General features: G+C 52.0%; 1 protein-coding gene across 1 annotated transcript; it reads right to left on the bottom strand.

Moving 5' to 3' along the window:
* Positions 1 to 4,447: 4,447 nt before the first annotated feature.
* On the bottom strand, positions 4,448 to 52,668 carry USH1C (USH1 protein network component harmonin). Its single transcript, XM_070383197.1, has 27 exons — positions 52,531 to 52,668; positions 40,969 to 41,036; positions 40,039 to 40,182; positions 39,758 to 39,896; positions 35,390 to 35,498; positions 35,238 to 35,262; positions 34,987 to 35,044; positions 34,597 to 34,691; positions 33,078 to 33,162; positions 32,077 to 32,136; positions 31,859 to 31,915; positions 31,419 to 31,561; positions 30,308 to 30,373; positions 29,585 to 29,709; positions 25,334 to 25,383; positions 21,385 to 21,537; positions 20,239 to 20,355; positions 19,198 to 19,680; positions 15,886 to 16,005; positions 14,693 to 14,743; positions 11,928 to 11,969; positions 11,411 to 11,464; positions 10,985 to 11,084; positions 7,943 to 8,049; positions 6,984 to 6,986; positions 6,522 to 6,577; positions 4,448 to 5,642 (listed from the first exon to the last, which is right to left on the bottom strand). The coding sequence occupies exons 1-27, from the start codon at positions 52,564 to 52,566 to the stop codon at positions 5,597 to 5,599; spliced, it is 2,592 nt and encodes an 863-aa protein (XP_070239298.1). The 5' UTR covers positions 52,567 to 52,668; the 3' UTR covers positions 4,448 to 5,596.
* Between the last annotated feature and the right edge of the window lie 2,533 nt (positions 52,669 to 55,201).

Consider the following 55,201-nt stretch of genomic DNA (forward strand, 5'->3'; position numbering starts at 1 on the left):
TCTCAGGAGGGAGCAGGAGCTCACACTGACTGAGCTCTATGCCAGGCCCACCGCTCCCCTTTCATAGTCCCCTGGGCCTTGAAGGATGCAGAGACATTCGCATGGGCATGAAGTGGACAGGGTAGAGTGAACATGTGCAAAGAAACAGGGAAGCAATGGAGCATGGCAAGCCCAGGAAACCCACTTGTGGCAGATGTGGAAAAAGTGACGGGCAAGAGACTGGGTTGGAGACGTTGTCAGGGGCTACGTGACGCAGGATTTGAATGCCAGGCTGACGAGTTTGGACTTTGTCCCGAGGACAGCAAGGGAGCCACTGAAGAGCGTTAAGCAGAGCAGTTAAATGAACTGACTCAGGCTTTGGTTGGTTCACTGGGCAGTGTGAAGCACACAGGATGCAGAGAGAACAGAAGCAGAGAGAAATCATTTTATGGCTGGTGCTTTTCCTGGTGCTCTTGAAATAATATCCTAGACATCATTTCCCTCTCATCTACTGGAAGCAGCAAAGCACAGTGGTTAATGATGTGGCCTGCTGGAGCCACCCTGCCTGGTTCCCCATCCTGGCTCTGCCACTTACTGTCTATTTAACCCCAGGAGGGTCACTTAAGTCTTAGTGCCTGTTTCTTTAGCGAACGTAACATCTTTGTCCACCTCTTACTAAAGTCTTGTAATGATTACGTGTTATCATATACTTAGGGCTCAGCACAGTATTTGACATGTGGTAAGGTGGCACAGTGGGAAGAGCCTGCCTGCCAAGGCAGGAGATGCAAGAGACATGGGTTTGATCTCTGGGTCAGGAAGATATCTTAGAATAGGAAATGGCAACCTGCTCCAGTACTCTTGCCTGGAGAATCCCATGAACAGAGGAGCCTGGCAGGCTACAGTCCATGGGATTGCAAAGAGAGGACACCACTGAGTGACTGAACACACACACACACACACACACACCTAGTAGTTAGTAGCAATCTTATTCCTACCAAAGCCAGTGGGCAGCTTCCTAGGCTGCAAATCCCAGGCCCTGGGGCACCAGCAGCAGCAGGCCCCTGCCCTCTGTCCTCTCCCTGTGCCAGCCCCACCTGCCTTCCCTGGAGACCTAGTCTGCCTTTCCAGTTCTCACAGAGGCACGGCCAGCCCAGGCCTCGGGGAGTTGGGAAGGGTCACTGCAGGGACAGGAGGAGAAAAGGGCTTTTAGTTCTAGAAACAGATTCTCCTCTAAGTCTTAATCTTGGGAATTAGGCTGGAATCGGGTAAAACCCAGTTTCCCAGCCCTGCACAAGCCCAAAGAGGGTGTCCTGGGATCAGAGTCTGTCAACTCAGCCCTTTCACTCCATCTTCCAGATGCAGAGGTGAGAGACTCAAAGCCGGCTCCACCCCAGGGACTGGCTGTGGGAAGAAACTTCAATGACATGGACACAAGGCTAAAAGTTCAGAGTCAAAGGGCGGCCTTGAATTCCCGGCTGTTTCATTCCGTCCCCTCACTGTGCAGTGCAGTGGAAATGGCAGGTCTACCTCCACCTTAGGGGGGCCTCTGGGCAGGACACCCCCTTTATGGCCCTAATTTTCTTGAATACCCACTAATGGGGGTTAGATTCAAAGGTGGTAAATAGTGTTCTACTTAGGGGCCAGATGTTTGATCAGTTTTAACGGTTGCCTGGTTGGCTGATTAGAAAGAATGCTAGGATTGAAGGAGTGATGTCCGCCCTGCATGTGGGAGGCAATGGGTGGTGCGTCGGCGGTCTTTGGCCTGGATGGGTTTTTCGTCCTGAGTACTCAGTCTTGGCTGTGAAGTGGATTCCCATGTCTGGCCCAGTCTCCCAGGTGGACTCTGAGTCTCAGTTGTGCCCTCATGCATCGCCCTCCCCAACCCAGAAGGCCAAATACTACTTTAAAGCCTCCCTTCTATACATATTCTCTGAAGTTTTCCAATTTTTAAGTGGTTGATGCCAATGTCTGCTGGGTACTTTGCGCTCAACCTGGAATAGCTTTGCAGTACACGAGAACTGATTTCCTTGAATCATGAGAGTCAGGCATCATAGAAAAGGAAGCTGAAGCCCAGGACTTACGTTCCCCTCGTCCGCAACCTCCCTTTACTTTATCCTCTCTTCTGGTCCTGTCCAATAGCACACTCTCCCGGCTCTTCTTTCACTAACCAGGGGCTCAAAGCCCTCTTTGCCTCACTCATCCGGTCTCGATAAGCACTGATAAACTCATTGACCCTGAGGTGCTAATAACTAAGAATAGCTGGAGATGAATTTCAAAGGGTGAGATTCCAGGCATGAAGGAGCTGAAGGCCTCAGCAGCAGTAATTGTAGGTCATACGAGGAAGTAACCATCCTTGAAGGACTAAACATTCATTGCTCTTCAACTGTGGGAAGAATTGTCCTGCTAACAGCCTAAAAACTGAGACATACCAATGAGGGCTGCCCTGCCCCTACAGCTCAGAGTGGAGAAAGGTATGGGCTCCTGAGACAGAGCACCTGGGCTTTGAATGCCAGCTTCACAACTTCTTGACTGTGGGACTTGGTGAAAGTCACTTCACTTCTTTCTACCTCAATCTTCTCTTAATAAGATGGGGTTGATGATGGCAGTCCCTACCTGGTGGAGTTGTTGAGGGGAGTAGAGGAGCTTACCATAGAAAGACCAGTCCCTGGCAGACAGCTGATGCTAAGTGCTGCCTGTTAACACTGGGCTCCTTGGTCGGGTGGGGCGGGGGGGTGGGGCTGCAGCAATCTTGCTCATTGCAGTTTGAGGTGGCAGGCACCAGGGTCCAGCTCAGGGATGGCACATAGGAGGTGTCAGCACATAGGGGGTTTCCCTCGAAGGAGGGAGCCCTTCCTTCGACCTTCTCTTTGGAATTGTCGCCAGAGCCAGGTTAAGAGCCAGATAAGAAAACATAGAATTCCTCAGCACGGTTGCTATCTCTGGGAGCCAGCTGTTAGGAGGTCATCGTGGCTTTGTCTCTAGTGTGATCGGAAAGTCCAACAGTTGCTCCCTCTCTCCTTTCTCTCTCGCTCCTCCCGTTGATCGTGACTTGCTTCCCATAAGTCTGCCCCTGCCTCACCCACCTCGTTGGGTGGTATGTGACTCTGCCCCGGCCGCAGCTGACTGGACATGAGATTGGCCCCTTCCCCCAGGACTGCCCATTCAGGTGAGTTGGCCCAGTCAGATTCTGCCTCTGAAATTGAGAATTGGGAAATCGTGGTGGAGCTACAGCTGAAAGATCATCTAGAATTAGGTAGAAGATGGTGATGGCTATATTCAAGGTGAGCTCCGAGGATGCACAAGAAGCAGGTGGCAGAGACAGGAAGCCTAGCCAGAGAGAGCTGTTCCTCTGAGGCACCTTAAATCAGAATCACCTTCCACTTCTCAGAAGGCCTGGGAACCCTCGGCTCCTCATCTTGGATCCCCATGATATGCCGACCACTCTTTTCCTTGGAGCCAGCCTGGGAGCTCATCCCTGGACCCTGAACCAGGAGGGCTTCCACTCACCCCCTGCCAGCGCCTTCAAGCTATGCCCTTCTACCTCACATTCTTGCCTCCTCCCGTGAGGTTTTGCCGGATCTAATGTCATAGATGGAGTGGACTGCCTGAAGCTGCCTTGCTCACATCCTGTCTTGGTGACTTCAAGAGAAATAGTTGTGACCATGCTGTCTGTGAGAAAAACTTGGATACCTCACACATAGAGGTGACCCTCTGGAGCTGCAGGCTTCAGCTACACTTTCTGGAATTGAGCAAAGTCCCTGCCACAAGAGCTTCATTTTCTGCCATCCATCTGCTAAGAAGACACTGAAGAGCCCAGCCTGTCTCCAGCTTCCCCAGCCCCCTGCTCCAAGCCAGCTTCTAGCCACTGGATCACATCCTTCCAGTCAGTCCCAGACCCTGGCACCAGGATCTGTTTCTCATTCTTGAATAGGAGGCAAAACTACATGAATTTTAATTTGACAGCCTTGAACCTGCTGTCCAAAGCCACACTCACTCCTATAAGCTAGAAAAGAAGGCTGCTTATTTTATTAATGAGTTCAGAGTAAGGTTGTGGCATCAATCTTAGCAGCAAGGAGACCAGGAGAGGGAGGAAAGGGATGGGGGAGAGAGAGAGAGACCCAAGAGTCAGGTCCTAGCAGAGTTCAGGGAGGAGTCTCCCAGATTCACTGGGCAGAGGAATGACCGAAGAGTCTGGACCACAGGGCCCCTTCAGATGGCTGGCTGCTCCCTCCCTCCATGTTGGCCTTCAGAAGGGTGGCCCGAGGTGCTCCTCATGCAGCCCTGCTTCAGGGTCAGAGGAAGTTTGCCATCCCTGGGAGGCAGCTGCGGGTTTCCAGGGAGCCTGCTGGCGGCTGTGTCTCAGACGGTTCCAGGCATGATGATCAGGAGGGTGGAGCCACAGCTCACTGGCTTCTAGGGGTGAATTTGTTTTCTCCTCTAAACTTCAGAAGAAGGTCCTGTGGGGAAGAGGAACAAACCAGGCAGGTGCAGGCCTGCAGGCGGGCACTCAGCCGAGGGCAAGGCCAACGGCAGGGAGCACACACTGCACCCCCAGAGGCACAAAGCCCTGCCGGCTTCCGGACACCGAGCAGCCACACCCCGGCCATAGCCATGGCACACAGGAGCCAGGGAGGGAGCAGAAGGGACACCAGGGATGAGGTAAGAGGGGACCAGAAGGCAAAGGGGCCGAGGTCCCTCGAAAAGAGCAGATGGCAAATGACCGAAAACATAGGCCCACTGAGGCCACCCCACAAGCCACAGCCACAGTTGAGGTCAACTGACTTAGGAGCATGAGGCCCTAATGTTTTGAGAAACTTGTAACAGAAAAGTCATCACGGTCTGCCCCAGAAGCTGCCAGCTGTGGGCTTTAGGCCACACCAAACCCCAGGTTCATGGCCACCTACCAGCTCTGTCCACGGGCACCGTCCTGTCACAGGGCAGGAAAAACATCCCAAAGCTGGGCTCCACAGTGTCCCACAGATAGAGTCCAGAGTCAAGGGGGAGGGAAGGTGCCGAGGACACTGAGCCGGGCTCAGGCCACGAGTCACAACAGGACATGGACCAGTCAGATAGGCCAGCCCTGGTTCTTTGGACCAGCTTCAGTTGCTTCAAAACTGCCCCAGCTCCACCCCAGCACAGTGTCCTGGTGGAGCTCCCAGGGTGGACTCACAGGGAAGGGGAAATCCAGGCTGCGCTTCCTTTGGGCTCTCTCAGCCCATCACGCCTGGTTTGAGGCACTACCTGTGTCCAGCAGAGAATGGTGCTCACTGCTCCATCCTGCTCACGAGGGTGTGGTGGGGACCAAGGGCAGATCCCCAGGGCTGTGGTGAGTCAGGACACCCAGGTCTCAAGCATGCTACAAACTGGGCTCTGCTCGGCTTCCCTGAGCAGGAGGGCCTCTGAGTCCCACAGAATTGCAGCATCATCACCAGCAGGCCCAGGTGGCACTTCAGGGATGGCACATCCCCCAGACACCAGTCCAAAGAACCTGCTGACAGCGTGGGCAGCGGACGGCCACGACATGCAGCCCGCCTGCCTATTCACCGTGGGGGCTGCTGGGCTCCGGTTGCAGGAGGAACCCATGTCTAAGCACAGGAGCACGGTCTTCAAGGAGCTTTCAGACTGGCTGGGGGCTTTTGGCTACAGAAGAGGGAAGAGAGGGGCTACATACGCAGAGCAGAGCAGGAAACACAAAACAGGGCTTTGTTATTCCAGGCAGAGCGCCTCCGGACTTCTCCCTTCACTGGGCTCCTGCTTTGGGTCCTGCCTGGACCCTGGGTTCCAGAATTAGTTGCTACAGGACCTTGATTTCTCTAAGACATACAGGACTCAGCCTCTGCTGGGAGGGGGAGCAAGCAGGCACAGCTGTGACAGGCAAGCATGGAGGTGGGGAGGTGCTGTGATGAAGTGAGGATGAAGGCCAAGAGAAGTGGGAGAGTGATGAAGGGAAGAAGGATGCAGGGGAGAGGAGTGAATGGGAGAGAGATGGACAGGAAGGATGGGGAAGTGGCAGGGAAGGGGAAGAGAGACAGAATGAGACAGAGAGATGTACAGAGAGACACGAATGAAACACACACAAAGACAGACCCTGGACCAAGGAAAACCTGCAGGGTGCGGCCAAAGCCTATGGCCCTGGCTACATGAGGTAAAGGAACTAAGGATCAGGAAGACCCTCCAGAGAACAAAAGACACAGAAGTCTTTAAACTAGCTGGTGATGGGGCTGGAGACGAAGTGCTGCGTGGAGAATCAGAAATCTGAGGCTTGTCCCTACTTCATTGTTTACTTGGCCTGTTTTCCACATGGAAAGAAGAATTTGGACAAGACAGACTTAGAGACAGCTCTGGCAATACTTGAGGACTGTGACTTTGTTCTAGGCTTATTCTAGACGGGGAGCTTTCTAGGATCAATTATTACTAGATGTTGTGTGCTTGGGCCGTTCCTTCAAGCTGGAAGAGGGCTGGGGCTGGGGTAAGAGAAAGTGGCCAAGATTCCGGAGGAGGAGGAAGACAACAGAGTGGGCCAGGCGCCTGCACACACTTACAGCTCATCGTCATACTCCTTGGGGGGACAGACGGCGACAACAAGGTCGATCCAGTCCTGTGGGGAGAAGCTGTGTGACTCTGGGGCATGCTCAGTGGTCACGGCATGTCTGCCCCTGACACTCCGTTCCCATGCCTGGGCACCATGGCCCAGGAACAACCAGCTGGGGTCTTCTCCCCATGGGAAGGTGGGCCCAGGTGGGGCTGGAGGTCCTCCTGGTGGGGAGGACTCTCACGGTGCAATCCTTCGGTCTGGGGAAGCTTCCAGTCTCTGAGGTTTCAGAACCACTGAGACCAGAGTTGCCAGGTCCTTGAATGACACCAGATTCCCAAATGGTGATCTGTGGACCACAGTCAGGCAAAAACCTCAGAATCACTCAGGAAATTACTTCAAATTCTAGAGTCATGGACTTGGTCCCCAGAAATCTGAGGTTAGGTCCTGGGAAACAGCATTTTCAACAAACTCCCTCGGTCATTCTGATGCACAGCCAATTAGGGAACTTCAGGCTCTTTCTGCTCCTAACATTTAAATCCCCTCAATGGCATCACCTCCATCCTTATCTTGTTCCTCATTGTCCATCCTTGGCTTGGGTATATCCAACACAAATTTTGTGGAATATCATTAGGCCCCTCCACCATGTAATCGTTCCTGATACTGAACTGAAATCTCTCCCCAGGACCTCCCTCCATTCAATCCAATTTTGCCCTCAAAATCACAGAAAACACTCTGTTCCCTCTACCCTAATGCAGCACTTCAGATAATCAGAGACAGTCATCGTGTTACCCGTAAGTCTTCTCTTCTCCACATCCCTTCATGTGGGTCCCAGGCCCATCTGGTCAGCATCCTTGGCACCGAACTTAATAGCTCAGGCTCGGCTGCCTGCATACAGTTGCACAGGTTGTGCACTGCACAACACAAGCAGGCACCATTCACACTGTAGTCTGTAGGAGGGCATCCCCTCTGATTGTGCAGAGCACAGGCTGGGAGACCTTACCTGGCAGTCCTGACCCAGGTGGGTGCCTAATGAACCAGGGCAGATTAGCGCCAGCCCCTCCTCCATTCTGGGCCCTCTACTTCTGTTAATGCTTTCTAGTAGCCCCGAGCACTCTTTTGATTCCTGTTTGGTGTGTACTTAGTGAAGACTTTAAGTCTTTTTCTTGGGTGGGCTACCACATCTGGTCTTGTGAAGTCTATTTATGCTACTTGGCTTTTGGACTCAAGGTCAGAAACTGACTTTGTGAATTCTGTTTTGTCAGATTAAGACCACTGGCCAGATAGGATATGTAGGTGTCACCCAAGAGTTACTTGGACCTTGGATATCTGCTCTGGGATGGGGTACCCTGACTGTAAGGTCTGGCTGAAGAGGCCAGGGTTTGAGGCAGGCAGACCAGGGAGGGAAGAAAGGAGGGGGTTTGTTCTTACCCCTTGATTCCAGGCCTTCTGCAAGGCGGCCTCAGCCTCAGCTAAGGTGTAGTCTGTCACGATCTTGCCATTGATGGCCATGATCTCATCCCCTTTCACGATGCCACCTGCAGGAAAGGAAGGCTGACATGCAACTGGGCTCTACGTGGAAAACAGGGCTGCAGAAGGGGCCTGACTCTTGGATTCAGAAAGCTCATATAGGTTCAGAAAGCATAATGGGTGACAATTGACCAGGTTACTCAAGGGCAGCACTTCCTTCCCACCCCATCCACACGCCCTCCCCCCAGCTCAGCAGAATCGGGACACCAGTGATGAATTACTGCCAACCCAAATTTTGTCCCTCTGACTGCAGAGGGAGGCTGACCTGCATTTCCGATGAGGTTAACCAGAAACACAAGCTACTTCTGTGAGCCTCCCTGTCTGTGCTTCAGCCCTTCTGGTTGGTTTTAGGTCCCCGAGCCCGAGTTCTTTCCTGCCCCAGAGCCTTCTCATGATGTTTCACCTGGGGCACTTGCCTTCACTCTTTCCTCATGTGCTCCAAGTCTGAGATAAACTCTTGAGAGGTCTTCTCTGACTCACTCCCCACACCCAATCTCAAGTGGATCTTTCCCATTATTCTCTCATAACCTAGTATTCCCCTGGTCCTTTCCTGTACAGCATATTCACAATTTGTAATCATATATCTGTTTGTTGACTGGTGGTCCCTCCTATCAGACTGTCAGCTCCATAAGGGCAGGGATTGTATTTTTGATTCACCACTACATATCCAGTGCTTAATGAAATACCTAATACAAAATAGGAATTCAACAGATAGTTCTTGAATGAATGAGTGTGGTTGAAGGTGTTCCTGGATAAGCGGACCTATGATCTGATAAGTTTGAGAAAAGCTGAAGTTATAAACTAAATAGAAGTATCGCTGCAGGACTTGTCAGAGCCTTGAATATACTAATATAGTATGTTTGAGTGTACTGATATGCATTGTGCCTCTCCAAGAAGTTGATTGTGCATGGTTTCCCCACACAACTTCAACTTCAGAGCCTCTTCTTATTTTTTTGAGGCCTTGCTCCCAGCCCTGGTGTCCACGGAACATTCTGTGTTATGTTGACACCGTTTACCCAGGAGCCTCCTGGGTGTGAAGGCCTACCAGACTGTGGCATGTGCTACTGAAGATGGCAGCTGTGGTGGCTTAAAACACATGTGCTCCTGGGGAACTTTCACCAGCTGCTTGTATGTCCAAGCAGTGTGGGACCAAACTGTAGACAGCAGCTTCTTCTGGACAGTGGGCCCGGGGAGAGGCAGCTTTCACATATTCATTTTGTACAAACCCAAATGGAGCCGCAGGGCCAATAAGACAGTGCTCAGGCTGGGGCTTTGTAAGGAGGGGAGGGCCCAGGAAGTCACCCAGCCATCCTGGTGCTCTTTCCCTGCTAGACATGGCAGACAGGTGGGGCCGAGCATCAACCCTTCCCTCTGCTGGTGCAGGAAAGGAGGGCAGAGGAGGAGGCTATGAGCCGAGTGGGCAGAGGTGGGCTCCAGCAGCTGCCTGGTTGAGCAGGACCCCCTCCTATAGCAGAAATGAAGGCTAAGAGTGTGGCTGTGAGGGGCGAGGTCATGAAGGCCATGGGAGGCTGAGCTGGACTCACCCTAGTAACTCACGGAAGCCTGGCTGCCACCATGGCCAGGTCCCCTTGCCATCACTCCACCTCCTTCCTCAGGCCCACACCGCCCTCTGTTCTCACAGCTTATGGGAAAGACTCCAGCCTAGCACTGTCAAGAAGGGATCTGACCCCAGAATTCCCTGCAAGGGTATGTGGTGTGTTCGTTGCTAAGTCATGTACGACTCTTTGCAACCCCATGGACTGTAGCCCACCAGGCTCCCCTGTTCATGGGATTTTCCTAGGCAAGAATACTGGAGTCAGTTGCCATGCCCTCCTCCAGAGGATCGTCTCTACCCAGGGATCAAACCTTGGTCTCCTGCATTGCAGGCAAATTCTTTACCATCTGAGCTACCAGGGAAGCCCTCTTTGGCCTGCAAAGGGACTCCTCCTTCAAGGGCATCTATTCCTCCACAAGGAGTCAGGAGTACTGAAAAGCTGCCGGACTGGAAGAAGAATTCATTAGTGGTGGCATTTTGGACACTGACACATGAATGGGTTGATCATTTGAGTCTGTGCTGGCTCCACAGAGGCTTCATTCATTAGCAGGGGGTGTTTTTTGTTGGTAAGGGGATCAAGGCAAAGCAAGAAGATCTGCTGCAGAAGGTCTCAAGCAGGGGTGGCACTTGTGCTGGCCAGTAAAGCAAAGGACCAAACAGTTGTGTCCAAGTGCTGCCTCCACTGCTGCTGGCTGCAGGCCCTGAACCCTTCCTGTGCCTCAGTTTCCTGAGATGTGAAATGAGAGTGATAGCCATATCTACTCTCAGGGTTGTATATGGATTAAATAGGTTAATGCACATGAAATACTTAGACACAGGCTATATGCAGGTACTTAGAATAGCATCTGGTGCAAGGTTAGTTCTGGACAGATGTTGGCTCTTACCGTTGTTGAAAGCACAGGTAAAGTTTCAGTGGTTTCTTGCCTTTACTTGTGCTGTCCTCTCTGCCTGGAAAGCTCCTTCTCTCCTTCTCAAGGCAAGCACTGACTTACCTTTAAAGGCTCAGCTCAGGTATCACCATCGCAGGGAGCCCTCCAGGCTGCCCCCTTTCCCTCAGTGGGTTAGGCCCTCAGGGTTCCCACAGCTTCCCTCTACCCTCTTAGTCCTTGGCCAGCCTGCAGCACACCACACTGTTACAGTCAGCATTCGGTGATTCTGAGGATGTTTCCACCCCTAGACAGGGAGCCTCTGGAGGGCAGAGTGGTGTCTGTGTGGCTCTGTGCTCCTGTGCCCATGAGGAACATGTGGGACTGCTGGATGGATCCAGCGGGGAGAGCATTCCTGAGAGCTGTCAGCCCGCTCCCAGCAGGCTGCTGTTTGCTTTCCTGGAGGAGCCGGTATAACCATCACACCATCCCCAAACCTGAGCATGGCTGGTCCCCACTCACCATGCCGCTCAGCAGCTCCACCCTCATAAACAGCGGACACAACCACCTTCCCGATCGGGGAGTCCACGCCGCCTTCCAGGGCCAGGTCTAAAGCTCCCTCCTGATGAGAGGGAAACAGGCCTTTGGAGCCAAGCAGACAACAGACTGTGGGCACCTGGGCACCCAGGACCCTCTTGGGGCCACAGAGAGGGCAGGAGAAGCCACGGGGGGCAGTGCTGTCAGCAAGAAAATGGGACGTGGGCACCAAGTGGAGCCTGGGCATGTGGTCCCACCAGAGGAAGGGGTGTCCCCATGGGGGCGGAGGAGAGTGGGGATCTGAGAAGTCACCCAGGAGTCACTTTGAGAGTAGGAGAAACAAGGGACCAAGACAGGAGGGGGCAGGGACAGAGAAACGTGGTCCTTGCCCAGCCTCCGTGTGCCCCATACCTTCTTAATGCGCAGGAGCCGGACATCCTTCCCCATGATCTGCTCCGGGGTGAACTAGAGGAAGAAGACAGGGGTGAAGGATGCAGGTGGGGACAGGGGTGGGAGGGAAAGCCAGGCACCTGCGGGACTTTGGGCCCCAGAGAAGGGGTGGACAAGGGGACCCTGCCTGCCCCATTCCCATCAGTCATCAACTGGGGGCCCCATGGACACCCACACACAGAGATGGTTTGTCCCTGGGATTGTTGTGAGGAGCATGCCTGGTGTCACCAGCACAGCGCCTGGTACACAGTTAGTGCTCAGCAAGTGTAACTATTGTTATAAAGCACACGCACACACAGTTCACAGTGGAATGCTGTTTGAAAGAAGCCTTCACAGGCAAGAGCCTCCTTGGGGCTCTTCACAGCCCATAACTCATCCCCAGGACCCTCAGAGCCCAAAAGCATCGCCACCAAATAGACCATAACCCCCCACCCCTGCTCCTGGGCTTACTCCCCAGGGCAGGAGCGTCATCTCTCACCATGGAGTAGGGGTCGAAGCCTTCCTCATATTTCCGGAAATCCTGGAAGCAAAGTGAGAGTGTTAGGGCTTCGGGCTCCTCCAGGGGCACTGCAGGAAATAAGCTTAGGGTGAAGGAAGACAGGGAATGGCTGGGAGGTAGGGAGAGAGTAGCGGGTAAGGAGGCAGCTGTGGCCAGCATGGGGGATGCGGGGAGGAGGCTGGTCACCCCAACAGCCAGAGCATCTATGTCTGGGAGAAGCAGGAAGCTCGGGAAGCATTTGAAGGACCCCAGCCCTGGGCCCAGCACTGTTCTGGAGGGGTGGGCATCTGTGGCTGGCAGGGGCACCTGCTGATGTTGAGGTGGTCTGGGCAGCCTTGCTGAAGGTCTCCTTGCCCACAGCTTTAGGTCTTTCAGGCCCTTTCTCAGTCCCTCCAAGCCCACCTGAAGCCAGGTCCAGGTTCTGGGGGTGAAGCCCAGCTTTTCTCCACCCACTGCTCTGGCCCCCAAAGAAGGATGATACAGCTTAGGGGTCTTCCTATGGAAACCAGCTACAGCATGATGCGTGGGGAAGGGACATCAGGCACCCAGAGGAAAAGGGGGTGTCTGTGCTTGCCCAGTGCCTGGTACCATTCTTCATGTCATGCTTATCTAGAATGCAAGGCTCCCCCAGAACTCTAGCCAAGGGAGGAGGAGGGAGACCCTCAGTTCAGAGGACCTGGCTTAGTGGGGGCTATGGGGACAACATCCCCAAGAAGTAAAAACAAAGTGATGAGAAGGGAGAAGGGGAAGCAGAGTCAGAAAGCACAGTCTTTCCAGGAATCACACACAGAGAGCGGGAGCCCAGGGTCCACAGACTGAGGGGCTGGGCACCCCAAGCCTCAGTCAGTCCCCTTGGCAAGGTGGGTGCAAAGGAGAAGCCCTGTGACCAATGCCCATACAAGCTTTGTTAAGTGGAGCCATCCCCCAGCACACAGTCACCTGGGCCCTACCGTGTCCCCTGGGGCCTGTGGTTGGCATCATGGGTGGCCACAGCCCCCTCTATGCCCAGCACGGAACAACCAAGCTCAGGGCACAAGACAGAGGCCAGAGAGCAGCAGACAGGTCCCTGGGCATCTGCCTCCCCTGCCTCCTCATGAGCCTTCATCACTCAGGCTCACCCCAAAAAAGCCTGGGGGTCTCCAGCCTGGCCCAGCTCTGAGGCCATTCCTGGGCTGGCATGTGGGTGTCAGGGCAGCAGAGAAATCCATGGGCAAGAAGGGTAACGGCAGGACGTGGAGTCAATTCCCTTCTACCAGGAGGTCTCTGCCTACCCATGGCTGTTTCTTCCGGAAAACTGAGCTGTGCCGGCCATGGGTCTCCCTCTCTCCTTTCCTCTGAGGATCTGCTCTCAGTCACAGGCCAGGTGGCAAGCACTTGTGCCTTGCATGAATTCAGATGACAGATCTATAAGCCACTAGTGCCGGTCAGTCCTTGAAGAGGGAGTTAGCCCTTCATCCAACAGATTGGAGACACTGGGACCCAGAGAGGTGACATTCATGCCCAAGAGGGTGGTGGAAGATTTAGGAGCCTGACTGTGGAGCCTGACCTCCTAGGTTAAATTCAAATCCGGGGTCTGATACTGGCTGTGCCACCAAGGGCATGATTTCCAATGTCTCTGCATCTACAAAATGGGGATGATATAAGCACTTACTTCCTAGGTTCTGGTAAAGATTAAAAGAGTTAAAATACATCACATATTTATAAACAGTGCTTGGCACAGCACACCTTGGGTACCTGTCACTGCCCAGTGGGTTATGGGCAGCCTCCTTAGAAGGCCCCCCTGTCCCACTGTACAGCTGATATGTCCCCTTTCTTCCCTGCCTGCAGTCTGTTTCAGCCTGTAGTCATATATTAGGCTATTGGTGAGCATGTTGGTGGGCTTCCTGAGTGGCTCAGTGGTAAAGAATTTGCCTGTCAATGCAGGAGACACAGAAGACATGGGTTCAATCCCTGGGTTGGGAAGATCCCCTGGAGGAGGAAATGGCAACCCACTCCAATATTCTTGCCTGGAGAATCCCATGGACAGAGCCTGGCAGGCTACTACAGTCCATGGAGTGGCAAAGAGTTGGGCATGACTGAGCATGCACACACAAGGATGTTGGCTGCAAGATCTCCATCTTGGGCTCTTTCATTGGCAATGAGATGGCTAAACCAACGGCTGGCTCTGAGGATGTAAGCCCCAGGAGGCGGGAGGATAAATGGTTGCCTGCCTGAACCCACTTAGGGACCAGCAAGGACTTCTGCGGGCCCCGTGCACAGGAATGGCCCCTGCAGATAGAGGTCCTTGGGCCCCACTTTCTTCCTGATGCTGGTTTGGGACCAGGTGGGGTTTGTTGAAGCTGTGATCTGCCTTGAGAAGGAAAGGAGGGGCAGGGGCAGGGAAATGCCTCAGGCGGCCCTTTCTCTCTACGGCTGGAGCAAGCAGCCATCTTGGCCTCTGTGACACTCTGAGCGTTCCCTCTTCCTGCTCCTCTATGAACAAACCGCAGCAAAAGAGGTGAGTCCCCAGGGACCTGTGGCTTTCTCAGCTTGGGCATGGGGTCTCACCACCCCAGGGTTCCCACCTCATATGAGAACCCCCAGCCCAGAGCCACAGGGAATGAGGGACACAGTTTTGGCCTGAGGCCGCCAGCAGATGGTGCTTGGGGCCACCTTGGAGCTGACAGGCACCGCAAGAGAGGTCAGAGTGGGAGGTGCAGAAGGAGGTGCAAAGGACCACAGACACACGACGGGGATCCTTTTACTTGTCGAAACGCTGTCTGATAAACCACCATCCTCTTCAACATCTCCTGTGGCTGCCAGAGGAGGAAAAAAAAAAAAAAAAATCTATGCTGGACTCTACCAATTGGTCTCATCTGCCCCCTAGTGCCAGGCCTTGGGCCTGCCAGCCTGGGGCTGCCTGGCCAACATCCATCCCCAGACAGACGCAGCCTGATTTATGGTGAGGGGCGGCCCTCAACACCCCCAGACACAGCAGCTACCAGTCCCAGGCAAGCAGACACCACCCCTTGTCATCAGCCTGAAAACGCAATGCGGAGGCGTCTGCAGGCTTTCATGGGAGAGTGAACTTGCGCTCTTTGGGGAGCTGAGAGGACAGCTAAAACTCAAAGTAACTATCAAAGTGGCTCCACCCTGACATTTGGATAGGCTTTCCTTGAGAGGGGAGTATAAACTCGAGCACGGCTCTTCTCACCGTGGGCGGGAGGCCTGTCAGTGGCCGGCACCCCTGGAGGGGGTGCACCTGGTCCCAATTTGCTCAGTCATAGGTGACGGGGGTGAGGGCAGTAGACCATCCCCCTACCCCCCAGGACCACACCCCTCACTCGCAGCCCCAGTGAGGAGTGAGACATGAAATGGAGAAGGGAAATGGGTCAGCTTTGCTTACTGCCCCATCTGAGGGTGACCCACCACAGGCCTTAGGCGCTCAGGCCAGGGCAACTGGTATTGCTATAGGTTTTGGCAAAATGCAATGGAGATAAGAACTTGGGCTTTGGAGTCTGAAAGACTGGAGTAAATAGTCAGACTTGGCTCTGCCTTGGACAACCTACTTAACCTCTCTAAGCCTCAGTTTCCTCAAGTGTTGAACCATCTCACTGGATTATCGTGAAGATTAAATGGGGCCTTACAGAACCTGACACATGGAGGCTGATAATAATCAGTGCTGTTATTATTCTTACTTTGAGATGGCGCTCTAGGCCATTTGATCAAGTGAGGAACAGGAATTTCACTGGTTGTGGAAACAGCCACCTATACCCACATGGATTCACCGCCTGGCTAATGAGAAGGTTATTAGCCTTACAAAGAGTTATTGCAGAGTTATTACAAACTCTGTTTGAATCCCCCCTCACTTTTCCTCTAGAGGCAGCAGCAGCAGCCAGGGGAGACAGCCCATGTCCACTCCTCTGAAGCAGCCTTGCAGGACACCTGAGGGGCTTACCAGGACCTCGGATTTCACAGGTGGCCTGTAGACATAGTTGGACTCCTGGTGGACCATGACAGGCTTGGAGATGGTGGACACGCCAGGGCCTCGTGGAGGCTGTGGGCTTGGGCAGAATGTCTACAGGGGTTAGTTTAAAGAGAAGCCCATGTGAGGTCATGAGATGGGTGGCCCAGGCCAACCACGGCACTTTGACACACAGGCAAATTCACACCATGCACTGAGCCAGCCTGGCCCATTCGCCCTGTGGAATGTCCTAGGTGTGTGACCTTCAGCAGAGGGACAAGAAGTCCCTCAGCCACAGTGTGTCCTGAGGCTACAGAAACATTTGGGTGGTTCCAAGGAATCAGGGACTTGAGCCGGAGCCTGTTGTGGGGGCGCCAGCGGGCACTGTCACTCAGAGGATACTTTCAAGGCTCCCCCTCAGTGGCCACGGGTGCCATCCATCCTCTTCTCTTTCTAAGGAGGCAGCTGCAGTCCCCGGACTGCACACGCAGCATCTGCTGCTCCTGGTGGGTGGGCACAGAGGCCCTGGAGGCGGGGGCTGGGAGGGCGGACCAGTAAGCACAGCATCAGGAGAGCTGATGCAACATGTCTGCTTGGCTCTGACCCGCTTGATCATCTTGGGCAAGACAAATTGGGTCACAGCCCTGCCCCGAACGCTTCATGGGTCCTCACTGACTACCAAGCGTCTTGGCTCAGCCCCCAGGGGCTTCTCTCCCTTCCTTGGCAATCTCATCCCTCACTCCTTGCCCTCCTCACACTGACTAGATTGAGCCTCCAAAGCGCTCGGCTTTCCTGCCTTGAGGCTTTTGCACATGCTCTTGCCTCCTGCTTTACCTGCCCAGGTGTTGGCTTGGGGGTCTCCACCTTTGGGGACCATTCCTTGAGCTTTTCCTCCCCACCCCTCCTGCATTTCCCTCATCTGTCATGATATGCGGGAGTTTCCTGCTGACTTGGCTGTCCTCCCACCAGACTCAGGACTGGGCTGTCCATCTTGTGCTGGCTCTCAGTGCCCAGCACAGCATCTGGCATAGAGTAGGAGTCATTAAACAAGTTACATGAGTAAATGAAGAACTTAGTAGGTGAGTGGACGCATGGGGCTGGGGGCAGATAGTGCCCTGGAAACCTTCCCCTGGCAGGTGCCTGTGGGGCTGACACGGGTGTTTGTTTCCACCACCCAAGACCTGCTGGGGGCAGGGCTGACTGTGCAGACGTGTGGTGGTCCACATGTCCCACTGCAGCACTGATGACCCTCGCCCGAGCGTGCAGGGAGGAAGAGGATGGGCAGGGTTGGTGATGCACAGACCGAAGTGCTGATGTAGAGAGATGAAGCTAACTGAGACAGCTAACCCCCAACCTTCATGGCTTTTATGTCACTTAAGACATTTAGGGTCCAGTTTTTCAGAGGCTCCTTGTGTGTGGGGAGCTTTTATTTTTCTCTCTGCTCTGATCAGGAACTAACAGTGAGAACTTCATGATGACTGGAGGAATCTGTGAAAGTGAGACCTGGTTTTGAATCTTGACCCTGATTCAAAAGGCTGCAGTTTACCTCTGACCTCATATTTGCAGCTTTACCCAAATTTTTTTGTACCCTGATCTGTCACTGATGATAGGCAATGTCTATTGAGCACCTCCTGTGTGCTCCAATTATTAACTTAGAATGAGTTCATGTATTAATTCATTTGATCCTCATAATAAGTTAGCATTCCCATTTTACAGATGAGGAAACCCAGGCTCAGACAGATGAAGCAGTGCATGCCCAAAGTCATAGAGCCAGCGACTGAGCCAGGATTCAAACCTGGGTAGTTCCATCTTGTCATTGTTATGTCCATGGCACCTGAAGTAGCCTTCTCCCATCCTACATGTATCACTATCCCCCAAGGCTTAGCTCTGAAGAGGTGCCGTCAACCTTCCATTAGAATGAATCCCTCCCATAGTACCTAGCCTGTGCTGCTGCTATAGCTGATTCCCGCCTGATCAGCTGTTAATCCTTTAGCTGGCAAAGTCCTGGAGAGCACAAGAGTGCCCACTGTCTCTGTGCTGTCTTCAGCTCTGCTCCCCGCACCCTGCCGCCACGGCCCCGACACAGAAGCACAGGGAAGGTGCCCAGTTGATTGCTGAGCTGAATTTGTTGAGGGAAAACTGCTGCCCCTCTTGGTGGGGGCCCCTCTCAAGAAGGATGTGGGCTTCTGTGCCAGACTCATTCAGCCCCCTGCAAACCTGCTCTGGCTGGGCCTGGGGGCAAGACATCCTTGAAATGCCAGACTTCTGTCAGGGCTCAGGGCTCAGGGCCCCACTGGGAGTCCCTCTGAGAGGCCCCTGCTGGCAGTTGCAGCCTTGTCAGCATCTGGTACTTTGTTCCCAAATTCTTTCCTCCAAGTGCTCCCCGAATGCTCTGAGATGCTTAGTCTGCACTTCATGCAGGAACCCAAACCCATGCAGCAAAGGTTAATAAAAACAGCTGATCGGGTACTACTGACTACCCTGCCCTCAAACCCCACTCTTAGCCGACATGAGCTGCTGAAGTTCTGACTGAAGTCTTCCCTTACAGCTACTGGAGCAGAGAAATATTTCATTTTTCCCTCCCAGAGATCAAAGCTCTGTGTCTTCACTGTGGATAAGAACAATTAATGAGGAATATGTCTTTTTGAGAAAGATCACTGTTCTGCCTGCTGACATCCAAGAAAAAGGTCCCTAATCTTTTAGCTGCAAATTTGGAACTTTCTAGGAACTATCCATTTTTTTTCCTAGCTGGCAGTTGGCTAGAAATTTCTGGGTATTAGGCTTCAAGCTAATATAGTTGGCTAGTGTCGTAGAAAAAGGCTTGGTAATATCTTAATACTTCAGTGGACGGTGTTATCACCTCATTTACAGAGCCTAATACCGCTCCCCTGTTAAACAGAGGATTCATTCACCACATTCAAGGCTTTCTGAGCTAATATCAAGAAACGACTACCTGGCATATAAGTAGAGCTCTGGCTCTTCATTAACACAGCCTTGCAAGTGCTACAGTGAAGGTTACCAGCCAGTACTAGCCAAGAGGAGCAGAGAGAACAATCAACACTGATACACTGTTGCTCACCCCAAGTATCACAGGCAATTCACCATACCATGCAGCACTTCAAAATCAGCAGAAGCCATAGACATGCAGGAAGTCCACAACTGCAGGCTGGGAGCCAGTTCCTGGAAAAGGGGCTGGGGTGATGTTCCCTCCCGTCTGCACTCACAGGAGCAGAGCAGGACGTAGGAAACAGCAGCCTGGCCCACTCTTCCTGCTTCCCTGCATTGCATGCGGAACTGAGGCAGTACCTTCTGGGTGGGTGGGAAGCTCCGATCGGGGACAGGAGAGTTGGCAGGCTTCCCCCCGTGGTTCTTGGCCTCCCGGTCCTCTGCTGGATTGCCTGTCTCCCCAGTGCGCAACGGGTGGTTGCCCAGCGCTTCTTCCAGTGCCGAGGGCAGCGGGCGGGTGGGAGTGAGGTCTTGCGTGGGAATGGAGGGCGGGGGAGGGATGGGAATGGGGGGTGGAGTGCGCTGCACCCAGGGCGAGGAAGAGGCACTCAGGCGGCCCGATGAGGGCAGGACAGGGGGTGCGGACACCTTGGAGGGTGGGTTGGAGGGTGGAGGGTGAGGCATCACAGGCAAGGCAGAGGCACTCTTGGGGGGATAGTAGAACATGTCCAAGGGGATGTCATCCAGGTCAGTGGTGTGCAGGTGCAGCCCGCCTGCGAAGCGTCTCAGGGGCGGGGCCAGGGGAGACACAGAGGGCGGGGGAGGTGGGGGCCCTGTGGTCATCTGGGGGTGGCAAGGAAGTTCTGTCACTGAGGAGTGCCCCACTTCACGATACACCGAGTCTAATGCTCATCTGTTTCTCTTGCTGCTGGAGACCCACCACCCTCAAACCCGAACCTTGGAAATGGGAGGGGCAGTCAATTCTCTGCCCCCTGGGTGCCCAGCTGATCCCATACCAGGTGGCCAGTAGGGGGTACCCAAACGCATGGGAGTGATGAAAAGGCAACCATATAATTCATCATCTAAATTGGAACGCACATGACAGGGAAAAGTACACTCTTAATAATTATGCCAGGACAGCAGGCCACACTGATCATCTCAGATGGGCTGGGACTTAGAGGTCACTCTGGAAATAAGCCCAGAAATACAGACACACCTCCCTCCTCAAGAGGGGAGCAGGGAATGGGCTGGTCAGCAGCCCTGGAGGGTGAAGCCTGTCAGTGGCCAGACTGCCTCTCTAGCATGGGGACATGCTGCCTCCCGCTGTCCCCAGGGTGGGTGGTTCCAAAGGCAGCAGGAGGGTCTACACAGACAGAAGGGTTCTGGGAAGGGCTCTGTTACCTCTGAAATCTCATTATCAGCAGAGGAAATCTGCTCAAGGCGTGTCTGACAGAGCCTTTCCACCCAATACTGAATCTTTTCCGACTCCTCAAGGTCTTCCCGCTCTGTCTCAGATACCTGGGACCCACGGCCAGCGCAAAATGGAGAAGACAGAGGGTACACGGAGTCACACGTGGGCGGCACACTCGAGTCAACAGTTCAAAGCACTTCTTAAAAAACCCAGAGGACTGCTGAATGTGTCAACTACCTAGAAAAAGCCCCAGGTTTATTCCACCTGGCCCCAGTGGAGGGGAAATAGGGAGAGAGGTGTTGGGGTGTTAGCTTACAGCAGGTGTAGGCAAAATTCGAGAAGGGGCTCATGCCTTGCATGGGATTAGCTGTCTTTAGGATTCCCACAAACCCTGAGGCTCTTAGGATTCTCCAAAAATGGTCCTTTTGTAGGCACATTCCAAGAGTCCAGCTTTACTGTTTGTTTCTTTTTCCCCTCATTCCAGGCTGCCTTGTCCTCAGGAGCACAAGTTCAATGTTATCTTTAATTCTGTAGCTAATTTGTTCTAATGTCAAATCTAATGCACTTCACATTTTCCAGGATTTCTCTGGTTTTGTAATCTAATCAGCTTGGCATTCTCATAACCTGAGTTGGTGATGGAGGTGGGGCGGGAGCTCAAACTGACCCAGATCTAATGACAGGTGAGTAGAAGGCTAACTTCAGATCTACAGTCTGGGCAGAAGGGTTAGCCTCAGACCCAAACCCTGAGCAGGGAGGCCAGCTTTACGGCCTCCAGCTTTACCAAGGAGGAGAGGCCTAGCCTTGTGCTCAATCTGGTGGGGTGGGGGTTGAGGACAGACACAGACCTCTAGCCCTGTGCATCGAGGCCAACCTGAGACCCACAGTCTGGGCAGAGAGGCCAACTCCTGAGCAAGGAGGTGAATCTTGATCCCAACATACACACCTTAGCCAGAAGCTAGTCTCACGCTGGGGAGGTGGGAAGATCTCACCCTCCAGCCTGGGGAGGGGGCTGGGCTCACTCGATCCTCAGACTCCATCTGGGAATAGCTACTCTAGCTGGTTCCCTGAGAGCATGGTGGGAACCAACCAAACTGTCCCAGGGATGCTCCCTGCCCTGGGAGCAGGACATGTCATACCTCCTGGGCCAGCCGGTTGATCTTCAGTTGCTTTTCCTTCTCCAGCATTTCCTCTTTCTCTTTGTAAAGCTTCTGCTCAAACTCCAGTTCCTTCTTATTCTTTCTCAACTCTTGAAGGCTATCATACTTGGCTTTCTTCTTATCCTTTCCTTTCTGAGCAGATGTGGCATTGTTTATACAAGGGTTACAAGGCAGTGTTGACATTGGCACAGCACAGCAAACAGGGCATTCAGACAACAGCAGGCACCTCCCCCCATGAGTCCCTCTCCTAGGTCTGCTCAATCACACTCGGCACTGGGGCACTGGGCTTCGGCTTTAGAACAGGCAGGATGCTGCTACCCATCACAGAGTAAGACACACTTCCTGTGCCAGTCAGAAGAGCTGGCTTACTAGTTCACTAACAAGCTGTGTGACCTTGGTTAAGCTCCTTAACCTCTCTGGGCCTGGTTTATCTCACCTCCAAAATGGGAGAAATACCTGCCCTACAGGTTTGCCATCTAGAGCCAATGAAATAACATCTATGAAAGCACTTTATAAGCTTCCAAATGCTGTATTTTCAAAAGGCACTGTATTTATTTCCCAGTGTCTGGGCATAGGCCTTCTCCATTATCTGGATGTTCAGATACCACAGAGGCATCCTGGTAGATTCTAGAGAAAATCTGGGACAGATGGCTAAGCCTCATTTACAGAGATCCTCTGTCCTGAGCTAGAGGAGAAGGATGGCAGCCTCAGACCTGGAAGCCCAGAGCCAAGGACATCAATTTTGTCCTGCTGCTTTAACAGCAGACCTTTTCCTCCTGCAGAGTCCAAACCCACTGTTTCCTCTGAACTAGGTGGACTAGGTAGAAACTGTAGGGCTGGGAGTTGGTGTGGAGGGGTAGGTAGGAAGGATGGCCCAAGTGTTCTTCACTGGCACTCAGGGTTCCAGAGGATTGGGGGAGGGAAATGGAGGGCAAATGGACTTCTTTTTCCTGTTTGAATTAGACCACAACTTCTGCTTTCCCGGCTGCTTCTCCCATGGGCTTGCAGGGAAGCCAAGGAGTAAAGAAGGAAGAGAATTAAGACTTATGGACTGCCTATGTACCAAGAGGTTTACATTGCTTATCCCATCCATGGGGCTTCCCTGGTGGCTCAGACGGTAGAGAATCTGCCTGCAATGCAGAAGACCCAGGTTCAATCTCCCTTCTCTTGATGAAGGTGAAGTTCCTTGCCTGGTGTCAAACATTTAGGAAGTGGTGGTGCCAGAATTTGGACTAGAGTCTTCCAGGTCCCACAGTTTCCCCACTGCACCCTGATGAGCTGGGGGCAAGGGGAGCAAGGCAGGAGGGAGTGTCGGCCCCTCATACAGCATGGAGGACAGGGGCCAGGAAACAGGGAAGGAGGAAACCCACACATTTGCTGAACTCACCCCCACCCTCCCAGGCCTTCCTGGGTGGGGCCTGCTCTCAGAACTCCTGAATCATCCCATCATTCAAGGCCAGGAATGAGAAATGGAGTTTCCCAGCAATGGACACACAACTTTGTCCACAGCTGAGGGGCCTGGATCATTACAGACCTGTGACTGAGTCATTCTGTCCCCCACCTCTGTGCACAGGTGATTTGGAGATGGCCCCCCATCTAGCAGATGGGGGCCCCACCCTCAGAGCAGTCTATGCGCCACTTGAGAAAATGGTTTTCACTGCTTCAGAGCCCTGCTTGGTTCCTTCTTACCTTGTTCACTAGACTCTTGGCTCAGTTGATAGATGACTCTTTACTATCGCATTATTGATTCAGACAACTCCCCAAGAGGAGTCAGAACCATTCTGCCCAATGGCAGCTTGCTAGACTAAGGGCATGACCTCCCACAGGGACCTTCATAATAGGCATGGCCATTCTACTGTTTAACACCAGTGTTAAGATTTTAGAGCTAGGGCTCCAGGGCGGGGAGGGAGATGTGGCAGTTTCTGTCCCATCTCCAAGAAAAGAGCACCTGCTTACTGATGCAGAAAGGCAAGCTGCCCCACAGCGTTGCATACTGATCTCATAGTAGCCTTCTCCGTATGGGTTACTTAGCTGTTTGTGAATCTGCCTCTCTTGTCAGAGGGCAGGCTCCTACCAGTAGGGTTGGTCTGCATAATTTACTAAAGCAGTCCTGGGGAAAGGACTCAGTCAGAACCACAAAGCCTTCGGGCACCGGAATAGACTTTGTGAGGCCACAGGCCTGGGCTCCTTGAGCCCCAGAGGGCCCAGGAAGACTCTGAATAGTTATCTTTTCAAATAAGGGGAATTTTGTGCACTGCTGATCACGACCATCGAAGGCCACTTGTAATACCTAGGGACTTGGTTCAAGCTGCTTGGAGACAAAGCATCTCATATAACTCTAGAAAAAAAATGTCAGTGGATTTTCAGAGTCAGCCTGAGGGACATAATTCTGTTGTCCTTTAGCGGTCAGTTAAATTCACTGCAAATGTTCCCTCTGGTCCAGACTGAGAGGACAGGCAGGTGGGGGGGTGCTCTTGCCTCTACCTTCACATGATTTTTCTCTCTTTTGGAAATGAAATGAAAACCAAAACACAAGCGATTTCTAGAATGACTAGACTACTGAGTAGAGGAAAACAGGCTTTCCTCTTTACCAACAGCGATTCTCAAGTGCTGCAATTTCTGATGGGAGGTGTGTGTGAAGGAGACACTAATTCTTTTAGATTTACCTAGTTATTAGTGCTTGGAAAAGAATTTGCCTGTACATCTCCTTTTATTATTTTTTTAAGTAAAATCCTCTGTGTGTGTGGTGGGGGGCATATGTGTGCGTGTGTGTGTGTGTGTGTGTGTTATCCTGTCTAGTAGAGGTAGCATATAGAGAAGAATTAGAAACTGAACCCAGTGAAATATCATAAGCCATAGAGTCAGCCTGTAAGATGAGAAGGACAGCCCATGAGACCAAGACCTTTCTGAGAGAGGGGCAGTGTAGAAAGGGATCCCCTGAGATGCTCTGTTGTGCTTATTCAGTGCCATACAGATCATTATCTGTGCTCCTAGGTAAAGACATTTACCCCTGTCAAGAGCAATACTGCCATCTATTATCTTAACAGTACCATGTTACAGGAAGGGGGTGGTTGTTTCCAGCACATCAGATATTCCCATTTTCCAGACAGGGAGACGTTACATATCATCAAGGTCACCCAGCTGCCAGTGTTTTGGTTTCTGGGGAATTGACATCCTGCCAGAAAGAGCCAGTCTAATGATAACACCTAAATTAGTTCACCCAGATTTATGCTGATGCCTGATTTCCAAATACCAAGTCATTCTGAATGTCCAATCTACAAATATTAACAGCAACATTTTCCTAATCAAATGCCAAAGTGATTTAGGAAAAAAAAAAAAAAAGAGGGAGCTTTATGGGGTCTGGAGATACAGGAATAAGATTTAGAGAGAAAACTCAAGGCCCCAGAGCCCAGAAAAATGCATTATCCTGGGCACATGCAGGGAAATTTCTAGGATAGAGCTAGGATTGGTGCGGCTTTGAATCCAGCCTGAGGCAGAAAAATCCCCACCCTGGAGCCAGTCTGTGTCTGGTGCAGTCAGCTTCATAACCTGTCCTGCATGCACCCAATTGGATTTTTCACTCTGTCTGACCTTGGCTTCTGCTCTTAGCCTCTGGTCTTACTTGACAGAGAAACAAAGCAGAAGATTCCTGCCATGGCTCTGCCCTGCCCCGTGCCCAGTGGGCCTGGTGCCGACCCAGCGGAGCCTGATGGTACCTGGGCAGGTCTCCACCTGTGAATACTTCCCCCACGGTGCCCCTGTGACAGCGCCCTGTCCTGTGACATCAGGCATCAGAGAGGCACAGAGGGGGTTAGCTCCCCCAGTAAACAGGTGGTCACACTGTTGAGAGGCAACAGGAAAAGAAACAATGGGAAAGGTCAAAACCCACAGCAAACTCAGCTGCCAACAGCACTCTGTCCTGGCCTACCTTCCGGATGGTTGGGAATTTGCCATCGTAACGATAAAACCAGCCAAAGGCTATAAGAACACAGAGAACAAAGTGATGAGAGGCAGATCAGCTTAACCAGGGCATCCATAGGCAGCAGCCGGGAGCTGGGTTCCCAAAGAACGTGTGGCTTTGGGAGATGAAAGCAGCCCCAGCAAATCCAACAGCCAAACCACACCCTCTGCCTCTCCACTTACCTGGCCTCACCCAGGTTGTAAAGCAGCAGGCCCAAGACAACCCGAGAAACGGCCTGATTCCCAGGCCCTGGGCCGCTGTCAACTGCCTCCCCCTGGACACTGGCTTCAGAAGTCAGTGCCAGAAAGTCAAGATAAAGCCCCTTGTAGAAGGATGAGCTTTTCCCCATCATAGCCACAGTCTGCAAACACAAAGCCCCATTGAGTGAGGCCTCTCCTAACCGGTGTAGGGTCCCTCCATCCAAGAAACAACCCAAAACAAAAGGGAGCCTGGGTCTCTGCCTAGAACGACAGTCAGACAGGACAGAACTGTCTGCCTCACAGTGTGGTCCATGTCCTCAGGTTTTAACGTCGAAAGAGGAGACCCTGCAGGGTGGGGGGAGGGGGTCAGCCCTGGGAAAGATGCTCAGGCAGCAGTTGGCAGAAGAACTGCCCCCAGAAAAGCATATCCCTACCCAGGCCAGATCCGCAGCTCCTGCCTTCCCCAACAGCAGCATGAAGGATGGGCTAATATCGCAAGGCTAAAGCTCCCTGGCCAGTGGTGATGGCTTAATGACCCACCCTTGACCAGCCTGAATTTTGGAACAGGATCTAGAAAGTCCCCCTGCTGGAGCCAGCACTTCCCTCTTAGTTGCTGGATGTTGGGGAGGTCTAGAGAGCCCTAGGGGAGAGGCCAGGCCACCAGAGGAGGAACCTGGGCCTGTGGGGCATTAAATATTTGATTCAGTGGTTCCAGCTGACATTTCAGTCCGGGCACAGGTCTTTTCCTCAAGGTTTTGCGGGCAGTGCTTGGACCAGGTCGGGGGCTTGGAGGCGCTTCCCAGACTCCAGGAGTCCCCACCACGTACTGGCCCCGCAGAGCTGAGAGTGTGCAGGTTTGGCAGGAAGAAGCAGGCAGGGCAAGCAGAGCAGCAAGGCCAGGAAGCGAAGCAGGGGCCGCAAACCTGCTCTCCCCGCTTGTCCGTGCCTCCGTCCAAGTCATCTGCTGGGTCAAACTCAGGGTCCACGCCCAGATCATCTACCCAGGAAAAGGGGAGGAAGCTGGTGAACCAAGAGGGACTTGGAAGACCAAGGGGCCAGAGGTGGTTGGGGGAGCCCAGGGGCCTGTGACCAGCTTATTCCACAGGAGACCTGGGAGGTCAGGGGCAGGAACATGGCTCAGGAATCCAGAGGAAAGGTTTCTTGCTGTGGGATGGTGCATGCAGCGCTTTCAGCCTTAGAAGCTCTCATTTCTCTACCTGTATATTGGGCTAATCTGATCTGACGGCAGCATGAGAACGATTTTGCAAGGTATTTGGTTGACACGGGAGGGGTGGTGCTGATGTCAGGAACACCTGAGTATTTACCAGGGGCCTGCAATGGGAGAACAGATCCTCCCTGCTGCTTCTGATCACCCTGGGAGCTCTGGGTCCCCAGGGGATGTCAGAACTGTGCGGATGGGCAGCAGATGGAAGTTGGGATCTTAAGGTGAGGAGATACCAAGGAGTAAAAGTAGTTAGGAAGACATGGATTTCGACCTAATGTGGAGAACACCAAACCATCTGTTCCAGTGGTTTCTAACCCGGACTCTGGCCTCCCTGGGGCCCTGGAATATTTGAGTCTGTTATGAGCTGCTTATTAATATTTTAAAATATTAATGAGAAGAACTTGCCCATTAACAAAGGAAAAGGTTATAAGTATTAATAAGTTCCTTTGCTTTTGGCTCAGTTTATATTTACTCCACAGTGAAACACTTGCTTTCTTGCTAATGAGAGGGATTACTTAAAGAAACAATGAACACAAAAGGATGACTTAATAGATTGGTAGGAAACAAAACTCAGCTTCTAAACCATGGGGTCTAATGGGGTGGGGGCTACCAGATGGGGTCCTTGATGAGGAGAGATGGCTAGAAAGCTCTTATTTAAACTTCTTTATCTCTCGAGCCTTCCAGCTCTGGGATCCTTAAATACCCCTCTGCTCCCTGTTGCTTTTGCTAAGGAAAGCTATTTTGGGGCCTCTGTGATGGCATGTCCTGGCTTTGAGGACTCCATGTCATGTTGGGGTTCTGCTGGGTCAGTCATGGGTAGGCAGCCAGATCCCTGGGACAGGGAGTAGGGAGAAGATCAGGGTGGATCATTAGGATGAACTGCTTTATTTTCCAGGCAAGAGATGTTCCTCACTCTTTCCTTTCTGTTCAGAAATGCAGGGTCCACATAGGCAGACACTTGAATCAGATAAATAACCTGTCAGCTGACTGGTCCCCCAAATTGAAGAGTGGTCAGGGAGGGACAGGCTGCAGCCTAGTTCTATCAGCTCAAGAAGAGAGCATTCCAGCCTCCCAGCAATAGGCAAGTGGCAGGAATTGGGCTGGCTCAGACGCCTTAATGTATTTCCTGACCAATCTCCAAAGCAGAATTAAACTGCCGATGCAAACAGAGGTGGAGGGAGGTGTAGCCACTTCAGCTCGGCTGGCAGGCCCTGGTCATCAGTCACGTGCTTCCCGGGGTCCCCTGAGAAAACACTTATGTTTCGAGCAAAGGGAAAGTTCCTGCTCCTTTTATTCAAGAAGATTGATTTGGGTTAAAAGCACTGAATAAATAGCTAGAGAAAGGGTTTTTATTTTCTACAGTTTCTGAAAGGGTGTGTTTGCTCTGAAGCCCAGATCCAGTTTCTAGGAAGGTACTAAATTGACTAGGATTACTTTCATAAGAAGCAATTAAAATTGATTCCTCTCCTTTGGAAGCTCCTATTTCACTCCTAAGAACAAATTAGCTCCCTGTCTAAAACACTGATTTTTCACTGAGAATTTAGCTCAACTAACACCAAAATGTCATGGGGTGGCTGATGACAGAGTGCTTTGTCCTTGGGAGAGGACCCGAAATGACACTGCCCTGGTGCCAGCAAGGAATGTGCTGGGGGCTGTTTGCCCTGCTCCAGGGAGGGTGACATGGAACTATCCAGATGCCCTGCACCTCTTGTTGACCCAAGTGGCCTGTGCTGGCAATTTTATGTCCCTCCAGGGCTCAGTATGATCCACAGTTGGGGCCATAGCTGTCTGGACCCCATCATAGGATCCCATATGGCCGTTGCACAGCGGAAGTGGGGGAACCTTGGTTCTCAAATGCAGATTCAACCCCATACCTGAAGGATCCCAGGTCAGCTGAGCACAGTCAGCTGGAATAGATTCTGCCCCATGTCAGGTACAAATCAAAACAGCTGGAAAGTCAGAGTAAAGGCCCAACCAGGAATCCTGGACCTGTGACTGCCACGGTCCCCACACTGCTTTGCTCCTGACTCCCCACCACTAGCGCATGGGAGAAGCACTGAGACTGAACCCCCTCCTCTGCCCCTTGAAGAGACATGACATCCTGGGAGCTGAGGTGGACAGCAGGTGGACAGGCGAGCAGTTGGTGGGGGCCTGGCCTTAAAGTGGACATGGGATCATAAGACAGATGAGGACAGATGGGAAGGGTAGAGGTTGCTGACGCCCCAGGATGGCTGAAGCCTGGTGCTTCGGAGGGTCGCACAGTTCTCTCCCCAACTCCACCCGCGGAGGGCAGTGACTGCGGTCCACGCACAGGGGTGCAGGAGGTAGGGGTGTTTCCAGGAAGCTCCTCCCACGGCTGCCCATCGGCCGTGGATCACAGAATCGTCTCACGTGAATCCCTTCCCCTCTTTCTTACTGCTGTTTCAACACAGCCCCAGTTTAGAACCCGGCAAAAAGAGGGCGTGACACCCGACATACGAAGATGATCATCCCTGAGCAGTTCTTGCTTTTGCCACCATTCTCTAGTCCCTCTTCAGAGGTCCAGGGGCACATGCTGGAGTCTGTATCATGGGGCAGAGCCTGGCAGCAGGCCCCAGGACAAGGTGGGCAGGCAGACTCCACCCATCCCAACACCCTGGCAGACAGCCCCTACACATGGCTGCCCCTCCGTGAAGACAGCCATGGCTGATTGGCCTGGGCAGGTGGTGGTAGGTGTAGGGAGACTTGTACTTTTGTCGAGACACCCCCAGGTCCCTGGAGGAAGCCCTGTCCCCGCCAGCACATGATACATACACTTTGGCTTGCGAAGGGGTATTGGGTGCACCTCGGCGGTGATGGTTTTAGGTGAACGCAGCTGTTCCTTTGAGCCCCAGTCTTCTTCCCACTGCTTCCTGAACTTCTCTTCCTCCTCCACGATCCTGAAATAAGATTCCCATGCCTGTGACTGGAGTCACAACCTTCACAGGCCGGCCTTCTGCCTATTGGAGAACCCCAACCACCCTGGGGAGTAGCCATGTGGTTCCAGTTGTGGTGAAGGAACCAAGTCCCTGGCATTTGTGTTCTAAATCAGGTGGGAAGGCCACCCTGGCAAACAAAACCATGTTCCAGTCACCCCAACCTAGGAAGACCCATTACTAGGATTATGGAATGGCTGCAAATAAAGGACGATCCACCAGGGGGCAAGCTGCTGCTGCTAAGTCGCTTCAATCATGTCGGACTCTGTGCGACCCCATAGATGGCAGCCCACCAGGCTCCCCCGTCCCTGGGATTCTCCAGGCAAGAACACTGGAGTGGGTTGTCATTTCCTTCTCCAATGCATGAAAGTGAAAAGTAAAAGTGAAGTTGCTCAGTCGTGTCTGACTCTTCGCGACCCCATGGACTGCAGCCTGCCAGGCTCTTCCATCCAGGGCCAGGTAAACTGGGCCTGGAAGTGGCCTCTGGGGCCACACTCCTGTGAGCACACCCACGTCCACACACAGATGTGTGTGTGCAGACATATGGGGCTAAGGTACTCACTGTTCCATCTCCTTCCGGTATCTCTCATTCTCCTCTGCTGCCTTCTGGGCAATTTCCTTTTTCCTTCTGAAACACAAATGCAGGTTGACATGCTGGAGTCGACGTAAGAGAAGTTAACTCTTCCTTGCAGCTAATCTCTGATTTGAGAAAAAGCTTTAAATATTTCTTCCAGGCTCCTTTCCAAGGATGCCTGCACCAAATTTGGATGCTGAGGAAGTGGGTCCAAAGAAGTCTGGGTCCCAAAAAAGTCTGTGTGGTTTTGCTTGGCACTGATGAGCAGAGATGCTCCTCTGCAGGGGACTAGAGGCCATTCAGGGCAGGCCACATGCCATGCAGCCACCTCTAAATACCAAGAGGAAGTGACTGAGTGAGGTCCTCCCAGAGGAGGGCCCCAGACCCCAGAAGCAATGCTGGGGCTGCTAACCAAGGCCAGGGTGGTTCTCCAGGCTAATTCTGTGATGGGAAAGATGGAAAGATCCTGTCCACCTTCCTTTCCCAAATTCTTACTATGCTTGTAGAATGCAGCTAGATTGGAATTTTGACAATGGTTTTTGAGTTATGAATTGCTAGCTCCATTTATTCTCAGTCATCATCCCAGCCACTCTGGGGTTGGTGGGGGACAGTTCTTAATCACCACGGATGGGATGGCCAAAGTGCCGGGGTGTGAATTCCACAGCTTGGCCGTATCTGACTTGGTACACGAGTGGTGTAACCTGAGTCTCAGTGTCCTCACCTGTAAAATGGGTTAATAACCATGTATCTTTCGCAGTTATTATGGGAATTCAGTTAAGGAACATAAACAAGGCCCTCATGCAACGCCAGCCGTATGGTTGGTAGTTGACAAATGTTAGCTATTGCTAGTAGCAGCCTCATTTTCCATATTCCTGAGTCTTGGAAATCAGGGGGTTTCCTTGTTAAAGAGAGGGGAGCCCAGTGGTCTGGAGGCAGGGGATACTCGCGCTGAGCATCACTGAACCCATCTGGTGTGAGGACAGGCCTCAGGGGGAGAGAATGAAGTCAGCCCAGGACGCAGCCGACAGGAAGCAAAGCAGGTGGGATGGTACGGGGCCTGGGAGGGCCGGGTGGGGGCTCCCTGGCTGGCCACACTCACTGCCTCTCCATCTCCTGCTGCTCCTGGAGGATCTTGTTGGATTCCATCGCCAGCCGCTTCTGCATCAGGAGCTCCTGCCGCTGCAGCTCGCGCTGCCGGACCTCCGCCAGCCGCTCCCGGTCTGTCATGAACAGCTCCCGGCCCTTGTGGAGAGAAAACAGGCCCCTTGCTCAGTCCCCGGGGAGCCCAGAAGTACAGAGCCAGAGCTTTGGGGGGCCAAGGTGTGGGTTGTCTTCTCATCACCATGGCCCCCCATGTCAGGCATGTGGCTTCTGCTCTCTGTGACCCTAATTTCTGGCTAGGCAGGGGTCTTTCCATCAACTATCAGAGCTTCAGGGATGGAGACCCTGGGCCAGGAGAGTGTGGTGGAGACCAGGGGTCTGAGCAGCTGGGCTGCAGGTAGGGGTCGTGGGGCCCCCACCAGCTCGTTCTGGACTTACAGCTCCAGCTACGATGGAGATGGTCAGGCTGCGGCTACTCTTCAGCACGTTCACGGCCTACAGGGGACAGACAGACAGTCAGCAGAGGCCTGACAGACCAGAGCAATCAAGGCCTCTGGGGAGCACAGAAGGGTTCAGACTCTGCGGCAAGGGAGAGGAGGGTGGAAAGAGGAGGGCAGAGAGACTCATGGCCGGCAGGTGAAAACCCCACATGTTACCTCCTTATGGTCCAAGTTGGAGAAGTCGATGCCATTGACTTCAACAATCTGGTCCCCTGTCTTGGGGAGAAACGGAGAGGCATCAGCATACTTAGACTATCTGGACACCTTTTCTGTTGGAAGGGCTCCCCCTGGAGGCCAGTATCAGACATTGGCTCTTGGAGTAGCTGTGCCTCAGCTCTTTCCAATGAGCAGTGTTCCAACGGGGTCCTCCCAGGGCCCCTCCATTCTGTATCTCTCTCAAATATTACACCAATAGAGGTTCATTCCTTTGGTTGAATTTACGCATTTGCTTAAAAATCTCAGTTTGTAGACATAGGAGCCTTTAAGATTCTCATACAGCAGATTCTGTGTGGAATAATAATAATTAGTATAATAGCTAATATTAATTGATCCCTCCCTATGTATCAGACACATTTGAAGTATATGTGTTAGTTAATTTAATCTATACAATGACCCTAGAAGGAAGACAATTATCCCCATTTTACGGGATAGGAAACTGAAGCACAGAAAAAGGAAGTAACTTGTCTAAAGTAGAGGTTAAAAGTTCTTATTTTAGCATCACACCACCGAGGGTTGAATCCCAGCCCTGCCTTACCAAGTACGTGATCTTGGAAAAAATTACATACCTTATCTGGGTCTCGGTTTCCTCATCTGCAAAATGAGGCTAATGATAGTACCTAATTCTCAGAGTTCTCATACATTTTAAAGGGCTTAGAACAATGTCCAATCCAGTAATCACTCGATGAATGTCAATTCAGATTATTGTTACTACATTCCCAAGCTCAGGACCAAAGGATCCCAGAACTGGAGAAGGGCTGTAGAAACGGTCAAATGTCAGCCCCTCTGTGAAGCCTTCCATTCGACGGATTAACGGGAATCGTCAGCCAGTGCGTGCTGAGAGAGGCCTGTGGGGGAAAGCACGTGCTCCATCCCTAGGAGATCACAGTGTGATCCAGCACCTCACGGGGCCCCCCTGGAGCAGGCCCAGGGTCACTCACCTCCAACCCCACCTCAGCAGACAGGGAGCCAGGCTTCACATGGCTGATGAAGATGCCGGGTTTCTGGATGGGGCCGCTGGAAATGCTGTGGGCGAGATGGGAGGGGTAGGTGAGCCTTGGCTCCAAAGTGCTTGCTCATTCAATGTCCTGCCCCATCTGCCTGTGTGTCCAGGCCACCTGTGAGCTCAGCACCCAAGTCCTCTGCCATCTACCTCCTCAGCCTCTGGCTACCTGTCCAGATTAATTCCCCTGGGGCAACAACCACAGGAAGCTACTTCTAACTCCCCGCACCCAACCTCTCATCCAACACATGCAGAGGCTGTTTCTTCTCTTTTTCTAGCATTTGCCAAAGCTTTCTTTAAAACTCAAATGCTGTCTTCTCCTCATGGTTTTAACCAAACTCCTTATTATCTCTCAAGACTAAGCTGGTTCCTCCCTTCCCAGTGCGCCTAAAACACCTACAGCTAGGATGGCGTGTGTACTGTTATCCTCCCCTCCCAGGTCTGTGGCAGACATCACTAATCAAACACTCTTTTCTACCTGAGCCTAGATACAGCCTTAAAGTTCTTTTCAAAAGAGTACTCCAGGGTGGCAGCTACCACTAACTGATTAGAGATAGCACAGAGTAGACAATCTGTTTGCCATGCTTGCATGAGAGCCCCTCAGTACTGTAACTATTTATGTGGTTGGCTTCTATATTAAGCTATAATTTCTTAGAAAGGAGGGACTTTTTTTTTATCACTTATGCTTAGCAGAAAAGTATTAAATAAATGTGACAGAAAGGAAATAAGAAGAATCACTTAGGGAATTCCCTGGAAGTCCAGTGGTTAGGACTCTGCACTTTCACTACCAAGGGCCTGAGGTCAGGGAACTAGGATCCCACAAGCAGTGGGGCATGGCCAAAAAAAGGAAAAATAAAGGATACCTTAAATAATAATAGCTAATATTTACAAAATGCTTACTACCTGCCAGGCACTCTGTCATCGCATTCTTTCTCACAACAGCCTTGTGAGGTGAGGACTATGACCTCTGATTTGTAGAGAAAGCTGAGGCTTGGAGTGCTTGAGTCATTAGTCCAGGGTTCTAGAGCTCATAGGTGGCAGAGCAGGGCCCAGAACCTAGATCTCTAACTGTTGCACTTGTGTGCTTAACAAGACCGTCCCGTGAGCCCCTCTGCCTGTTGGCAATTCTCTGGCTGCCTCTTAAGGAAGTCACAAAGTAATAAGTGACAAGAGAACTGTGTCAGAGGTGGCCAACTGGACAGGCTCCTTTTGCGTGACTTGAGGGCCCACCAAAGGAACATGGCTCTGCCTTCGGGCCTCAGTTTCCTCCTCTGTAAATGAGGCTGATTGAGCTGTCCCTTTGGCCCTACAGGACTGTGGTGAAGCTCAGAGGGGAAATCAAGCACTAAGAAGTGTCATTACTAGTGACAAAAATCTCAGCAGCAGCAGTGAGAAAGGGGAGCGGTGAGGGAGACCAGCTGGCCATGAGTGAGCCCCAGGGTGCGCCTGCCACCCACCTGCAGCCAAGGCCCCGGGAGCCCACCAGGCTGATGAAGACCTTCTTCTCCTTGTTTTCCTGGCTGCCGGGGGAGCCCAGGCTGCTCCGCCCGCCCTGGGGGAGGGAGAGGCTGAGGTCACCAGGTGTCCACACTGTGCAAGTGGCCTCCTGTGCTCACAAGGCCTCCAGGGTGAGCACTGCTGCACCCATGCGAGCCTGACTGCCGTTCTGGCCCTCGGGGTGTGTGTCTGCACCGGCTGGGCCAACGCCCACAGGGCCATTCTGGATGCGCTGGCAGCCTGTGTGAAGCCCCCTGAGAGCACCTCCCTAGAGCAAGCCCTCCTTCAGGCGGGCTGCCCTTTCTGGAAGACCACCCCATCCAGACCCACCGCGGTGGTCCTGACCTTACCCCAGATTCCGACACAAACTGGTCCACATACTGCCATTTGAGGGGCTCATCGGGAGAGCTGATAGGATGGGAATGTAGAAGAGGGGTCATTAGGGAGAGAGGGTTACGGCACCAGACCTGGAATCCAAGTCTGCCCTCTCTGAAGCCTCCACTGTCACTGGCCCAGGGGCAGAGCTGGCCAGACCCCAGGCGGACCCCAGGACCCTGAGTGCACAGGGGAGAGCCTGCCTGTGGAGGAGGGTCCTGCTCACCTCTTCACAGGGATCAAGCCGATGTCTGTGGGAGAAAGGGGAGGTGGGTTATGATGGCTTCTCTGCCCTTCCTTCCTCCCATTGCAGCTGGGTACCACCAGCTGCCAGACCCCACCCCACCGTCAGCAGCCCTTTGTCCTGGCCTCACTCACGTCTCACTTTGATGGACACAGTCTTCTTGGTGCGGATGAGGTTGATGACCTCCTCATGGGTGCAGGAGGAGATGGAATACCCATTGATCCGGACGATCTCATCCCCTACCTTGGCCACAGACAGAGAGAACATGCATTGGGTGGCTGGGCAGGCTCACGGCCAGTGCCTTGTCACCAGCCACACACCCTCCATCAGCTGGAGGACCCCCAGGGCAGGCAGCACTTCCCAGCAGTCTTTCTGCCCATTTGACAGATGGGGGAACCAAGCTGGAGGTGAGCAGCACAGAGAGCAGGAAGCAGAACTGGGGGTAAAAGTCAGAACTTGGCACCCTCACCCCGTGTCACTTCCATCCAGGGGGCACCATCAGGTTCTGGAATCCATGCAAAGGGCGACCTTTCACCCAGATTCAAGAGCTTCTTCCCTGGCCTTTATCCCCCCAACCCCAAGGAGCAGGCTTGCATCACAACACCACAATTGAGTTGGGGTAAGAACTTCCATGACTCCTGACTCAAGTTCACATCACTGACACACACAATCTCTTCTGTTCCATTTGATGGAAACTCAATGAACATTTTAACTCTGCCCTGGCCCTGACCTCTGAATTCCTCTTCTGGAAGAAAGCAGTGAACACTGAATGAACACAAGGCTCTAGCATCAGATGTCCTGGGTTCAACCCCCTGCTTTTATTTTTATTAGCTGTGTGACCTTAGGCAAGTCTCATTGAGCTTTTTGAACCTCAGTTTCCCTCATCTGTAAAATGGGGAAATACTGTGGCTGCCATGAGAATTAAGAGAGTGTGTAAAGCCAGCTAGTGCCCAGCACACTGTAAATAACCAATAAATAGTTGCTGTTACCATTAGCTGGGCTTCAACTGTAAGTTCTCTGCTCAGATCCCTCTTCTCAGGACTTTAGTCTCATTAACTGGGAAAGATGGGGGCTGAGGGACCTGCAGGGCCAGCCCTGGATACGGATCCCTGGTGACATCAGTCGGTTCCCTGCTGGACACGGCTGTGGGCTCCCCGAGCACCTTGGCTCTGGAGGCCAGTCCTGAAGTTCCTCATTTAACAACCACAGGCTGGAAGGATGCCCGGACATCAGTTGAAACGGAGGCCCAGGAGGTGATGGTTTGTGCAGGGTCACGGTCCTGAGCTGCAGAACAGGGACTGGTTGGTGGAGGCCCTCCCCAGTCTGAGACCAGAACGGGTCAGCTGGAGGCTTAACTCACACCACATTTGCTGACCTTTTGGAGGTTTGTCGGTGCATGTGGGGGACGCAGCTTGACTCCGTGGAGGGTCGAGGACTGGGCAGGCATATAGCCTCTCAGGGGTCCTCTAGACCAACTCCTACCCTCTACAACATCCCTGCCCCAGAGTCACCTTCTTTCTATTGTCACTCAAACACTTCCAACCTGGACACAGACCCTAGTCTTCTCAGGGGCCTGCGAGGAGTGGCAAGCAGCTCAAAAAAGTGACATTGGGCAGGGGAGGGGCTTGCTAAAGAACTTGCTGTGTTTCTGGGGATGTCTCATGGAAGGAGAACAGCTGGATGACCTCCCTGCACCCATTCTTCACAACAACCTGCGTTTCTGCTAATAAGGTGAGGGAATTGAGGCTCAGAGGGGTGAGGAGACTTGCTCAAGGTCATCCAGCTAGTAAAGAGTGTTGCTGAGATTTGAAGTCAGGTCTCCCTGACAGACAGCAAACGCTGTCTCATGGTTGTCTGGAAGCAGGAAAGAAGGGCGTCTGGCCAAGCTGGGCTGCAGTTCCCTGCGTCCTGTCCTCTCTGGATCTTTGCCACCTGACAGAGCCCCCCGAGGACCATAGGAAAGGCAGGGATTACTCCGTCCATTTTACAGCTAGGACAGCCAAGGCACACAGAACCATTCTCCAGCCCTGGACTATACAGCAAGCTGTGCAGGGCAGAGGATGCAGGTTCAGAGAGGATACATGTGGATAAAAACCTAAAATACCTCCAGTAGGGAGACTAGAGCGGAGATGGAACTCCAGGGCAGGGTCCAGGACCCCATGTGGAGTCCAGACTCACAGGTCAAATCAGCAGAGCCTCTGGTTTGGCCAGGCTTGTCTGAACATGCCCCTCCCCTGCCTTCTGGAATCTTCCCCCAGCCACCCTGAGGCATGGGAGCTCTCCAGAAACATGAACCCCAAACAGGTGAGTGGATGCAGACCTTTTCCCCCAAGCTCCTCTGAGTGAAGCTCCCTGTCTTGTTCCTAAAGGGAACTTGTGGGACCCCAGCAGGATGATTCCCACACAATCCCCAACTCAATTTGCAGGATCAGCTTTCCTCTCCTTCCCGCCCCTGCATGAAGCCCTGCAAAAGGCCCTTTGTGCGAGGGCCACGGTGAAATGACGATCTGAGGGAGAGTGGCACAAAGGAGAGATGAGCCCACCAACCTGAGAAAGGGTCGATAATTTATAAGCCTGAGAAACAGGCAGGGAGGGAAAACTCTAAGATTCATTAAAATGCCCCGAAGTCCCCAGGCACGGAAGCATCGTTGAGAAATGGCTTGTCCTAGGAGGAGAGCTCACCCTGGGAGAAAAGAAAGGGCTCAGATGACGCCAAGAGAGGAGCTCATTATGTTTTTCCTCTGGCTGCGTTTCTGGGCTGGAAAATGTGCGGCACAGGAGAGCGATAATGAGGGGGCTGAAATTTCAGCCGCTACCGGCCAGCCGTGAGACAGGGATTTAGAACAAAGCGATGTCTGTCTGCGCCCGGTTTCTACCTCCCAGTCCACAGCGTCTTATACCAGCCTTCGGGCCCCCTGAAGCCCCAGATTGGGATGCTGATAACAAACATGCTGGAAGCTCTGGGGAGGGTGTGGGAGGGCCTCTTTTAGCTGGACATACAAAAACACAGCTCTGGGCTCTGGCAGGAGCGAGACCTGAAGATCTTCCCGTCTCTGCTTGGACACTGAGGTGTGGAGACCCCAAGGGAGGGACCCTGGGGTGCTGAAGAGAAATCCCTGGGCTTGGCAATAAGGAGACCCAGGTTCAAATCCTGGCTCTGCCACTTAATGGCTGTGTGATTCTAGTCAAGTCCCTGATCTTCTATCAACTCTAAAATGGGGATGATCCAGCCGAGGCATATAAAAAGAACTGGTTGTCAGCATGTTATCTGGCACATTACAGGTGCTTATTAAATCTCCCTCTCTGCATGTTTAACAAGCACATGGCATTTACTGGTACATGAAGAATGGATAAACAAGATTTTGCTGTATAGCACAGGGAACTATATTCAACATCCAATGATAAGCCGTAATGGAAAAGAATATGAAAAAGAATGTATAACGTTTATAACTGAGTCACTTTGCTGTACAGCAGTAATTAGTACAGAGCTGTAAATCGACTAAACTTCAATAAAAATCCATTTAGAAAAAAAATAATACATTCATATGATTCAAAAGCCAAACAATCTAAAAGGTGTAGCCTTCAAAAACTCACTCTCACTTTATTCCCTATCCACTCTAGTTCCTCCTCCAACAAGTGACGGCCTTTCATTGGTGTGTGTGTGTGTGTGAGTTCCCGCACACAAATACAAATAGAAGTCACACATATTTTAGGAGCATAAAATACACGCACATAGCATTCACGTGCCAGGTACTGATACAAGTACTTTGTAATATGAACTCATTTATTCCGTCGGAACAACCTGATGAGGTAGGTTGTTCGTCATCCCATTTTACAGATGAGGAAACTGAGGCAGTAATTTCACCAAAGGCATCCAGCTAATGAAGAGCAAAGCCAGGATACTCTGGCTCCAAAGTCTATCCTTGAAGCACTGCACTGTGCCAGGATTTCCTTTTCCCTTCCAGGGAGAAGGCTATGTATCCAGAACTTCAGGTGTCAGGGCATAACTATGCTCTTCCTTCAGACATAAGGGAGGTGGGTGCAGAGCAGCAGGAGCAGCAGGGGCAGCAGCAGCTGGGAGCCAGGTTCTCTGCTCCCCTCAAGAAAACAGGCAGCACACTATCAGATAGAATGTGGATAATAAGAACTTACTGTATAGCACAGGGAATACTACTCAATACTCTGTAATGGTCTATATGGGAAAGGCATCTAAAAAAGAGTGGATATATCTATATGTATAACCGGTTCACTTTGCTGCACACCTGAAACTAACACAACATTGTAAATCAACTACACTCCAATAAAAGTTAAAAATTGAAAACAGACAAGTGCCTGCAGCCAGATTCTATGGCCGCGAGGACAATCTGTCGGGATACAGAGGCCTTTTCCTCTCCCAAAGGCTCAGAAGGGTGAGGTGACCACGTGACACCACACAGCCTAGTGTGGGGAGACAGGAAGCCTGAGGGCCTGGTGCCCACGACCCCTGGGCCCTGCTCACTCACCTGGAGCCCAACGCTGTCGGCCTGGCCATCTTTGATGAGGTGGGAGATGAAGAGTCCACAGCCAAACTCGAGGCCGCCACGCACGCTGAGGCCGAGGCCTTCGGGGTGCAGCCGGTCCAGACGTACCTCCTTCAGCTTCCTGCCGTGGAAGGAAGGGCCGATGACAGCCCAGCTCTGGTCCAATGGCCAGCACTGCCCCATCCACTTGTCAGAGACCCTGTCCATCCTCAGGTAACCTCTCCCACCCCCGCCTCCAGCCTGCAGCTCCCTCCGTTCCACACCTGGAGCGCCGGGGGGTCAGCTGGTCGTACTCCACCTGGTGTTTCAGTGGGATCAGAGGCCTGATGGCATCGAACAGGGGCAGACGGCTGGGCTCATTGATGACCAGCTTCAGGTCCCCCACAAGCACGGCCACGTCCATGGTCCTGCAGAGGCACGGGGGCCCTGGAGCCTCATCCATAGCCATGGCCTCTGAGACCCAAGGATTCCCAGAGGAAGCAGTCCTGGGTTGGGTCACCACCCCTGGGCCCAGAACTTGGGTGGATAAAAGATTAGAGCCCCTAACCCTGGGCCAGGTGCCTCAGAAGGGTTTGTTCTCCCATCTAAGTATCCCAAGGAAACCATCCAGGTAGATGAAATCAAGCCAGGATTCTCACTCGTCTCTAACTAGTTCCAAAGCCCAGGGTCCTTCCAGACAGGAAACGTCTGTGAGGTGGTGGCCAGCCCTCTCATACATACCCCTGCTTCTCACCTCCAAGCTGCAGCTGAGCTCTGTAAATCCTGAAATCACAGTATATCGCACGAGCGTCTACCTCATACCGTTCAGACCCTCCATGTCTAGGGCCGACACTTTTCTGGCTACCAACTGACTTGTTTATTCTCAGTCCACCACCAACTTTTAAAAATATAAGTTGCTCCCTTCTCAAAACCCTTTGACAGTTCCCCACTGCCCAAAGGATGCGGTCCATCCTCTTTGGCAGGCTCAGGGTCTCCATGACCTGTCTCTGTGGACCTGCCTGGGCTGTGTAAATATTTGCTGACACAAGTGAACGGCGTGTCTGCCTGATTCCCAGGAACACTGAGCACTGGCCTCCCTGAGCCACCCCAGGATTTAAGAGGGAAGTCGTCCTGTCTCAGAACGACCCATCCCAGGGCTTCCTGAAGATAGAGGTACCCGGGCTGTCCACGGAACCTGGACCCTGCACACTTACTGGTGGTACATCCGCAGCACATCATAGAGATAGTCCTTTTCTGCATCATTTTCAATCAGAAAGTCCACCTGGAAAACCCCAAGGCAGAATTATATGTCCAGCCCCAGCACCCCCACAGCAGATCCCAGGACAGGGAGGGCACTGACGGTGGTGGCAGCGGGGTGGCCCTCCTCCGCATCTCTCCAGGGTTGTAAGAAGAGGGCGGAAACCGGAGGCCAGGCTGGCACCTGACTGCAACACATCAGAAGTGCAGACCACCCTGACGTGGCCACAGGAGTCCTTTTGCCTCGCGTCTGGATGTGGTCAGGCTGAGCCTCATCCCCAGGGCGGTGATGCACACAGCGATGCATACACGCATCATACTTGTGAAGCCCTCGTGACGGTGATGCACCCCCACGGCAGTCGTACTGCCGATCACCTCCATGGCTATGTCACCTGTGTCCAGGCCAGCAACGCGACTGTCAGCTCCCCGGTCTGGAAGCCCACTGTCTTACCTGATGGTGGCTGTAGTGCCGGATGACTGCTTTCAGAAAGGATTTAGGCCACTCACTCAGATAGCACATCCCCCGCCCCCGCCAGAGCCCCTAGCACTGAATTCTCCCTTGTCCAGTCCTGGCCTAAGCTGGGTCAGCCCTGACTTCTGATCACTCTTTCCCCTTCCTACATCCCTGTGTGCCTCCCCTGCCACCGGAGGGGGAGAATCAGATTACATTTTTTCAGCTTCCCTGACGTCAATGGCTGGGAGTCCAGGGTCAGGGTCAAGAGCTGTTTCCTTAGCACCTCAATCCCAGGGGAGCTGGTGGGCCAGGAGCCCCGGATTCCACTCCCTCAGACAGCTCACTATGTATCTCTGCACTGTGTCCTGAGCTCTCTCTTCAGCCCAGGACTGAGTGAGAGGACAGGGTGGGGGCTTGAGGGGTCCTTGGATCCCTCCCTTCTCCAGGCCCAGCAGCAGAGTCCAGGGCCTCAGCCCACATAAGGGAGAAGATGCTACTGGAAGCTGCAAGCTCCCACCTGATTGGTCCTCAGAGGAAAGTCGGAGCACCTTTGCCTTTTCTGTGGGTATCTTTAGGATTCTGGGAAGTTGGGGGGAAATCTGTTTGTCCCAGATACAAGCCCCTTGGGATTTCTGGCCTGAGCAGATGGGTACAGAATGCAGACTTCTGGTTTTCACCTAGCAGTACCTTCTTCCCTCTTAAAATCAAGCTGAACATTTGATTAGAGATGAGAATAAGCTAGGAGGCTTGCCCTGCACTGACTCAAAGCAGCTTCAGAAATTTATCCTACCCACTCCAAGGAGGGCATTCCTACTTCCTCTGCTTCAGCGCCCCTTTCCTTCAGGCCAGTAGAAGATGGGGGACAGAAGCACGTGCTAGAGTGGGCAGCACTGAATGTCAGGTGGTAGCCTTGGCTTTTCCACACACCACAGAAGTGGGCACCTCGAAAAGCCCACATCTGTGAGGACCCAGTCTGGACTCTCTCCGCACTCTGCCTGGGCTTGTGTGAGAGGGGTGGGGAGCCACACCGAGACAGACTTGGACTGCCCATGTGTGGCTGCGGTGCAGGAGTCTGAGCAGAGAAAAATTCTCTAGGATCAGATTCAGAAATATTTAAATAAATTGGATCATATCACTTTCGTGCTTAATAGCTTCTCATTGTACTTAAAACAAAATTCAAGAACTTCCCTGGTGGTCTGGTGATTAAGATTCCAGGTTCCCAGTGCAGGGGGCCCTGGTTCAACCCCTGATCAGGGAACTAGACCCTGCATGCCGCAACCAAGACCCGGCGCAGCCAAATCCCTTACCTGATCAAGGCCCAACTTTAGCTCCTGCCACTCTTCCTAGCTACACAAGCCTCCTTTCAGTGTTTCCCACAGGCTACACTTGCTCTAGCCTCAGGGCCATCATATATATTGTTCCCTCTGCCTGGATGGTTTTCCTCCTTCCCTGCATGGCTGGCCTCTGCCCCAGGGAGGTCTTCCTGCTCACCAACCTAAACAGAACCCACTCCATCACCCCAAAGATGCTTCAATTCCTTCATTACAACAGTCACAATTTGCAGTTAATTAAGGCTTGCTTTTTTGTGAACTGGTTTGTTTCCTTCATCAGACAGAAAAACCCCACAAAGGAAAGATGAAGTCTATTTTTTCTAAGTCTCTTGAGCCTAATGCATAGAATGTGGTCAGTAAAGAAGTATCAGAGGGATTTCTCCATCCCCCTGCCTCCTGGTCCATGCACAGTCAGATGGGAGGAAGGGAATCATGGGAGCAGAAGGGGAAGGCAAATAACATTTGCATCATGGGATGGCACCAAGAGCTTCTCTGGGCCCTACTCCACTTGTTTATCTCACCAGCCCTACAAGGCCAATTTTGCAGATGAGGAAACTGAAGACCAGAGAGGTTACAACATGTCACACAAGGTACCACAGCTAATCAGAGACAGAGCTAACATTTGAACCTCAGTCTATCTGATTCTGGGGCTTCCCCAGTGGCTCAGCGGTCATGAATCTGTCTGCAAGGCAGGAGACACAGGAGACATGGGTCCAATCCTTGAGTCAGAAAGATCCCCTAGAGTAGGGCATGGCAACTCACTTCAGTATTCTTGTCTGGAGAATCCCATGGACAGAGAAACCTGGAGGGCTTCAGTCCATGGGGTCCCAAAGAGTCTGAGTCACTGAAGTGACTGAGCATGCATGCATGCTATCTGATTCCAAAGCCTATGCTCTCCCTGCTATACCACTGCCTGTGTGAGTCAGGACTTCCAGGGAAAAAACTTCAAGGGCTCTTCAGGCCAAAATTTCAAAACTTTTGCTCTCAAGCAGGCTCCCCTTATCTCAAATCCCCATCTCTCTCCTTCATACTCTTAAGAAATCCCTTTGGGTTTGGTCTAGAACAAGCAAGAAAATATCTCTTTTGGATGACTCCTGGAACTGCAGATGTTCTGCTTTCTATGAAAGCATAAAAAGCCCATCTGCTCTGACTGCAGTGAGGAGAGCCCAACCAAAGGGCTTCTAGCTCAATTCCAGCCATGGGTGGTGACGTAAGACAAAGTAGAGGAGAGGGAAATCCCTTCCTGACTGAGGCCTTATGACTGAAGCTCTCTGCAGAGAGAGCTTGCAGAAACGCCTCCTGCTGCATCATTAGGTGTAAGAAGCGAGGCACTGTCCTCCACAGACACCGTTTATGCACTGGGTGGAAAGTAGAAACGGAAGACAAAGGCAATTTCCAATATTAGAGTCTAAGGTTCTGCTTTTCTGCATCCCAAGCACAGATCACCTGGAGATGCTCTTCGAGGAGAGATCCTATTCCTGGAGGTCCCAGGCTTCTGGTCCTTGTGGGCAGCCCTCCAATGCTGACCCCTGCATCCAGAGGTCCCCACCCAGAAACTACATCCTATCAGTCTCCTGCTGAGGCAGCCTGCAAAGTTCAGCTCTTTAGCTCCATTCATTCTCAGAGCCTAGGTCACTCCAACCCTGACTTTCAATTCTGCCCTTCCCTATCCCTCCAGGGTCATCTCTATCACCTCCCAAGTGTGACTCAGGCTGCGGCCAAACAGACCTTCCCCTAACACACTGGAACCTCCTCGACCTCATTCAGAATTGTCCCATCTATCCCCAGCAATTCAACTTGTCCATTTAAAAAAATTATCCATTTACCATAATATCTGGGAAATCATATCTGGCTTATGTAGAATGTTCTTTAAACACCAACGTAAGGGATAAATCAAAATGGTGGGAGTCTCGTGACCCTGACCATTTCCCACCCAGGAATCTCTCCAAAAAGACTCTGAGATGACAGCACCACTTTGTTCTCTGACCACACCTGAGTGAAAACACACGCACCAAGAAAGACAGCTGATAAGGATGGAACTTTCTCTGGAAGCCTGAACGTGCAGAAACATCAGCACTGTAATTCAAATTTTGCTTGTAAATATTTAACAAACTTATACGATGTCTCTTCCTCCTGGAATCTAGGTTCAAGCAAATTCCTCAGGAGGGTCCCCCCTGTACCAGTCCAAGGGGCAGCTTCAGGGATCCCGTCCCTGAATGGGATGTGTGTTGGAATGGCTGTGTGTCATTCTCCCAAAAACTTGTGCTCAGCTACCTGTAACACACCTGGTACATAGTAGGTCTTAAAGCACCATGCCATGCAAACAGGTGCACAGTGTTCAGTGGTGACTGCTGAATGAACTCCAACAGCCTTAGTCTAGAGCCTTCCTTCTATCCTCTCCGCCAGTCCGGAGTCACCTTCCCATCACTCCTCAGTACACAGCCTCCTGGATCTGTCTCCTCTTAGCTCAGTTCCAGTCTCAGACCCACACAAGATGACCTGCCCTCCCTCTTCCCACTGACCTCTGTTTTCATTTAAGGCGAGTCCAAGCCCCCTCTTCTAGAGTCTTTCCTGACCATGCCCAGCCCAGAGCCTCCTTACCAGCCTCCCAGCCTGAGGCCCTTGACTGGCTCCCTTATTTGGGCCAGACTCTGCTTACAGACAGGCCACCACATCTGAAGTACTTTACTTGTATTGTCTTTAAAAACCATCTGAGGTGGATGGATATTACCCCCATTTGACAGATGAGGAAATCAAGGCTCAGAAGTAGTAGAGATGAGATGACTGCTGGCTCCAAAACCCTTGCTTTTTTCCAAACTACCACATTGTATCCACTTACCAGTTAGAACCTCCTTATTTGCATTTGTCTAATACACATTAATTGAGCACCTACTGTGTGCAAGACACCATGTCTTCTTTCTCTAACTAGATATAAAAAGCCTTTCCCTTTCTTGGATCCCTCTTGATGGACATAGAAGCCCTAAGTAGACCACCATGTACAAGTAACTGTGTGGGGGTCCCTTTACCACATCAATACCCTATGCCCACTCATCTTGTGCCCACTCATCCTGTGTCTGGCCCCCTCTGTCCAGCATGAGACTTCTCTGGCCAATGTTCAGCTGGCTCAGTGCTATCGGCCTGCATGGTAAGGGATATCTCCCTCCTCACAAGGTACAAGCCCTTGTCTAGGGCACTGGAAGTAGACTCTGGGTTTGGCCTTGGGTCTCTCCAACCTCACCTCCCTGCCTTCCTCCATATGGACTGCCCTTTCAGATTGGCCTCACAGGGGAAGCACACAACCTTCCGCTCATGAAAATTCATGTATGCACTCAGCCAAAGACGGAGAAAGAGAGCAAGAAGCAGATTAAATAATGCATGTTGTTCCACTGGGTGACATTTGCCCTCCTAGGGCTGTGTCGGGATTAAATGAATGAATATCTGTAAAGACATTCACTGTAAAGACATTTACTGTAAGACAGTGCCCAGGGCTCCAAAACTTCAAGGGCTCTAAAATGTGTGCTGTATTGCTTCCCTTTTGCCTCCAGACCCACAACCCAGCCTCCTCCACCTAGAGGAGTGTCCCAGGAAGCTTTGCCTGGGCTCCCTGCCCTCTACTTCCTTCTGGGTTCAGCCAAGGAGGGCGGTAAGACAGTCTGGGGAGAAAGGGAGTGGGGTTCTGATTCCCCGGCTCTCTCCGTGCCAGACCACCACGAGGCAGGTGCCCCCACCTGAGGCTGCAGCGTCTGACTGGACATCTCTCTGCAGCCACTCTCTCCTTTGTTCTGGGACCCCTTCCCTTGCCCCTTGGGGAGCCCCTGGCCTCCAGTGCTGCTGCTCCCAGGCTGTGTCACCACGCCTTGGCAGCTCAGCCATCCTGCCCTTTCCTGTAAGCAGTCCCTTCTTAAACTCTTCAGTCTCCCATTTGAGTGAGCCACCTGCTTCCTGCTGAAGCCCTGGCTGGTGTGAAATCTTAGCTATAAGCACTGGTGATACCAGCAGTATTTCTTCTCTGTGAGCTCTTCCTCTACCTATAAAAGTCACTCAGTCGTGTCTGACTCTTTGCAACCCCAAGGACTGTAGCCCACCAGGCTCCTCTGTCCGTAGAATTCTCCAGGCAAGAACACTGGATTGGGGAGCCATTTCCCTCCTTCAGGGGATCTTCCCAACTCAGGGATCAAACCTGGGTCTCCTGCATGGCAGGCAGATTCTTTACCATCTGAACCACCAAGGAAGCCCAAGTCTCTTCAAATGCCAGCTCCCCTTGGTCAAGCCTTTCCTCAGGCTCCCCCACAAAGCCTGCCCTGTCATTCTCTCTGCACAGGATGACACTTTGTCCCCACCTCTGCTGTGGGACTCACCAAGCTGTGTTGGACTTCCTTTCTTCACCTGCCTGTCTCCTCACTAATCCCTATGTGGTCACAACACATTTCTAGCAGGAGGAAGGCGGGCAGTGAGGCCACGCCCCCTTCCCCACGTGGGTCTGCATGTCTCCCTGCTTTCAGTATCCTCCTCTGTAAAATGGGAATAAAAGTATCTCGTAGGATTCCATCCTTTTGTGAGAGATTAAAAATGGCTTTTTAAAAAATTCTTCATTGAGTGAATAGTTGTTACTTTGAACAGTGCCTGGAAAGTAGCAGGTTCTAAGTGTTTGTTAGTTAAACTAAGTAAGCATAAATGAATACAAGTCCCCTGTTCTCAGCAGCTGGCAGAGACTGGACCTCCATAAGTGTCGTTGGGATGTTGGGATCTAGTTCCACTTCCACCCAGGCCTGCACAGTGTGCATCCTGGAGTTCAGCTCAGTCGCTCAGTCGTGTCGGACTCTTTGTGACCCCGTGGACTGCAGCATGCCAGGCTTCCCTGTCCATCACCAACTCCCGGAGATTGCTCAAACTCATGTCCATCAAGTCGGTGATGTCAACCAGCCATCTTGTCCTCTGTCGTCCCCTTCTCCTCCTGCCTTCAGTCTTTCCCAGCATCAGGGCCTTTTCCAATAAGTCAGTTCTTCCCATCTGGTGGCCAAAGTATTGGAGTTTCAGCTTCAACATCAGTCCTTCCAATGAATATTCAGGACTGACTTCCTTTAGGATTGACTGGTTGGATCTCCTTGCAGTCCAAGGGACTCTCAAGAGTCTTCTCCAACACCATAGTTCAAAAGCATCAATTCTTTGGTGCCCAGCTTTCTTTATAGTCCAACTGTCACACCCATACGTGACCACTGTGGGCATCCCAGAGAGCACTGGGTTTATCTGACTCATGTTTTATTATCCTTCGTCTTTTCAAGAGACTTGTGTCATGCTTACTAGTTGGTAGCATTTGACCCAGTGCCAGGCACAGCAGATCACACCCTTCTGCTGGTTCTCTTGCCTTGCTTGAGGTTCCTTCTCCTCTTTGTCTCCTCTACAGGTTGGGGTGCCCCAGGCTCTGTCCTGAGTCTTCTCTCCATCAGCACCGTCTCCCTAAGTGACTTCACCAGTTTCTGGGGTTTAAATACCATTTATACCATAAGAATTCACTGAGGCTTATCCCCAGCACAGAACTTTTCCCTGATTTTCACACTCCTACATCTACTGATCTTCTCAGTCACCTTTGTACTTGGAGATCTAAAAGGTATTTCAAACATAAAACATTCAAAATGGAACTCTTGGTTTCCACCAAGAGTTCTGTCTCCACCAACCTCCTCCCCCTCCCAACACAGTCTCACCCTTGATACCTTTCTCTCCACACCCGCAACCATCCCATCAGCAAAGCCTGTCAGATCTACTTGAACATATATCCTGGGTCTGGCACTCCATCTAGTCCATTGCAGGAGCCTCCTAAGGGAGGGTCCGCCTCCTCCCCTTTACCCTCTCAGTCTGTTCTCTACCAGTAGTCAGAGCAATCCTCTTAAAATATAAGTCAATCATATCACTCCCCTGCTGGCTTCTTTCACTTAGAACAAAACCCCAAATCCTGAGTATGGCCCATTAGGACTCTACCACCACTCTGATCCATCTCCCACCACTCTTCATTCCGTAAGTCCTCTCAGAAACACCATCCGACTTGCTGTTCCTAAAGAAGGCAACCAGATGCTTGCCTCAGGGCCTTTGGACATGCTGTTCTCTCTTCCTGGAATGTTCTTCTTACACCAGGTGTTCTACCCAGTGAGGTAGAAATCGGCTCATGAGGCAGAAATGACTGCATGCTGATATATCTGCATGACTCCTTCCCTCATTTCTTTTATGTCTTTATGTTTTTGCTGAAATATCACTTTCTTCAGAGAGGTTTTCCTGACTACCCTATAAAAAGTACTATCTCTTCACTCTTTATCCCTTCACCTCACTCAGTTTATTTTTTTCATAGCGTTCATTGCTACTTGACATTTTATGACACTTTCATTGGTTTGCTTGTTAACTGTCTGTCTTCCCTACTAGAATGTACTCTCTAAGAGGGCAGAGACTTTGTTTTGTTATTCAGTGGCTAGAGTACTGCCTGGCATGTATCAGAAACTGAGTCAATATTTATTGAATGCGTGCATGAATGAATGAAAGATTAGCAAATCCCTAGAAGGCAGAGGCTCTTCCTGACCTTATTTATCCCCCAAATCCCCCAAGCCAGATGTCTAGCTTTGGGCAGGGTACACTACAGATGCCCATGAATATATGATTGCTAAACAGTCAATAAATACTTTTTGAGCAAATGAGTAACCAAGTTTCTGCAACCTGCGGGTACAGTGTGCAAGAGCAGGTTTCTTTTGAAAAGCTGGTTCTCCTGGGGGGAAGCCTTAGTCTCTGATGCCCCCCTCCCCTTGCCTTGGTGTCCTGGCTGAAGGCTGTGTCCAGGAAGGGCATGCAAGTGCTGCTCATGGCCTTGGGGAAACTGCACAAGCCCAACAGTCCCCGCTCAATGGTCCGGAGACTGTTGGGTCATCCATTAGGATGCTCTGTAGGCATCAGTGGGGAAAAGTGAGGCCATTTACCAAATAGCTGCTGCACAACCAGAGCAGCCAGCATTTGAACACCTATTTCATCCTCACCATCCTGTGAGGTGAGCACAACGAATTCCATCTCACAGTGAAGGAAACTAAAGCTCAGTGAGGTTAAGCGGCTTGCCAAGGTCTCACTGCAGAGGGGGACAGGACTGAGATTTGAGCCGATTTCTACCTCGCTGGGTAGAACACCAGGTGGCTCAGGTGGTGAAGAATCTGCCTGCAGTGCAGGAGACCTGGGTTCGATCCCTGGGTGGGGAAGATCCCCTGGAGAAGGGAATGGCAAACCACTCCAGCATTCTTGCCTGGAGAATCCCACAGACAGAGGAGCCTGGTGGGCTACAGTCCGTGGGGTTGCAAAGAGTCAGACACGACTGAGCAACTAACACACACACTGACTACCTCATTGGAAAAGACCCTCATGCTGGGAAAGACTGAAGGGCAAAGGAGAAGGGGACAGCCAAGGCTGAGATGTTTAGATAGCATAAGTGACTCAATGGACATAAATTTGAGCAAACTCCGGGAGATAGTGAAGGATAGAGGACCCTGGCGGGCTACAGTCCATGGGGTCGAAAAGAGTCGGACACGACTTAGCAACCAAACAACAACTACCTAACTCCAGACAACAGACAACATAGATATTTACTGAGGCTTCACTAAGTAACAGGCTCTATTTAAGCTCTCTACACATGTGTAGGTCTCATCTATCTCTCACAATAAACTTACTAGTTAAGTATTACCGTGATCCTCATTAACCAAATTGGAGAACTGAGGCACAGAGAAGTTAATAACTATCTCCAGGTCACACAGCACTTTCCGTAACAACACAGTACCTTTAATGTTACCTCCAATGACTAAGGATTTATTTAGATTACAAATCATTCTCAAGGGGGTAAATTTGCTCAGAAACACTAAGGAAGGGGCATCTAGAAAGCAACCAACAGCAAGGTCTCTCCTCGGCTGCTTCATCCTCTCTCCTCAGTTCCCAGATGATCTCCAACCTGGGAGGGGAAGGCTGCTGCGGCTTCCGAAGCAATGGGGCACAAAGTCCAGCCCCGGCCTTGCCCAGCACGCCCCGCCTGCACACTCAGGGCATTAATAGGTAATGACTCTTGTGATGAGGAACAGCAGGGCGGTGGAAACACAGAGGCCTGGGGCCCTTTGGGGCGCATGGGGCCTGGGGAAGAGAAACAGGGGCTAACCCAGGGGTTGAGTCAGACACCGGGGACCCCAGAAACAACTCTCTCAAAGAGGCAAAGAAAAGTACCTCATGAGGAGAAGACAAAAGAGGACCCGACATTACTTTCAACCCCAGGGCAGGAAAGTGAAATTCAAGCCTGAGTCATCTTGGGGTAGGGGACGGGCAAGTGGGTTGCCTGAAATCTACACTCACCAAATGTCCCCGGTGGCTGAAATTTCTCCCCTTGGGTCCCTTTGCAACAGGATGCGCTGGTGAACACTGTCTCACACTCCCCTTGTTATTTCCCAGCCCCCATACTCCTGCATGAACTTCCGGTTATCTCTCATCCCTGGGATCCCAAGGCCTCATTTTTAGAAGACTCCGGCCAGCAGGAGCTGTCCCCTTTGTGCCCCCACCAAACCTTGATTCCAACACTCAGCACCCAGGTGTGGGTAGTTATTAGTATAGGGTCTGTATTCCACCCACATGGCCAGCAACTTGAAGGCACAGACTGGGTGCTCAAAACATGTTTCTTAAGTGAACAACTGACCGTTGGTCCCTAGTCCCAGGCCACAACCCTCAGCCCCTGTGGCCTCCATACTGGCTGGCTCCTTGAGCTCCCTGGGCCTCTCTGTGGTGAGAGAGGGGCCAGCCCCTGGACCTTGTCTACCTGAGCTCTGCCCACTCAGGCTTGGGAAGGGGGTTGGCTGGGTCTAAAGACACTGTCTCTCTGGGTGGGTCTCAAGGCTCAGTCACCTTTCCCTCAGGCAGGGCCTGTGGGTAGCTCCAGACACCCCTGGCTGCACCCTTGGGCTCTGAGGCATCCTCAGGCCTAGTGGGAATGTACACTGGATCTCTTCAAAGGGTCCTCTCTGACCTCAGGCTCAGCAACTCCTGCACAGCTCTGGAAACAGTTCAGGGAAGCCTGGGTCAAACCCAGTGGTCTCCAGCGATGGTCTCTGACAGTCCTGGGCCACCAATGAGGCCCCTCTCTTGTGGAGAGCCTAAAGGGCCTGGCTGACTCCCACGGCTCCCTCCACTATTTCTCAGGTCCTAAGAAATGCCCTTAGGTGGGGAGTGGGCTGCCTGACATGCCTCCAATTCGAATTTTCAGGTCAGAAGACAGATTGAGGCATCCACTTGCCCTCCCTCCCAGTCCTCACCTCTCAGACCCTATCCCAGAGCCTCTCTACACCCTCCAACACCCCAGAGCTGGGGGCGCTAGGAGGGAGCGGGGCAGAGGGGTGGGGTGGGCGTTGCCCACTATGGGGCATCTCAGAGAAATATCCCATCTCAAGCCAAGATCGGAAGGAATTCTAATCCCCTACCCCCACCCCCGCTGCGTATTAAGAAAACGGACACTTTCAGGAAGGAACTCGGTTTAGTGGCTTCCACACCTAGAGTCCCAGTGCTCCTCCCTCATTTTACTGGGGATTCCTGCTGGTAACCAAAGGACCCTCAGGATCCCAGCCCACCCAGAGCCCCAGGACCGGCCGGCAAAGGGAGAGGTGGTGCCGTGGGTATCCACCGCCCACCCACTCCGCCCCCGGACTCCGCGGGGGCGCTGGAGGGCCGCTAGTGGCTCTGACCTTGTGCCGGAATTCTCGGGCCACCTTCCGATCCATGGCTGGGTTGGATCGAGTCGCTTGCTACACAGTTCCGCTCCTTCGGGTGCCGGCTGCTGGGTGAAGGGCTGCTCCAGCCCGCAGAGGCGGCGACCGTGACAGGCGGAGCCTGGGGAGGAGAGGGTGGGGCCTGGGGCGGACGGGGCGGGGCGGCGGGAGGCACCTGTCCTGAATCTCGCCGCCTCTCTCTGAAGCCTGAGAGCCGCTGGCCAGGAGGGCGTGTCTATGGTGGCGGCAACGATGGTTGGACATGTGACTGGCCCTGCCCTTGGAGTGGTTCTCAAACACACGCGGTTAACTGAAGGGATCTCAGGAAGCTGTCTGTCACCCCTTGCCAAGCATCTCACCTTCACTGTACATTTTATAGTAGTGGCTTCCCTGGACTTTTCCAACTTGGAAGAAACCTGTTTGTGAACTCCTTGGGGTTGGGTGTTACTGTAGCCCACAGGAACCTGAACAGTGGGTAGGAGGGCCCCTTCTCCACTGACTTCCTCTCCCACAGTTCCCTAACTCCCTGCCACTCACACACACACACACACAAACACACAAGCATGGAAGGGCCTGGAAATGACATCCTGATTTACAGCCGACCTTTACCCGGGGGATGACGCCCGTCTGGTTCATTTGATTCAATTCAACTAAGATCTGAGGTAGGAGATAGACGGGCTCCAGGTTGGACATTTACAATCAGCCAGCCTGCCTCCTCTTTGCAAGAGGTAGGTGGGCTGCAGTTGAGGAATGGACCACCAGCCCCCTCTTTGCTCTCACAAATGGAAGCAACAACAGAAACCGGGTAAATAGAAAGTCTTTGTCTCCTGTAAACATCTCAAGGGAATAAGGCAAAAGTCCAGTCTGAGAAGAAGGCTCCTCCCAGAAGCCTTCACTTTGAGATCCATCTTGGCTGATAGGGTGTGTGCACACCCCAGGGGAGGGTCCCAGCGTAGGCCAGGTATGGAAAAAGAAATCAGACAATTGGCCTGAAAGAAGACAAAGGCCTGGAAATACTGACCTATATAAATGATTTAACTTCCTCTTTACTGTGCTCCTCCTCCTTAGGGGGGACCCCTACACCCTTTCTCTCTGGGTGTGCATCTCAGCCCTGCTTCTATCTCAACTAAACAAACTGCTTCTCTATGTGCTCTCCCACTTGTTGTGCTATGTCTCTAAAATAAACTTTGTACCTGCATTGACAGTTTCTGCCTCCGTGATAAATGCACTTTTCACTGGGGGCAAAGATCCAGGGAAAACTAGCTTCTAGCCTCTAGCCCTTGCTGGTTTGGTGGCTAGGATTCCTGGTTTTCACCCAGGCTACCCAGATTCAATTCCTGGGCAGGGAATGAAGATCTCGTTTCAGGCCACCAGTCTCTGCTGCCCCACCCAGATCAGGTCTAGTGCTGGGGTGCAAAGATAATGATAAGCCAAGCCTGAGACAGCCTGAGAGCACAGAGGGGGTGAGGGGTGATAAAGACAGTTGTGAATGGAAAGAGAGGGCACCTTTAATTATGAATTTGTTTACTTGTTTCTGCATTCAACCCAGGGCGAGGGGACAGGAGATGGACTGCAGCCCAAATCAGCAAATTGCTGTAATTGCAGAGGCACCTAGAGACCTCATTCTTTGCAGCCCACCTGGAATAGCTGAAGTTTTGCCAGCAGACTATGTTTATTTATCTAAATTATGACCTAATTTGAGATGTAAATCCTTTCTGGAAAAGAACCTTAAAATAGCATCCATAGTCTCCCCTTGGTATTAATTAGTTATATCAGCGATAAAAGACTTGTGGGATTTTCAAAGGTCTAGGAAACGTGCACAAAATAAATTCCCCTCCCACTGACTTTTTTGACTTTCTGCATTTCATAACTATGTCATATGGCTGTTTATTTCATGTATAGATTCCAAGCAGAGCAGCAAATGCCCTTATGAGGGTGAATGACATCCAGTGATACCCTAATCCTTCTTTTACCTGAACATTGCCCACACAGACACTCTTCTCTAAATGCCTCCCTCTTGGTTTTAGGGACAAAACTGAGTCCTGGTTCTCCTTTCCCATGGATACCAGGCCCAAGCTCATACTGCTTGCTGTACAACAGACCAATAAACTGAGAGATGACTTGTTGTGGCAAGGAACGGTGACTTTATTTGTAAAGCCAGTAGACCAAGAAGATGGTGGACTAGAGTTCCAAAGAACCATCTTCCCTGAGTTAGAATTCAGGCTTCTTTATACTGAAAGAGAAAGCAGGCATCTTTTATACTAAAGGGGGAGGGAGTGTGGTTGGATGTTGCAAACTTCTTAATGCTGGAAACCTTTGTTCTTATAGCTGTCCACATAGCTTGGGTCTCAATGTTCCTGTAAGCATCAAACAAGACAAATGTTATTCTCTGTTCTGAAACTTTTATCTCTATATGAGTGGGAAAGTATTAGACCTTTAATAGTCAGAGCCCTGAAAATTGGTTATCCTGTATATTTCACGCTATTGGTTACATTTTTGACTTAGAGCAAAAGCAACAGAATACAAAGGTTAAAGTAAAGGAAACAGATTCAATATGGAGTCAGATTCGTCCTTCCCTATTACACCATGAATGTTCCTTTTCAAGCTTTCTCTAAGACAGTCTTGCCTTCACCCATTTCTTAACTGG

The sequence above is a fragment of the Bos mutus genome, chromosome 15 (assembly GCF_027580195.1).
Source record: "Bos mutus isolate GX-2022 chromosome 15, NWIPB_WYAK_1.1, whole genome shotgun sequence".
Lineage (NCBI taxonomy): Eukaryota > Metazoa > Chordata > Mammalia > Artiodactyla > Bovidae > Bos > Bos mutus.

Excerpts from the sequence above, each read along its gene's own strand:
- USH1C (XM_070383197.1), bottom strand. The coding sequence starts at position 52,566 with ATGGATCGGAAGGTGGCCCGAGAATTCCGGCACAAG. Across the intron at positions 31,916-32,076 it reads CCAACTTGGACCATAAGGAG|GCCGTGAACGTGCTGAAGAG; the intron begins GTAACATGTGGG and ends TGTCCCCTGTAG. Across the intron at positions 11,465-11,927 it reads GCTTCGACCCCTACTCCATG|TTCACCCCGGAGCAGATCAT; the intron begins GTGAGAGATGAC and ends TTCTTCCTCTAG.